This window comes from Apium graveolens, chromosome 9, assembly GCF_009905375.1.
Source record: "Apium graveolens cultivar Ventura chromosome 9, ASM990537v1, whole genome shotgun sequence".
Lineage (NCBI taxonomy): Eukaryota > Viridiplantae > Streptophyta > Magnoliopsida > Apiales > Apiaceae > Apium > Apium graveolens.
In genome coordinates this window covers 282498719-282570105 of record NC_133655.1, presented here as the reverse complement: position 1 = coordinate 282570105, position 71387 = coordinate 282498719, and the positions used below count along the sequence as shown (strand labels likewise).

General features: G+C 35.2%; 8 protein-coding genes and 1 long non-coding RNA gene across 10 annotated transcripts; 5 read left to right on the top strand and 4 right to left on the bottom strand.

Annotated features, from left to right (window-relative positions):
- Positions 1-5307: 5307 nt before the first annotated feature.
- Positions 5308-9405, bottom strand: LOC141686878 (RNA-binding protein 2-like). Of its 2 annotated transcripts, none has more exons than XM_074491971.1 (6): positions 9266-9405; positions 8470-8594; positions 7576-7891; positions 7306-7367; positions 5967-6048; positions 5308-5681 (listed from the first exon to the last, which is right to left on the bottom strand). In XM_074491971.1, exons 1-6 carry the CDS (start codon positions 9309-9311, stop codon positions 5566-5568), a joined length of 747 nt encoding a protein of 248 aa, XP_074348072.1. In that variant the 5' UTR covers positions 9312-9405; the 3' UTR covers positions 5308-5565. The 2 variants fall into 2 exon arrangements, with proteins under 2 accessions (XP_074348072.1, XP_074348073.1); XM_074491972.1 differs by having other exon boundaries at positions 8470-8591; positions 9266-9382.
- On the bottom strand, positions 6443-7297 carry LOC141686879 (uncharacterized). Its single transcript, XR_012560836.1, has 2 exons — positions 6870-7297; positions 6443-6787 (listed from the first exon to the last, which is right to left on the bottom strand). It is a non-coding gene; the product is annotated as an uncharacterized LOC141686879 (long non-coding RNA).
- A 1511-nt stretch (positions 9406-10916) lies between the features above and the next one.
- LOC141683845 (protein phosphatase 2C 50-like) lies at positions 10917-17027 on the top strand. Its single transcript, XM_074488613.1, has 5 exons — positions 10917-11191; positions 11388-12723; positions 12856-13173; positions 13276-13381; positions 16256-17027. The coding sequence occupies exons 2-5, from the start codon at positions 11833-11835 to the stop codon at positions 16588-16590; spliced, it is 1650 nt and encodes a 549-aa protein (XP_074344714.1). The 5' UTR covers positions 10917-11191; positions 11388-11832; the 3' UTR covers positions 16591-17027.
- Positions 17028-28255: 11228 nt separating this feature from the next.
- Positions 28256-28798, bottom strand: LOC141686449 (uncharacterized). The gene has a single exon (XM_074491484.1). The coding sequence runs from the start codon at positions 28796-28798 to the stop codon at positions 28256-28258; it is 543 nt and encodes a 180-aa protein (XP_074347585.1).
- A 1882-nt stretch (positions 28799-30680) lies between these two features.
- Positions 30681-33208, top strand: LOC141686448 (uncharacterized). Its single transcript, XM_074491483.1, has 3 exons — positions 30681-30770; positions 30827-31687; positions 31784-33208. Exons 1-3 carry the CDS (start codon positions 30681-30683, stop codon positions 33206-33208), a joined length of 2376 nt encoding a protein of 791 aa, XP_074347584.1.
- Positions 33209-42191: 8983 nt separating this feature from the next.
- On the bottom strand, positions 42192-46715 carry LOC141686447 (uncharacterized). Its single transcript, XM_074491482.1, has 7 exons — positions 45843-46715; positions 45330-45785; positions 44893-45186; positions 44654-44812; positions 44328-44395; positions 43902-44208; positions 42192-42467 (listed from the first exon to the last, which is right to left on the bottom strand). The coding sequence occupies exons 1-7, from the start codon at positions 46713-46715 to the stop codon at positions 42192-42194; spliced, it is 2433 nt and encodes an 810-aa protein (XP_074347583.1).
- A 3017-nt stretch (positions 46716-49732) lies between these two features.
- On the top strand, positions 49733-55481 carry LOC141684727 (ABC transporter C family member 3-like). The gene is made up of 9 exons (XM_074489829.1): positions 49733-51579; positions 51678-51764; positions 51867-52490; positions 52975-53139; positions 53669-53960; positions 54049-54569; positions 54661-54724; positions 54830-55069; positions 55169-55481. Exons 1-9 carry the CDS (start codon positions 49852-49854, stop codon positions 55282-55284), a joined length of 3837 nt encoding a protein of 1278 aa, XP_074345930.1. The 5' UTR covers positions 49733-49851; the 3' UTR covers positions 55285-55481.
- A 3036-nt stretch (positions 55482-58517) lies between these two features.
- LOC141686446 (uncharacterized) lies at positions 58518-59111 on the top strand. Its single transcript, XM_074491481.1, has 2 exons — positions 58518-58666; positions 58748-59111. Exons 1-2 carry the CDS (start codon positions 58518-58520, stop codon positions 59109-59111), a joined length of 513 nt encoding a protein of 170 aa, XP_074347582.1.
- A 394-nt stretch (positions 59112-59505) lies between these two features.
- On the top strand, positions 59506-60060 carry LOC141686445 (uncharacterized). The gene has a single exon (XM_074491480.1). The coding sequence runs from the start codon at positions 59506-59508 to the stop codon at positions 60058-60060; it is 555 nt and encodes a 184-aa protein (XP_074347581.1).
- Positions 60061-71387: the final 11327 nt, after the last annotated feature.

Here is a 71387-nt window from a genome sequence, read left to right as displayed (position 1 = left end):
TTAACATACATTTTAAGATGACAATAAATATTAATTATACTTGATAAACAAATATAAATTTTATATCAAATTAAAGCTTATATTCTAAACTTTAGTTTAACATAAATATTAGAAATAATAAATATGTATCACTATAATTTTTTTTAATACCTATATGAGAAAAAATCAAAGACAGTTAAAATGACACCTACTAAATATTTCACATTAGTGTTTATTATAGAGTTATTTTTATCTCTCAGTTGACTTCTTCTTTCAGCAGGTATGACAAAAATTTAACGTGCCACCTTACCATATCACAGAACCTTGAAATGTGTAAAATACCCACATGATTTTCTTTGACTTCGTTTTTTTGATTTTTTTCTCCTCTAAACTTTTTAAATTTTCTAAAGATTTGATTCAAAAACCCTCCTTGAATCAATGCTACTATTAAAAGTAGCAATCCAGCTTCATCTTTTTGACATTTTATAGACCCTTTTGAATTTTGAGTCTACCCATCAGAACTTGTTATTGTTACCAATCCATTTTGTTTCAAATAAATCATTTGTCGGTGGTCGTGCATCTACCGGAAAATAAATTAAAATCTCTTTTTTTAAATATTTTATAAATATTAAAAAAATTGCAGTAAATTATTTGTTTTCATCTACTATAAAACCTTTTTAAAATTTTCTTTTTCCTATAACTTTGTTGTAAAAAATTGTCGACTTTTAAAAAATCGCCGATAAAATCCATTAAGCGATCAATAATATTTGATCGATTTATTAAATTGCTGATAAATCATCAAATTTTTCAAAAATTTCTAGTAATCACGAATCGTTATATCAACCAATTAGTTACAAAATCTGTAACCATGTATGTAAGGTTTAATGAACTTTTAAATCTCAAAATTTGCATCAATAAATTCATATGTCTATGTGTTACAATACATTTTCAATAATTCAGGATTAAAACGGATCGCTTTTATAATATAGAGATAAATAAGTATATTGGCGTAAATCTCGAATTCAAAAGGTCATGAAACCTGTAACGATAAAATGTTCGGATCAGAAGAACATCACAAACGGTCCTAACGCGTCTCTCTCAAGCCACCGCCATTTTACCTGCACACAATGGTGTGTGTACACAGTATATATATATCACCATTTTGTCATTCAAACTTCGTCTATAGAGTATAAACACCTTGCATTCACACCTGTGCAAAACTCATCTTTGCAACTCTCCACTTCTGTTCCTACTCTCCGGTACGATCGATGACCCAATCAGAATTTCAAATAATTTAAATTCTGAAATTTATGTTAATAAAATTTAGAAATAATTACATTTAGTTACACTTTTGTATTAACTTCAATTTTTTTATTAGTTGAGCCAAGATTGCAATATGTCTAACATGTCTTGTTCCTCCACTCTACTCGTCCCACTAGATTATTTACATTAGATTATTTACATCGGAAGACGGGGATCGACACGTATTTTAAGGTTCTCATAGAATATTATTTTCTAAATAATTTTAGATATTTTTTTCTTATAAATAAAAATATAATGTTTAAATTTTTAGAAAAAAAAAATTAAAAAAAAATTATATAACTATATTTTATAATAGCGTTAAAATACGTGTAAAATATGAGTAAAAAGTATGTAAAGAATCCACTGGACGGAGGGAGCATATAATAATATGTATAAATTCGCGTAATATGAGATAATTCAAGCCATTGAAATTTATTTTTTCAAGTTTCAGACTTTGCATCAAAGAAAGAAAATAATAAAAAATTGTAATCATCAGTCTATGGCGTGAACCTGTAGGATTTACTCAGTGCGCACCCGAATGGTAACGGCTGCAGTAATCCTAGGATAAAACAAAAAAAAATACATACATGCAGAACGTGATAAAATAATTAGTGAATATGAGTTTATTTTATGTTATTTCAGGTTACGCATATCCGATTCGAAAATATTCAAAATAACTTGTATATAATGTGTGACAGGTGACAACTGACAAGCAAGCTGGGCCGATACATGTTCTTTAAAATTATTTGTCAACTTAATCTTCCTTCGCGTTCACACGTTGTATTTTCAGACAATTAGTTTACGTTTCAACTTCAACAACTCTTTTCACCATTCTTTTTCTTTCTATATGAGACTCCTCTCATCTTCCCACCAACAAGCTCAAGCTGATTCTTATTTACAAACCTTACTTGCAGGTCCATTAGGTCAAATGAATGACAATACTAATGTTACACTTCCAAGAAAAAGGCAAAGAAGATTAAGTAAAGCCAAGAATGATGATCAGACAAAAGGGTTGCAAGAAGATAGTGTAAAGACAAAAGGGTTGCAAGAAGATGGTGTAAAGACAAAAGGGTTGAAAGAGATTATCAGTTCTTTGTTGTTACTTGAAGATCAAGAAAAGTGTGAAGCAGAGGAAACAGAGAAGATTGTTGGTCAACAAAAGGAGGAGATTGAGGATCATTTGAGTAAGAAGGGTAGAGTTATGGTTGATTATTATTCGAGTTTTCGAGATTTTCATGGTCAAGAAAAGTGTGATCAGGAGGAAACAGAGAAGATTCTAGTTGAAGAGGAGGAGATTGGGGATCATTTGAGTAAGAAGGGTAGAGTTATGATGGATTTTAATTCGAGTGTTAAAGAATTTCATGATCAGTTGGAGGTTCCTGTGGGTGTTCGAAAGCGAAAATCGAGAAATGCTGTGAATGCTGCTGTTGTTGCTGGTGTTGATGCTAATGAGTTGAGTACTAATGTTGGTAGTGGTGGAGGAGTAGTTGGAGGTTCACAGAGGAGGTTATGGGTGAAGAATAGGTCGAAAGCGTGGTGGGATCAATGTAACAGTGCTGATTTTCCTGATGAAGAGTTTAAGAAATCTTTTAGGATGGGGAAAAGTACTTTTGAGTTGATTTGTAATGAGTTGAATTCTGTTGTGGTTAAGGAGAATACAATGTTGAGGGATGCTGTTCCGGTTAGGCAACGTGTGGCAGTTTGCATCTGGAGGCTGGCTACTGGTGAGCCACTTAGGCTTGTGTCGAAAAGATTTGGATTAGGGATATCTACTTGTCATAAGCTTGTTCTTGAGGTTTGTATGGCAATTAGGACTGTTTTGATGCCTAAGTATCTTCAGTGGTGCGATGAGGCGTCGTTGAGGAAGAATAAGGATGAGTTTGAATTGGTTTCAGGGATTCCTAATGTGGTTGGATCAATGTATACTACACATATACCTATAATTGCTCCCAAGGTTAGTGTAGCAGCTTATTTTAATAAGCGTCACACGGAGAGGAATCAGAAGACTTCTTACTCGATTACAGTTCAAGGGGTTGTTGATTCGAAAGGGGTGTTTACTGATGTGTGCATTGGCTGGCCTGGTTCTATGCCTGATGATCAGGTATTGGAGAAGTCTGCTCTTTATCAGAGGGCTAATAGGGGCCTTTTGAAGGGTATGTGGATTGTTGGAAGTTCTGGGTACCCTTTGATGGATTGGGTGTTGGTCCCTTATGGACATCAGCAATTAACTTGGACTCAACATGCTTTCAATGAAAAAATTGCGGAGATTCAGATGGTATCAAAGAATGCATTTGCGCGTTTGAAAGGGAGGTGGTCTTGCTTGCAGAAGCGAACAGAGGTGAAACTTCAGGACTTGCCTGTGGTGCTTGGGGCATGCTGTGTTTTGCACAATATATGTGAATTGAGGAATGAGGAAATGGATTCAGAATTGACAATCGAGCTTGTTGATGATGAGATGGTTCCTGAGATTGCATTGAGATCAGGAAGTGCAATCAAGGCAAGGGATTCAATTGCTCATAATCTTTTGCACCATAGTCATGCCAGCACTTCTTTCTTGACCTGAATATTAATCGCAACATTCTGTACTCCGAAGCATTTCATTTCAGTTTCTGTTTATTACACTGCACAGTTTGCTTATGGATGAATGCGTATTGTCTAGGATGAAGCTCTGCAATAGAATGCATACACAGGTTTTACAATAGTTCCTAAATTTGAATTAACTGACATCTCAAAATAGCATATTAGGAATTCATATGTTTAATTGTCATTGTAATGAATTTCATTGATTCGATTTCTATGTACAATTATCATTTCGCTTCTCTAAACCATGAATTTAACCCCCTGTAAGAGCACCTGCTCTTAATTGCAGAGTGTGTTCAGAATTTTACGATTTTGATTCAGGATGTGAATGTGATATGAATTTTGTGTGAGCTTATCCGAGAAGGGCCATGGATTTCTCGACAAATAGAATTGCTCTTTAAATGACAGTTGTGGACTTGTGGTGATTGTAACTAGATTAGCTTTGTTCTGTTTTCTGCTATTTCACTAATATTGTAAGATTCTGATGTTTGTTTCTGCTTGGAAGAAAGGCATTGCTAGATTCTTATACATTAGGAGCTGTATATACTACTACTATCCTTGTTGGGGTCAGTGAGTTGGTTTGGTATATATATCACAAGGGTCCATTTTATAGGATGAAAGAATAATCTATTTGTTAGGTTAGATTCCAGGTTTTGTCTATCTTGTTGGTTTATAGATAAGAATTAGGTATTTAATTAAAAAACATCACTAAGGTATTTGCACATACACAATATCAGAATGGCATAATTCATGCTTGACATGCATCCCTTTCACATTAGAACAAAATATATTGTATAGTTAGTAAAAATGTAAATAGGAATTTGTCAGATGAGATAGGTACCTTCACAAGGCGTGGAGCTTGCAGCTTCTTAGCTGATCAGTGAATTTTTCATCCTCCTCTGTCAAGTTTTAAAGTACCAAATCAAACCAAACCAAACATACCCGGTCCAGATAAGAACATGATTGTTACCCATGCTCAAATTTTAGGTCCTACATCTATCTTTAAAGTCACGGAGGCTTATTTTTTATGCCATAATTTGTAAAAAATGTAACAGTTATATTCAACACCCCACCACATTGGCTTTTCCTGTCTATTGATTGCTTGGAACATTCTTCCTAACCCCATATACACAATGTTATGTTTCTTAACCTGATGAGCTCCTCAAGTTGTCCTGTCTATATAGTTGGGAGAACAAGTTTGGTAAATCTAGTGCATATTAAATTTGACTATCTAAACTTTTCAGGCTTTCAATAATTAGCTGATTCCATAGTCTTACTAATAGACTTCTGTTATGTCAAAACTTGGGATCAGTAGGTACAGAGCCCAGGAAAAATTACCACAACTTTCTAAGAAATTAAGACTTGAGGCAGAAAATCTGTTGTTGACGGCTAAAGAAAATAGAATCGAGTAAACATACAACTTTATCAAAAGGCACTCATAAACCATAATGAAGAATGATCTTCACGCGAGGGAAATAATACCCCTATATTAAAACTCCTTTGCCATTCTTCCATTTGTAAGGTGAGAACAAAATTGTATTGCGACATTATAACAATCCCACCAAATCATATGTTTGAGAAGAAGCCAGTGGTAAAACAGTTAATATAAGCTACCCCGTACAGAAAGGGAAAATTAACCGTCTGCAAGTAATTTTTAGGGCGACCAACCTACATTGTTTACAATAACACTTCTAAGCATCACAATCACAGGGCACCTGCAAACCGTGGCTTTTCATGACCAGATGGCAGCCGAAACGGAAAATGTGCAAAGTGTATGCTCAAGACAGGCGAGTCTGGTTTCTTGTTGTCAAACTTGTAACCTACAATTGATGCAACATCACAGAACCAAATGAAACTGTCAGGAAGCCTGTAATAAATCACCTCAATTTGTTTCACAATTTATTCAACAAACTTATGGTACACATCAACTTTGGCAAGCTGAGGCCTAGGATTATAAGTAGCTGGTCTATGCTCATGATCATGTATGTTATACAAACTTATTTGCGACATAGTCAATTTTCCTAACATTTGCAGCTGTGATCCATGGAATCCTTACAGACACCTTAACTGATATAATCTTAATAACATTAGAAACTGGAATTGACCTTGTAAAGCTTCCAGGGCAGTTAAAGCACACTTCGCATCTGTGAATTCAACGAAGCACAATACCATTGCCTTATCTCCGGCCTACAATTTATCAAACTTGTGAGATACAGATGGTATATAGATAGAAACACACACACACACACAAAACAAAAAAAAAAATCCACCTCTAAAAATAAATATCAGTTCATTCTATTTTAAAGATGATAAATTTATGATTGCATCACCTTTTATACAGGAGTTAAACCTATGAGAAGATAAATATATACAATTACTAGTTGGAAAATCCTGGGGTCCAACATTGGTACCTAAAAAATTTACTAAATGCCATGAGTCTCATTCTAATTGGCTATGGAAAGAGTAAATGGGACGGACACGCTGCATCCACGCCAACCAAACCAATTAAAACCTCCCATCTGTCACGTCTTCCCTGCCACATCAGTTAGGAACAATTTTGGTACCTCTAGCACTAATCTTATTAATTTACTATATATCTAATCTCTAGAATATTCCTAACCAATAATACAAATACATCTATATCTAGATGAAAACAAAAAAAAATTAACTAAATGATTTAATCTCCTACTTGTACGATTCTTCCCTACTCTAAAAAACTTTACCTCGAGCTTAGGAACCAGAAGGCTTGAACATAACACCCGATGAAACTAACCCGCAAAAGCTTATAGTATATACTATGTATATACTTGACTTCATATAAGATCTTGTAAAAAGAAAGTCAATACGGCTGATGATATATTCCTTTAAACTGGGGGGACTGGAGTTTTTCACTTTGGCACACAATCACCATTTAAAACTACACCGCCTACAGCACCAAACATACATTTCTTTAAGATAATTCGGGTAAGGACGTAAGGTCAATTACAAGAAATTAATTAATCACGCACAAATTTGCTTCCACTGATGATCCAACCCTCGACCTTTTGGAATTAAGGAGAAAGAGCATTCACAACTAAGTTTTTCAGCCTGTGATAAAACTGAAAATAGCCCAGCTGTCACAACCTAACCGGCATTACAAAACCATAATACAATTATACACAGTGGTAAGATTTATGGTACAATGACAACACTAAATTACGAGAAAAAGCAACCAACATTTTTCTGATCACTTTTTCCCTGGGTTCAACTTAATCGTCTTGTCATGCCCTTCTTTCCTGTCATGCCACTTCTACCCGTGGCTACATATTATTTCTTTTAGAAGGTCAATTTTACATAATTGAATGGTACAGTGAAGTGCATACAATTGATTGTTTTTATTTGATAATATAGTCTAATCTACTAATCATAGCCCTAATAGTTAAAAGGGTAAAATGCAAGACTTACCCGTCTAGGCTCCTTATGAACAACTCTAATTTCCCTGAAGCCAATGAAAGGACGAAAAAGATCTAATTTTAAAATTAAGGAATAAAAACAGGGCAGAAACTTTATACTTAAATAGATAGGCAGTCAAAATAATTCTGCAAATTGTAATAAGCTGGCAGTTTGTGATACAAGGGAAGCTGTCTACACAAATAATACTTGAGCCTAGACACCAAAAAGAAGTTAGTCACACATATATTCACCAATTAATTATAATATTTAGAAAAAGGATACGGCCTACTTCTCTTCTTGTACAGTCATTTGGGAGCCCATCAACAAACAACACATTTGATTCTTTCTTTGAAGCCGGAATTGAAACCGGAAGGTCATCAATATTTCCAAAAGAGGCAGGCCTTTCATTTAATACACCTGGAAGAGCTGAACCTAAAGTAACATCTCTTCTTGAGGCAAGTAAACTTGTATCTTCTACAGAAGGTGTGTAGCTTCTCATGCTTGTTCCAGTCATATATCCACCAAGAGCAGGATCTGAACGAGCACCAACACCCATGATATCATCTACACTGTAAGCTCCAGTACGCAATGGCAAGATCTGCACATTAATTCACAGGAATTCAATCAGATACTCGGATCCTTTGACTAAAATGTGACGACTTAAAGACCACATATGAGTTACATTTGCAATTTAAAATTAAATATACAAGAAAAAGAAAGAAGCATAAATGAGAAAAGAGTAAAGAAGACACTCGGCTCAAGCTGTGAAGTCCACAAAATCATGTTTAATCTGAGTTTTATTTCTACTTTTTGTTAAGGTATCTTATTTTCCAATTGCCATGCTTGTTTATTAAAATATTATGTCGTGTCTCCATACCCGTGTCCTAAATTGGACAGTGTCCCTCCTTGTGTCCCCAATTTAAATTTACAAGCCCAACAATTGGATATAGGTCACATGCGACACTCCATACCCAAGTAAGAGTGGCATAGCTTTACTACCATATATGGTGTTCTGGTGACTACAAATTATGCTGTACCATTTGGGGAAAAAAGAACTAGCTTCACTGTTACCATATAAAACTGTCATTAACCTTTTATTAATATTTTGGTAGTAAAAGTGAGAGTTGAAATATGTAATGCATCACAAGGAACAATCTACCATGTAAAAAAGCTTACATCTTTCTGCAGGATATCTGATGAACTTCCGTGTAAATCGCTTGAGGCCCATGCATGATGCACTGGTAATGCAGAGGTTGAGGATGGCAAGTAGCCAGGAAAGCTAGAAGGTGGAGCGGCAGCTGCTACAAAAACCACAATTATCCGAGATACTTACTTACACTGAAAAATAAAATCTCCGTAAAATGTAAAAAGGATAGGGGAGACGATAAAGGCAGACACGTGATGTGAACCAAAGCCACAACCATTTTTTAACAAGGCAAAAACGATAATTGAGGCAAGAATGGCAGAGCCTAATTCAAATTAAGTTCACGAACTTTCTTTAGTTACCCCCTCTTCCTCAACACAGGACAATCAAAGCCAATAAACTACATAAATTCTTCAAAAAATTTAACAAAACTCTAAATGAAACACGCCCCGGAATTCTTCATCTAACTCTTCATCCAACTAACCCAATTTCAATGTCATCTTAAACTTCATAAACAGCACAATGTCCACTTAGGCAGCCACTCAAACAAATAATTCACAATCACCACTCCACCAAGAACTAAAAATCCCAACTTTAATTCGAAAAAAAACTCGAAATGCAGAATCTGTAAAAATCAAGAAATGGGTATTTCTACAGTAACTACAAACACCCAAATTCACAAATTTATAAATGAATACACACACACAACCCTGCCTATGAATTTAACTAAAAGAACAGTAAAATTACATAAATAACATCAATTTTAAATAAATAAATTAAAATAATGATAAATTGAAATTAGGGTTAGGGTTAGAAAGAGAGTGTTACAACGATCAGCAGAAGAAGCACTGTATCGCCAGTAGGGATCAGCCATGAGCTCTGTGCGTATTTTTAATTTGGGGTTTTTTATTTCAAGTCAAAAACAATTGTTTTATTATTATTTTTTATTTTTAGTAACAATACTTTTTGGGCTGTGTTTGTGTTGGTTTTTGATGTGGTGAATATGGGATTGGATATTTGGGCTTGTGTGCAAAGGGTTGAGTTGGATAAGTTGTACAATGTTTGATGTCTTTTCTTCAAGTTAAATCTTGAGAATCTCTTTTAAAAACTTTAATTCTATTTGTGTAATATGATTTTTTTGAAATTTTAATATGTGATTTTCTTATTTTTTTGTAACTATTGATTTCTTACAACTTTTTCCAAATAACTTTTCTAAGTTTTACCTTTTGGATCTGAACCGTTATTTCAATCCGATAACGGTCAATAGAACTGTACACAATTTCGGTATGGACCTGTAAATCAAACCGGATCGGTTCTACTGATCCAAGACCCCCGGTTCTTAAAATAATAAAGAAATTCGATTTTCGGTCTGGTCCGGTCTGATCCAAGAAAAAATTCGATTATATCACTATTTTAACTTTACTTAATATATTAAAAGGTCATATATATAGATTAAATATGTACACATATCATATAATAATGATTCAAATTAATAGATAATAAATTAATGTAATAAAATAAATTGACATTACACTCTAAATTACTAAACTTCATATTTCATATAATAAAGTATTGATACTCTATTTCAAAAAAAAGTATTGATACTCACACATTTAAAAATTAATATTTATTTCTAAAATAATAAGATATGTACTTAATTTTAAATATTTATTATTTACGAAGTAACAGACTTCTTTATATATTTAAATTTGAAAAAAAAATCAAATATTAATTAAAATTTCATATAAATATTAATTAAATTGGTCCATATCGGTCCAGGACCGGTCGAATCAGAATTTTTCGGATTCAATTCTGAGACCGGATATAACCGGTCCAGGATCCATAATTTTTAAAAAATTCAATCTTTAATCCCATCTGGTCCGATTTTGAATCTTCGTAAAACCCTACCGGTCAAATATGGACTAATCTAGCCAAATTTCTGATTCACTTGAATTTACTAATTTTTTCTTGAATCTATGAATATCAAAAATGTCTAAATATCAAACTCTACCTAATTTTTTCCCCAAATAATTAGAAAAGGGTCCAAAGTTCATGTGTGCCATCCGAGCAAAGGCAACACACATCACTACCATCCCACCCAAAAAAGAGTATTTGACACCAACCTTACCAACTTCAATTATCATCCCCCAACTCAAATTATTAACTTGCCATTATACCATAAAATCATGCCAAACAAATCCAAATGCCAAATAAATCAAATATCATAGTACCCAAAAGTTTCAATTTTTATAAAAAAATAACCAAAAAAAGCCCTTTTTAATTAAAAAAATGCCCTTTTTCAATTTGACACTTAAATGGACTCGTGGAGTGTGGATTGCAAAATGGGTGGAGCTGTTTTATTATGCTTCAAAACCCCCACCACACCCCTTCTTCACATGACATGTGTCCACTATATTTAAATTATTATAATAATTTTATTATTTTTATTTTTATTATTTTTATTATTTATTTCTCCATTCCATTTTAGCATCTTTCTCATTCTTGCTACACCCTTTCCTTTCATGCTTTTCCCAAGGCTAAAATACACACAAACAAATTGTAAGTATATTTAAGAAAGAATCAAGAAAAGGGCACCCTTTGAGTGATCACATACATTGAACAATATTTCACTTTTCACATTTTTAAGCTACCCAAATCAAGATTCTTGATTTTTTAATTTTTTATGGTCTTTTTGATGATTTTTAGTGAAGTTTATATGAATGGAAGCTGTAAAGAACCTTGCAAGAACATTAGGTAGTGATTCTTGAACTAATTTGCATTGTTTTGATGTTTTAAATTGATGCTAATTGTGTACTTGCAAAGACTTTTATCATGAGGTTGATATAAGTTGCCTTAGTTGAAGGGTACTTAGAATTAATGTAAAAGAGTGAACTTTATGGTAAATATATGATTTTCTTGTGATTCTTGGACTTTACTGTGGTTTTTTTAGGTTCTTTAATCTTTGTCATGAAGCCCTTTTTGTGTTTTTGTTGTATAGAGAGTAAAAGGGTTGGCCTTTAATGCACTTTTTGATGTGTGTATAGTCTTGATAAGGTGTGTGGATTTGAGGATGTTTGGTTTACTGTAGTTTGATAGTGAAGGTGTTTGACCTTTTCACCAATGGAAGTAGGTGTTTATAATTGTTACCAGATCTGGCTTTTCGTATCGATTTTGAGGCCTTTTAACAGAGAGTGTGGCAATACATTTTATTGAGTTTAATTGTATTGAGGTCTTTGTGTATTGCAAATGTTCTGTTCAATTCCGCTGTTCATGTGTTGAGACTATTCTGGATGATAGTAGAAGTAGAAGGTGATGAAGTAGTTCAACAATGACAGGCTGTTTAAATTTAAAGGGGCTGGAAGGTAACTTTAACGACAATTTAGATAGTGATTTTGATGGAGGAGATGGCTTTGACGGTTGCTTTGCCATATAGATTAGGTAATTTGATATGCGATAATATAACTACTGGCATTGATATTACTAAGCTCAAGTTGATGATGGACTCAACGAGTTTGTTGACCGACTCTGCAACTAAAACTCCTGCTGAGGATACTTCTGGTAAGAATGAGGATTGCATATATAATGAGAGTGAGTTGGAATCTAATTGCATAAAGTTGTCCATCACTGGAGAAACTAGTGTGGGGTTTGCGGTGTTTGATTTGATGTCTGGAAAGGAAAACGACATGGTTGCTCATGATGTTGTAATCCAAGAAAGCGAAGATGATGATTTGCTGTCTGCGGAGGGCGATCAAATTCTCGACAGCTCTTGCTCTTTTTCAGTGGTAAGTGATTGTAGCAGCATTTGTGCTGACGATTTTCTAGCTTTTGAGGCTTTGTCTGATATGGGAAGGCCAGATGCTTTTGATGTCGACAAAAGCTCCAGCAATACAGAGAGTATATCCAAGTCCACAGATTTCATTGAGTCAATTGTCTCAGAGGTTGTTGTGAAAGATTCACTTGCCGTTACCGTGGGTACTGAGGATAGTCTTGAAAATGTGCCTGATTGCAAACCAGATGCAGTAGTAGTTCAGTTACCACCAGAACAAGCATCAAGTGGGTCTGCTGTACGCAGTGTCTTTGAGGTGGATTATGTTCCCCTTTGGGGATTCACATCTTTGTGCGGAAGGAGAGCAGAAATGGAAGATGCACTTGCAACTGTACCTAGGTTTCTTAAAGTTCCTATTCAAATGCTAATCGGTGATCGAGCTCTTGATGGAATGAAAAAATGTCTAAGCCACTTAACTACTCATTTTTTTGGAGTGTATGATGGTCATGGAGGCTCCCAGGTAGCTCTCCCTGTCTCCTTTCCTTTATAGTTCTTCCTTTATGGATCTATATGTTAATCAGTTTTTTGTATTTTAGTTTTGTATGTTGTTTTTTGGGAAATATTTAATTTTGAATTGGGTATGAACTTTCAGGTTGCAAACTATTGCCAGGAGCGATTTCATATTGCTTTGGCTGAGGAGTTGGACCTCCTTATGGCCAGATTGAGTCATGGAAGTACTAATGTTGATTGCCAAGAGCAGTGGAGGCAAGCATTTTTTGATACTTTTCTCAAGGTTGATGCTGAGATCGGAGGAGGAGCTAATGTTGCACCTCTTGCTCCAGAAACTGTTGGCTCTACTGCTGCTGTTGCTATTGTTTGTTCATCCCATATCATTGTGGCAAATTGTGGTGATTCTAGAGTGGTACTCTGCCGTGGAAAAGAACCCTTGGCATTATCAATGGACCATAAAGTAACAACCCTTTTTGTCTTTTTTGCATTGGCTTATAATTAATTTTGTTACTAATCACCTAATATTTACTCTTTATGTCCTATTATGTTTATCCCAATGTAGCCCAATCGCGACGATGAATATGCGAGGATAGAAGCAGCCGGTGGCAAAGTCATACAATGGAATGGGCATCGGGTGTTTGGTGTTCTTGCAATGTCAAGGTCAATTGGTATGTAATTTCTAACAAGTGGACATGTATAGTAGAAACATTTACGAGAATAGCACTTGACACCAAAACTTATTAGAGGAAATTGCATGTTGCATTCCCTAAGATACATGAATATTGACACTAGTACACATATTTTAAAATAATGCATTTTGGTCTGGTAAGTTTTAACCAATTGCAGTTTGCATCTCCTGACAACTTTTAGCTCAAAATTGTGATATACTACTAATTTCGATAAGGGTATATCTGGAACCAAAACTATGGCTCTGTTGAAATTCTTTTTAAACTCTATTAAAAATCAAATAAAACTCTAAATCTTGAATATGACTCTAACAAAATCCTTGGAACTTCACCAAAGATTCATTAAAACTCAACCCTATAAATTTTAAAGTCTATGAACAATGGCGAACTGGTGTAAAAAATTTATCAATGTCAACATTTGCATATTTTTTAAAGATGCTATATTAATTTTAAAAAATGGACTTAATTAAATATTTATTGTTATGTAATTACAATTAAACATACTTTTTAATATGCAAATAGTGCGGTCAAAATTAAAGTTGATCACTATTTTTATTGTGGGGTTCAAAAATAATATTTACTTATTTACTAATATCTATATATATTTTTTGAAAATTTTAATACATAAAATTTTGAAAATTTTCAAATTTTAGGGTGCCCAATTGTACCCGATTGCACCCGCTGCTGATGCATTACATACACCTATCTATTAGAAGTCCTAGGTAAGCTCTACAAAGTTCATCGATGAAATTTGTAGAGCTTACACGGCTTATTAAAGTTTATCGGAACTTCACTAGATTTACAAGGAGTCATGTTTTATATTTCCTAAATTGCGCCTCGACAAACTAAAAGTAATTTTGAATTTAGACGAAGAAGTTGACTAGGTTAAAAAGGCGTTATATTTTATATTTCCTAAATTGCCCCGCGACAAACTAACACTGATTTTGAATTTGGACGAAGAAGTTAACTGGGATGCAAAATGTAACAAATTTGAAACCTGTTAGACCAAAGTGCATTGTTCGAAACTATATATACTTATATAAATATTTGTTAATACTAGGGGATGCTAACATGCAATTTACTCAAATTTATATTAACTGAGATATTATTATTTTGTTGGAGTGGTATATAGGGATTTGTTTTTTTCTGTGTTAATTTTATGATGACATTCTAAATATTATCTTCTTAATAATTTATTCTGTTGAAGCGGGCCTCTGCGGAGAATTGCAATTCATCTTTTGATATTATCTCTATTAATTATATCATTTCCCCGCTTCCAATTAATACCTTTTATTTTCCCTGTAAGCACTTATATTTGCGGAAAACTCCAAACATCTATCTCATGCTGACCTAATAGACTCAAAAGCCAAACATCGATTAGATATTTCTGTAAACGTTTTTTGCCTTCATTTTTTGTGGATAATGTAATCATGAAGGTAACATTGGTAAAATGATAAGTTCATTATGTGATTGCACGTCAGCCCAATTCCTACTCTGTTCCCGCGCACCTTACATTCAGAGACTAGAAATTTATAGCAGGTCTTGTGAGGAAACCGTGAATTATGCACTACTTGAATTTTGGAGAGTAAAGTCTATCTTTGCAGTCGAGGTTTTGGACATCTCCGTGTTGGAATTAGTGATATTATATTCTAAAGATATTTTTGGCAATATACCTAAATGAAGGTTTAGGCAGAACTTCGACCTCTTTACATGGAGCTATTAGAATACTTAAGTTTCTTTTGTGCATCAAGATTCAAGAAGACAAAGAAACTACACGGGTGAGAAAAAACTTGATTATCATATTAACTCCCCTTTTCCCAAAACACACACACACATACTTATATAAGTGATTGGTCATATTGAAGACCATGGACATGCATTGACGAGAAATCTGCCGAAATAGATAAACCTTAAGAATCGATTCCGTACATCGGTGCACGACTAAATCTATGAAATATCTTTATAATGGAGATTAATGGTTTAAGGTTAATGTTATACGAGGTCCCGCAACTCAAATTCGCAAAAATGGTTTTGGTTAATGATTTGGTGGAGACATTACATAGTGCCGAGGTGATTGATGTAGCTAGTAAACCTTGCCTTGTTTTTAAAATTAGCTTCTGATACATTATGAAAATAAAAGGCTGTGTTTTCTAAAGTTAATATTATTGTTAACCAGAAATAGGGTTTTATTGATGAAATGCAAGCTCCAACACAATCAAGATGTCCCTTCAAGAATAATGGCTATACGAGTCTTTTGTTTGATGTCCATATATAAGAATACTCGGAAAGTATCTTCTTTTGATTGGATAAGTTTGACATGGGACACTATCCCAAGGTCTATGCACATTGTGTGTATTGCACCAAGAGTCCAAGATGATGCTGTTTTAGATATTTATTCAACTCTTTGAGTCGTGGCTTTCTGCACTGGGATGTTTAGCCTCTGCAGTACAGTTGATAATCCTTGTCAAACATATGTTTATCATCTATACTATTATATTAAAGACGAAACATTAAAAGTTTGGTTGTTGTTCCTTAGTCATTCAATCTAGAGCAGTCATATCAAATTGATGAGAACCGTTTGATATAATTCTAAAAATTATTATTCAAGTGATATAAGATTGAATCCTACAAGCAACATATTATTAAAATTATAATTTATAATTTATAATATATAATGATAAAAACGACCGTGCATCGCACGGGTTATATACTAGTATATATATATATAAATATATATTTTAATCTGGCTGTAATAGGAAGGTAATCTTGTGTGCATGTAAACATTGTCTTATTTATGGCACTAAACGCAAAGGATGTTTATAAGATTGATTTACGAGTTATTGCCGTTTATTGCAGGTGATAGGTATTTAAAACCCTGGATTATTCCAGACCCAGAAGTGATGTTTATTCCTCGAACCAGAGAAGATGAATGCCTCATTCTAGCTAGTGATGGTCTATGGGATGTTATGACCAATGAAGAGGTATGTGATATTGCTCGAAAACGGATTCTTCTCTGGCATAAAAAGAATGGTGTCACACTTCCCATGGAGAGAGGTGAAGTAATTGACCCTGCAGCTCAAGCAGCTGCCGAGTGCCTGTCAAATCGCGCTATTCAAAAGGGGAGCAAAGACAACATTACTGTGATTGTGGTGGATTTGAAAGCACAAAGAAAGTTCAAAAGCAAGTCTTAAGCATCGGTTACTCTGCTAAAGATTCTTCAGGTTATAGGTTTACAGTATAAGATTCTTAAAAGCTTAAAAAATAGTTATCGTCCCATCTGTATTTTTCACCTAGGCTTGGTTTTACTAGTGCAGCATTTCGTATATACCATGAAAGAGATGAATCATGCCGGGGAGTCTTTTTAGCTGTCCAAGTAAAAGCCACTGTATATTATTAGCCATTTGAAGTGAAAAAATAGAATATGAGCTTCCTTATCTTGGGAGTGACATTATTTCCTATAGTATTTGTTCTTGCCTCCGAGTTAAATGCTCTGTGAGGCATTTTAAGATTTGTTATTTTTAACAATGTACCGAACTCGGATCATTGATCAGTGTTATGTATAGCTCATAAATTAGCTACAATAACTGTTTATCTTTGTTGAAGAACCTCAGTCTTGTTTATGATTATAGTACTAGCTCGCTTGCAACGATAAAAATCTGAACTTATGCAGAGCAATAACATGTAAAATACAACGGACGATTGAAAATACACGGCACCAGACAACTCCAGCTCCAGCATAAGATCATACCAAAATGGCAGATACCCATATTCATCCTTGCTAACTGCAATATTATGTGGAATATTGAAGAAAGGGTGAGACTTTTAAGATGATTGAGGATCCTAAATAAGTCACTTTCGACTGGAAAATTTGTGACTTCTCCACAATTTGCAAAGAAAACATCATTGTGAATGTATTGTTTCTGAAGAATTTACAGGTGGACAAAGAAAGTGGTAAGTATTGACTCATAATATTTGTTGTTAATACTAGCATAGTGTTGTAATATATTAGTTTTAACTAGCATGAGAACCCGTGCAAGGCACGGGTCATGTTCTAGTTTAACTTGTAACGGGTCATATTCTAGTTTAACTTGTAACTTTTGGGATGTTATATTGTTTGCGATGTTAATAATTTTTGCCAATTTTGTTTGTAATTTATGCCGATTTTGATATGTATTTGCTTGGTTATCGATGTGAACAATTCATAATTGAAAACATTTTCAGCGAAGTTACCTCAAAATATCAAGTGTCTGTTAAATATGTCCCAATTATTTTGCATTTAACTTTGTTGTTGCACGATGTTAGTGTGACTGCATATAATGTTTATAAAAAGTGTATACCGAATTCTTTCTATTTTTCATCAATATGCAGGTTTAGCTTCACTGCCTTTGTAGTATATTTTATATGAAGATAAAATAAATTTAAGATGTATTCATAATATTATCCACACAAACATATATGAGTATATGTTACTGAAACACTTATCTAGTAAATACGGTATAACTATTAGCTAAGAAAAATAATTCAGCTCTCCATTAAAGTACCTTAGCAGGATAAATGCGCAACATGTGACAATGACATCATTGGTAAATCTGTGTGGTTAAATTCATGAAATCTTTGCTGTAAGAAAGTGCATTGAACATCGAGTGAACCCCGGAGGAGCTTATCTTTGTTAGCACAATGTTCAATTCTGATTGCAAGCCTCTACCTAAAATTTAATCAATTTTGCATTTATAATTCCATATACGGACCTCTTGAATATCCATTCTAACAGACTCTTGTTCAAAGTGTGAAACTATATGAATTTGTATAATATAGTACAAAGTTAGTTGTAGCCGGTAGAGTGGGTTTGTGACATGGTTTAGCTTCACCTAGATAAAACAAAGTTAATACATATGTGGGGCTATATATTTTAGTTTATATGAACGTACTTTTCTGATTTGGATATAGTTTTTGTCTTATGCCAAGGTTCGCATGAATAATCAAAAGTGAAGAAGTCATTTTTGTGAAGTAGAAGATTGGCCATTTACCAAGTTATTATTAAAATCTATTAAAATCGGAAAAAGGAATTCAAAATCAATATATACCTTCAAAACTGCATCAGTTCCCAAGCAATGTGTATAAGTTGAAGATGCCAATATGGACAACAGCTCTTATTGATCAAAGCAGAAATAGTGATTGGTCATATGAAATTATGTAGATATGACCTATGCGTACTACTACAGAAATATCTTTACTACACTACCCTAGGTTCCTTATGTATAAGCATTAGCAATCTCACAGTATTGAGTGATGTCCTGCAAACATGTATCATGTATGGGCATAAGTTCTTTGTAATCACAGAATAAGTTATAAGGGGATATTAGATATTTGAGCAGATATACAAATTTTGTAGTTTTTTATACGAAGGAAAGAGAATTACAACTTAAACACATAAAATATGTGCCAATAAAGAAGCTTCCACATTGCTGACATGCTAGAGGATTTTCATTACCCGCAGTAGCTTCAATGTCATTTTGGATACATATTTAAAGCAACTATATCATGCACATAAATGTGCAGGACTGCATTAAGTTAATCATATCCAGACCATTAATTTTTTTAAAGTTAGTGCTCATAATAATTTTTATGTCACAGATTATTTAACAATTGGATGATAAGTACCAGCAAAGACGGCTAATTTTACAGTTTTCTTGTGTAATGAAGTTCCATTTAATTTTTATTTACAAATAATAAAAAATAACGTAAGCTTATCATGCTTTGTAACTTCTGGGAAGCTAACGTAAAAGATGTTTCATATAGAGTTTACCTTCCTCCTCTTCAACTGGAAAACCCCACTAATACAACTAAAAAAAGGAAAGGCATAAATATCATCTTACCTATTACTGGATAATACTTTTTAGAAAACAGTACATGTATTACTAACAATAATTTAAATAGATCGTTCAAAACACAATGTAATATTTTGATTTTTAATGCATCACGTAATATTTTTATTAAGTACCTAATTTAATAATCTTGGAGGTTGTTTTAAAATAAGGCTTAATTGTACTTTTGGAGATAGTATACTGATGCAACTTGGTATTATGTTGTCAGTTCATGGAGTTTTTTGTCCAAAATATATCATTTGTTCTTTTCATTGAGTATTATCTGAATCTTGCACCACTATTATCCGCATTTACAGGTAACCACACATTAGTGCATCCAAATAGGAATATGAAGCATAGATCATACAATTACCCGGGAGAGGAGCATAATTGAGATGCTCAGCTAAGAACGGTCGTGCGACGACCCCACAGTATGGCCTGCTGCTAGTTTTTTGATCTCCAAAGCATGATGATTGAAGAAGAACCCTGATTAAAGAATATAATCATACAAAAAACTCTTCTTTAGTTTGACAGAAACTCGGCACTATACACCTGGAGCACTGGATCATCTTCGAAAAACCCCCAATTTCAGCTGGGGCTACAATTCAATGGAAAAAATAGGATTGTAAGCGTTCAGACAATGTAATTCATGATGAGCGGGGTAATAACTTATTTTCATAAGGATTAAACTATCTCACAAATTTAGGAGGGAAGAAAATATCTCAAAAATTATTGGCCACTCGTTATATATCGAACTCTCACCCACCCATACTCACTCTCCTATTTTTACATGTTTTATACTCAAGATAACGCTAAATGTTAATATAGGCGGCTTATACACTCTACACCGCAATGGACCCTTGAATTAAACTATATTCAATAAGTCATTCATTTGCCCGGTGCAACCAAAAAAGCTTTAGCAACCTTATAAAACATTTATGTAAAACTTACATGTGATGGGTAACCGAAATCCATATTCAACTTAGGAGTTACATGTACAGTATTATTCAAATTAATTTATACGATATTCAGAATATTACACAAAAACTTTAAAGTCTCAGTTATCTATATTTATAAGTGCATAGACTGAATAGGGAGTCTGCAGCATCAGCTGGCCGACCTGTATCTTAAACCTGTGCCTAGAACTCCAAACTTGATACATAGCAAACATCTAGCTCCTAAAATCATCTCAAAAGTATTTGCGTTTTATTCCCGATTATAACTCCTCTTTATTTAATTTCATGTCAATACTTCTCACATATAAGATGTTATACATATCCATGTATCAAATCACGTAGATGTAGTAAATACACAATCAGCACAAAATAGATTAACTATGTAATCATCATTGTTTATCCACGTAAAATTTTGCACATGTTTAAAGATAATCACTTTGTAATCATGAATGGCAAATTAAGTCCAAGACTCCAAGTACTCCCTCAAGAGTCACATCATTTATAATATAAATGCCAAAATACTCGTACAGAGCAAATATCCAATTTGTACTCGTATATAAATTAATATCCATATTTATAATTACCTCAAGAAGCAACTTATCTTGTCTTGTTACCATGTTCAGATTTTCACGTTAATTCTTAAATCCAAAAATTATATTAGAGCAAGTCCATAAACATCTGGTACACAAGATAACTGATAATGTATATATATCCAAGAACCTAATGATGATTTAATATGCAAGTTACTATATCAATCAAAAGAATTAAAATCAAAAGCTCTCCGTCCATTAGTATAACTTACATAGACATACGTGCTTCGAGTTTATTGATCAACCTAGTTTTGTAAATATTTAATCATTCACTCAGCTTCCTTTTGGTCCTAAATTTTGTTCGTAGATTCTATACATATGGTAGTATATTCATACCAAAATTTTAATGTTTAAATCCATATAAATCAATCCAAGTTACTGAACCAACTCAACCAAACAAAGCATTTCCGTTTCTAAAATTCTGGAAGTTCCGATATCCCTCACTCCGAGACCTTTAACCCTTGCTGAGTTGATCCAAGGCTTCAGATTCTTCTCCATCATTTACCCTTATTAATTGGGACTTGATTGTTGAGGCTCCACCCTCTTAATTGTCAAGTATTGTTTCTCCTCAAGAGTTCTTTTTCTAGAGTAGATCACTCTTACAATATATGCCACACCACTTTTGAGTGCCCTCTTGAAAGCTGTTCTTTTATTGTACGCAAAGGTCCCCAGCAGTCTCATGATCAACTTTTAGATTCCTATTTGTTGAATAGAGAAATTGTAGTATCAAAGGAGCTAGTCTAGCAGTCATGAACAATTTTTAATACACCGTTGTTAGGAACCTGAGCTGACACCTAACTTATGTTTTATATTATTTACTATTATATCGATATGTAGGCTGAAAGAAAAAAGGAAATCAAGTACAAATTCATAAACATAAACACACCACTATTTCAGCTCTAGCTAGGTAGCAATCATATATATGAGAAGAAGCGGACATGCTTGCAAGAGTCTCTTTTCTTTTATCCGAAACTTGAGTGTTCATGTACCAAAATACCCACACTGAAAACAACGTTCCAGTTAGTACCTATGCCATCAAACTATTCCTCCTCCAACTTTTTCAAACACATAAACAGGTTAACTTTAAACGTTATCATGCACCTAGGTAGTTATATGTAAAGATTTACATGATTCTATCCTTTATAGTTAGTATTGACTTTGTGGAAGCAATCATAGCCCTTAAACAAATTGTTTAAAATTCCATTAAACTCCATATATGGCAAAACAATTACATAGAATCAAAAGATTACCAATTAGGCACATAATAATAACCAATTTCAAAAAATAAAAACTAATTTCAGCCTACACCCCCAAAATTAAGAAATTCAAATCACATAATCATAACTAATTTCAGCCAATAGGATTTTAATTCAGCAAACAGCAAGTGAAATCATCGATTACCTGACACGTCGGTGGTATTGATCTGTCATCCAAGTCTAACCCGCAACTCTATGCCATCTGGAACTCGCAACCCTCAATTATTTATTATTTAACCTTAGATTATTGATAGGCTGAATGATAATTGATGATTTTATTTTCTCCAACCCCGAACATGGAAGCACGGTTTGAATCTTTTGCGATTCTATGAATGAAGAGTGTTCAGATAGTTCAGCTAACAGAAACCGGAAGGGCAAAGCAGGAAGGATATGACCGTCTTTTTACTAATTAATTGTCTCACCATTTTTATTAGAATTAATTGACTCATGATTTTTTTTATTATTGCCCCATGTTGGGCTATTAATAATAAGATAGATATTTTAGAAGGGGCTACTAAATCTGAAAGAGAAAGAATGATAATCGGAGGGAGATAGAGAGCATATACGTAAGATGCTTGGTGCAAAATTTTCATTTATCAAGGCCATGTATTTATAGCCAAGTTGAAGAACAAAAACATTCAATGCATTATCAAAATTTCTACTTCTAAGATTAACTTTATTATTTTACCATTGACTTAAAAATTACAATCAATTATAACACTCCCCTTTGATTGTCATTTAACATGGATCATAGATTGCCTCGTTAAAACTTTGTTCAAAGAAAAACCCAGTGGGATAAAAACTTTGACGAAGGAAAAAGAGTACAATCTCCCCTGGAAAACTAATCATTCTCTGAATTTTGTTGTAACAAATCGTTGAGTCGACGAATTCCAATGTTATGTTGTAACTTCCCAAATGTTGAATTTGGTAATGATTTCATGAATAAATCAGCAAGGTTGTCACATGACCGAATTTGTTGAACATCAATTTCACCATTCTTTTGAAGCTCATGAGTGTAGAAGAATTTTTGTGAAATGTGTTTCGTCCTGTCTCCTTTGATATATCCTTCCTTGAGTTGATCAATGCATGCAGTGTTATCCTCAAACATAATGGTAGGACTTCTAGTGATGTCTGGTAATCCACATGATTCTCGAATATTCTTGATGATAGATCGCAACCAAACACATTCTCTACTGGCTTCATGAATTGCAATGAGTTCTGAGTGATTTGTTGAGGTTGCCACTGTAGTTTGCTTCGTGGATTTCCAGGAAATGGCTGTACCGCAATATGTAAATACATATCCAGTTTGTGATTTACCAAAATGAGGATCTGACAAATATCCAGCGTCTGCATATCCAATCAACTGAGATGTTGATTTTTCCGGGAAGAATAATCCAAAGTCTATTTTTCCACGAAGATAACGAAATATATGTTTGATCTCCTTCCAATGTCTGTCCATCGGAGCAGAGCTAAATCTAGCCAATAAATTCACAGCAAATGCAATATCTGGCCTTGTATTATTTGCAAGAAACATAAGTGCACCAATTGCACCTAGATATGAGATTTCATGACCAAGAACCTCTTCATCATCTTCTCGTGGTCGAAATGGATCTTTATCAGGCTCTAAAGATCTAACCACCATTGGAGTAGTTAATGGATGAGATTTATCCGTGTAAAATCTGTTCAAAACCTTTTCTGTATATGTGGATTGTGGAGGAAAATTCTTGTTGACAAGTGCTCGACTTGTATCCCAAGACAATATTTTGTCCTTCCAAGATCTTTCATTTCAAACTCTGTTTTTAAGTATATGACAGCATTATTAACCTCTGTAGCTGTTCCTACAAGATTTAAATCATCCACATATACAACAATAATCACAAAACCAGATTGTGATTTTTTGATAAAAACACATGGAGTAATTTGGTTACTAATATACCCATTCTTTTGTAAATAACGACTTAGCCTGTTATACCACGTACGACCAGATTGTTTCAGTCCATACAATGATCGTTGAAGTTTAATGGAGTATATATGACGAGGTTTCTTGAACTCATCCATTTTTAACCCTTCTGGGATTTTCATAAAAATTTCACTATCAAGTGAACCATATAGGTATGCAGTAACGACGTCCATAAGACGTGTTTCCAATTTTTCTTTAGATGCCATACCTAATATAAAATGAAAAGTAATTCCATCCATCACTGGCGAGTATGTCTCTTGATAATCAATTTCAGGCCTTTGAGAAAACCCCTGTGCTACAAGTCGGGCTTTATATCTCATAATTTCATTCTTTTCATTTCGTTTTCTTATGAATACCCATTTATTCCCAACAGGGTTTATACCGATTGGTGTTTGGACAACATGTCCAAATACTTCTCTTTTACGCAATGAATTTAATTCTGTTTGGATCGCGTCTTTCCATTTTGGCTAGTCTTTTCTTCGACGGCATTCATCCACACTTTGTGGTTCAGGATCAGAATTTATGTCTACATTCAATGCTGCGGAATACACAAATACATCATCGATTATGGCTTTACTTCGATCCCATAATTTCATATCATGCACATAATTTATTGAAATTTCGTGATTGTTTAACCCCGTATCTTCAGGGACTAGAATCTCTTTAGGAGATAATACCACTTCAGGGGTATTTGCTTCTTCTGGAGCATGTGCCACTTCAGGGGCAATTTTTTAATTTTTCTTTTTCGTGGTGCAACATCTTTTGCACCGACCGGTCTACCACGCTTCAGGCGTGGCTTTGATTTTGTAATCAATTCTTTTGTATCTGATTTTTGAATTGGTATTTCTATTCTAACTGGAGTATTTACTGCAGGTATATTTGATTTAGTTATATTTCTAGAATCGTTAAATGCGTCAGGTATTTGGTTTGCGATATTTTGGCATATGAATAATTCTTTTAACTTTAAGTTCGCATTGACCGGTACGTGGATCTAGAAAATATAATCCTGATGCATTTCATGTTATGTCAGGATTAACTTTATTTGAATGTTTATCTTCCCCTAAGGGAGGAAATATAGACTCGTCAAAATGACAATCTGCATATCTTGCGGTAAATAAGTCTCCGGTTAGAGGCTTCAGATATCTAATTATAGATGTGGAATCAAAACCAGCGTAGATACCTACTCTTCTTTGAGCTCCCATCTTCGATCTTTGTGGTGGAGCAATCGGTATATGAAGGGTTTTTAGCACATAAACGCAACGAAAACGTAAATTTAAATCTTAAAAAAAATCGAAACCCTCCGCAGGATCCATGCAAAAAATAATATTTAATTCGTAGGTCAATATGTTTACCTTAAGAAGTTTTACGTTAATGGATAGATAGAGGTCTTTAATAGCGATCCAAGAACGATGAACGAAAATCCTTAGTAGCTGCTCCTCAAGTGTGAAGCACTCCACCGGTATCCACCAAGAGTACAATGTGATGGAGGAGAAAGAGGTTGAGAGAATTAGTTGTCTCCCTCTTGTTCTACTTTAGAATTAGGGTTAATTATTTGGGTTGAGGCAAATAGGGTTTATAATAGTATATTTATGGGCAAAATTTTTAGCTAAAATTTTTCCATAAAATATTATTATTATTAGCCCTTTAATTGATTATTCTTATTAACCAATTAACTAATAATTAAAATACCTTTTAATCATTAATCCCTTTTCTAAACACTTTAGAAAAATAATTCTCTCACTTGATTTAATTTCCAAAATTAAATTCTTAATTAATAATATTAACAATTAATTAAATCTCATTTAATCAATTATTAAATATGCTAATTAATTATTTATTTCACAAATAAATAATTACCAGCCATTATTAATTAATTCCTCCACCATTAAATCATTCTCTTTTATGGTGTGACCCTGTAGGTTCAATATTAAGCCGGTAGTAGAAACAATTAATAATAAAACTATTTTATCATTATTTATATAAATTCTCTAATTCATTAAATATGATTAATTAATAAATTAATCATATTTATTCTACATCGTGAGGGATACTTCTCAGCATATCGCGACTATTCGGATAATACGAATTCACTGCTTAGAATACCAAGAACCTATTCAGTGAGTAGTTACCGTATAATCAATTCCTTCTACCCTGCAATGTCACGATTAAATACATGGTATGGAACTTGTGTCAAGCCTATCTTATTTAATCATTTACTTTCCCATTCACTATGCTTAGTTCTATTTAATGTAAATTAGAAACTCCTTTCTAATTTCATTCACCCTGGCCAGAGATTCCTGAACTAGCATAAGTGGATCAGCATTGAACATTCTTTTCCTTCACTGGAAGGGGTAGATCCTTTATTGATCATACACTATCTTCGTGTACAAATTCCTATACCCAGTAGAGCCCTTATAATTGTCCCTAGAGACTAAGAACTAAACCAAAGCATAGTTCAGTGTACACAAGATGACTATGATGACCTTAAGTCTAAGGATACTTGTACAACTATCACTATGTGAACAACTGCTGACACGTGAGTGAACTCCATCAGTTGTTCAGCTGTGTGAGTCATGTTCAGTGAACTTATTCTATAATAAGCACCTACATACTAGCTATAGCGTCACCACACAAATGTCTATGAGAACAGACATCCTTCATAATGAAGCAAACATAGTATGTACCGATCTTTGCGGATTACTAATTACCAGTTAGTAATCCTACGACCAGGAAATATTTAAGTTTAGAGTTATCATCTTTTAGGTCTCATTATTATGATCTCATCATAATCCATAAAAAGCTTTACTCTAAACTATGGTATATCTTATTTAAACACTTAAATAGATAAAGCCCGCAATAAAACCAAAACAAGTCTTTTATTAATATCAATGAAATCAAAACATATTACATAAAAGTTATTCCTAAATCATCATACATGATTGGACTTAGGACACATCTCTTTCAGTACATATACAGCACTTCCGAAAATTTTGAAGTGAGAAATATTAGGAACTTGACCAAGTACCAGTTATAGCGGAGAATGTTGGTTGTAGGAAGTTGGTCTAATCCTAATAATATTAGCAGTATGAAGTATTGCGTGACCCCAAATAGATGTAGGTAATTTTGCTTTCAACAAAAGCGGTCTTGCAATAAGTTGGAGTCTTTTGATAAAGGACTCGGCTAGCCCATTTTGTGTATGTACATGAGGAACTGGGTTTTCAACTGAGATTCCTACAGACATGCAATAGTCGACAAAAGTTGCAGATGTGAATTCGCCGACATTATCTAAACGAATTGACTTAATGCAATGATCTGGGAATTGAGCTCGTAATTTGATTATTTGGGCAAGTAATTTTGCGAAAGCATCATTACGAGTTGAGAGAAGACAAACATGAGACCATCTAGTTGAGGCATCGATTAATACCATGAAGTACCTAAATGGGCCAGATGATGGGTGTATAGGTCCACATATGTCGCCTTGGATCCTTTCTAGAAAAGTTGGGTTTTCAAGCTGAACTTTAGTAGGGGATGGTCGAGTAATCAATTTTTCTAAAGAACATGCTGAACATGGAAGGTCATTATTGGAAAGAACTTTAAAATCTTTAAGAGGATGACCCGTAGAATTTTTCTATAATACGACGCATCATAGAGACGCCAGGATGACCTAATCTTTCATGCCAAAGTGTAAAAGATTTTGGATTTATGAGTTTGGAAGCAATGACATTGTGTGACTCAATAGTTTTAATTTTCATCATATATAATCCTGAGGAAAGTGAGTGAAACTTTTCTAAGATTTTCTTGTTTTTAGAAATAGCGGAAGTAATAAGAAGATATTCTCTATCAGCCTCAGAGGTAGTTTCGATGTGAAAATCATTGAGTCGGATATCTTTAAAACTAAGAAGATTTCTAGTAGACTTACTAGAATATAATGCATTTGGAATGTGTATGTGGGTACCATTAGGGAGGATAAAACTAGCTTTTCCAAAATCTTCGATTATATTAGATACGCCGGAAATCGTTCCGACTTGAGCTTCGGTTTTGGTTATTTGGGTAAAATATTTTCGGTTCTGTAGAATCGTATGAGTTGTACCACAATCAACAATGCATATATCTTCAGAATCCATTCTGTATATAATTAAGAAAATAATTTATTTGATAATAATATAACACACTACATAGTTCAAACAAAATAAAGCATACAATACACACTATTATAGTAATTATATGAAACTAATCTTCAGCCTCCCATATGGGAGTTTCGTTAGGTTCATTTGGACCATTAATGCTTATTCCTCCAGTTGTGATTCTCGGGAAATCATCTATGTTATTGTTGGCGAAATTTGTTTCTACCATTTTCTCTTTTGATTTTTGAGAAGATTGGTATAGCTTAACAAGATGATCTGGGGCATGACAATTATGTGTCCAGTGCCCATCCATGCCGCGCCTATAGCAAACATTTTCAGTTTTTCCTCCTCGTGGTGCCTTTCTTTTACTCTGTGATTCAGATTGCCACTTCCGGTGACCAGAGTTGTTATATGGACGAAAATGCCCGTGGCTCCGACCTCGTCCACGGTACCGCCCTTGGTCCCGTCCACCTTTATACCCTTTTTCACGTACATTCTGCTGGAATGACATGTTATTTACTTCAGGTAATGGGGCAGATCCTGTTGGACGGGATTGATGATTCTTAATCACCAATTCATGATTCTGTTCAGCAACGAGGAGAGTTGATAGAAGATCCCCGAACTTAGTAAATTTGCGCTCCCTGTACATCTCTGCTAAGTTGATATTGTTGGGGTGAAAAGTTGATAGTGTTTTATCGATTTTTCTTTTTTCCGTAACTTTCTCACTACACATAATAAGCCTAGAACTTATTTTGAACATACACTCTTAAAATCCTGAAGTCTTAAATTAGCCCAATCATTTTCAGCTGCAAGTAGATAAACTAGTTTCTGGTGATCGAACCTATCCTTTAGATTTTCCCATAAAATAAAGGGATCCTCGACTTCTAAGTACTCAGATTTTAAATCTTCATGCATGTGGTGTCGGAGAAAAATTATAGAGGTAAAGTTTTCTTCGGTCGTGGATTTATTTTCTGTCTTTATTGTATCACTTAAATTCTTTGAACCCAAGTGCAACTTTACATCTTGTACCCATGATAAATAATTATCGCCAGAAATGTCCAAGACAACGAACGACAAGCTTGTAATATTTGTCATACTAAATCTGAATTAACACGAAAATTATTAAATTTTAATTCATCAATGTAAATATTACATAAAATCCTAGTTAATCGGGTGCGTTAACAAGTACGCAATAATTAATGTATATATCATTATTATCATTGATATTATAAACATATATATATATATATATATAATGACAAATGGATTTTCACCGCCATACGGCCGTCTGCGTATGCAGGTTATCTCCAACCAATAATAAATTAAAGTGGACAATCCTGCATAAGTTAGTTAGGGGCAAAAAAAAATATTATCCGATAAGTATGCAATTTATAAATTAAGGTTCCCACTATACTTCGGTATTACCCAAAATTAAATGGTACCGTAAAATAATTTTAATAGGCGGTGCTCCGACCATATATATTTAAATTATTAGTAGAGGGTGTAACCACGTCTACTCCGATTATATATATTTGAATTATATGTAGAGGGTGTAACCACGTCTACTCATATATATGTATATTTAAATTAAAATTATACCTTCTCAATTTCGGCAGAGCTTCGTGCTGATAATGTGTTGTAATATACTAGCTTTAATATTTTAGAAGGGGCTACTAAATCTGAGAGGGAAAGAATGATAATCGGAGGGAGATAGAGAGCATATACGTAAGATGCTTGGTGCAAATTTTTCATTCACCAAGGCCATGTATTTATAGCCAAGTTGAAGAACAAAAATATTCAATGCATTATCAAAATTTCTACTCCTAAGACTAACTTTACTATTTTACCATTGACAAATTACAATCAATTATAACACATAGGATGTAATTGACTGCTCAAAATGACCAACGTTTTTAGTTCATTTTAGTTATAAACACTAGCTGCGTCTACCTTTGGGACTCACTGTGAAGAATCAAAAGGCCCCCATGATGACGTGGACATATCAGAGAAGAAAAGGCAAAAATAGGAGGAAAGAAAATGAAGCAGGGGAAATAAATAAATAAAGGAAAGTAAGTGGGAGGGACTAGAGGGTAAAAGGGTAATTACAGAAAGGGAGTATAAATAGAATGAGATAGGGTTAAGTGAGGCATGAAAAATATTGTTAAGAGAAATATCAGTAAGAGGCGACCTCTTCCTCGAATTGGGGCTAATCTGTAACCTAATTAAGCAAGCTGTTTGTTGATTTACTTTAACTGAGTGCAAGATTGTTATTGTCAACTTGATTTCATGATATTGAATACCTAATTTGTTACAAAGTGGTATCAGAGCCGTTCGAAAGATGGGTCCACCGTCGGGAACACAGCGTTCAGAGGCATGTGATGAGCAGTGGAATGCAGTACATACAAAGATAAGGGGAACGGTAGCGGAGGAAGTAGCAGCGGCGATTAAAGGGGCAGTTGCGGCGATAGCAATCATTGACAAGTAGGTTGGTGCATAGTGTGGAGGAGACCATCCATCAACAAGATGCTAAAATGGAGGAGGCAACATTGCGATTAGAAGGTTGGATTAATAGAGCGAGAGAGCATCATGAGCAATTGATCGCAGCCATGAAAAACGAGCAGGTGAGATTCCAAACGGAGATTCGTACCAATTTGAAAGAGTTATTATTGAATAAAAGGCACAAATGAAACAACCAGAGGTACCCCCAAACGAGAATATGGTTACAGAGGTGGACAAATTTGGAGAAACAATAACAGGGGAGAACATCAGCCACAGTAAAGGGGTGATTTTAGGGGATGACAGCCACGGAGGAAGAGGGTCAGGTGGAGGCCGGGGGGGAGTAGGAATGGGTTATCAGGTGGGAAGTGAAGGAACAAATTGGAGGTTCAAGAAATTGGACATGCCCTTGTTTGATGGAATAAATCCAGACGGATGGATTTTAAGAGCAGAGGGGTATTTCCAGTTCTATCGCTTGACAGAGGAGGATAAAATCGAAGCAGCAATTGTAGCATTGGAGGGGGAGGCGTTGTTATGGTTCCAATGGGAACACAGATGGAGACCGATTCAGAATTGGGAAGAGATGAAAGCAATGATTCGACGACAATTTAGATCAACTGCCACGGGTACATTACACGAAAAATGGCTAGCTCATAGACAAACCGGGAGCGTAGTGGATTACCGAAGAAAGTTCATTGAATTATTGGCACCGTTGGAGCGTGTTCCAGAAGAGATAGCAAATGGGCAATTTCTAAATGGGTTAAAAGAGGAAGTGAAGGTAGAAGTTAGATTGTTGGGTCCAAAAAATTTAGACAATGCCATGGATTTGGCCTTGATGGTGGAGGATAAATTACGGGTGGGGAATAACAGGAAATATTTTAATCGAAGTGGCGCAATGACCAGCTATAGGGGAAGTTTTAACCAAAGTACCCCCTCCTTATCAGCACAGGGAAGTTCAGCGAACTATTCAACAGGGCTAAGGTCACAAGGAATGCAGTCTACCTACAGCCAGTCAGTAGTGTCAACTGGGGGAAGTGGGCAGGTAAGGAGATTGAGTGACAGAGAATTGCAGTTGAAATGAGAAAAAGGGTTATGCTATAGATGTGATGATAAATGGTCCATCGGCCATCGATGCAAGCGAAAGGAACTCAGCATCTTGCTAACTAGAGAAGGAGACGAGGATGAACTAGAATTAAGCCCTCATAGCCATGTTTCAGATGATCCTAGCGAGGTATGTCCAAACTCCCCTCAACCTGAAATATCACTAAATTCGGTAATGGGGATTAGTATTCCACGAACACTGAAATTGATGGGTCAAATCAAGGGCAAGAACGTAGTTATTATGGTTGACCCGAGGGAAACCCATAATTTTATTTCAAAGACAGCAGTGAAGAATTTAGGAATTCAAATAATACCCTCACTAGAATTTGGGGTGTCATTGGGCACCGGGGATGCAGTGCAAGGCAGAGGGATGTGTAAATCAGTGGTTTTGGAGGTACAAGGTATGGTAATAGTTGAGAATTTTTTGCCGTTAGAGCTTGGAAATTCAGATGTCATATTAGGTATTCAATGGCTGGAGAAATTGGGCACTATGACGACGAATTGGAAAACACAAACACTACAGTTTCAAATGGGCGAAGAAACAGTCACCTTAAAAGGAGATCCTTCATTAGGGCATAATGGGATATCCCTAAAAGCCATGATCAGGAACCTAAAAAAAGAAGGGCAGGGGTATTTGGTAGAGTTTAATGTGCTGGAAACACCAACTAAAGAGAACGAAAGTAGAGCAGATTGTCCAGAATTTTTAGCACCAGTTTTGGAAGAGTATCAACAAGTCTTTGTACTGCCATTAGGTCTGCCCCCACAGCGTAGCCGTGACCATGCCATCATTTTAAAAGAAGGAACGAACCCAGTTAATGTTCGTCCTTACCGGTACCCCCAAGTGCAGAAAAATGAGATAGAAAAGTTGATTCGAGATATGCTGCAAGCCCAGATTATTCAACCATCAAACAACCCGTTCTCAAGCCCAGTCCTACTAGTTAAAAAGAAAGACGGTTCATGGAGATTTTGCGTAGATTACAGGGCTTTAAATAAGGTGACTGTTCTGGATAAATTCCCCATTCCGGTTATAGACGAATTATTAGATGAATTAAGGGGGGCAGTGGTGTTTACAAAACTGGATTTGAAGTCGGGATATCATCAAATACGTATGAAAGAGGAAGATATTCTAAAAACTGTGTTTAGGACGCATGAGGGGCATTATGAATTTTTGGTGCTTTCATTTAGAGTTAAATTTTTGGTGCTTCCCTTTGGGTTGACAAATGGACCGGCTACATTTCAAGCGATTATGAATGAGATATTCAGACCATATTTACGAAAATTCGTGTTAGTTTTCTTCGATGACATTCTCATTTATAGTCACAGCCGGGATGATCATGTGCAGCAGTTAAGAATCGTTCTACATCTGTTAACTAAACATCAACTGAACATCAATAAAAAAAAGTGTGAATTCGGAAAGAAGGAGGTGGTTTATTTGGAAGCAGGGGTGGCAGTAGATGTTTAGTCGGAAGCAGGGGTGGCAGTAGATGTATCCAAGATACAAGCAATGCAGGAGTGGCCTTTGCCTAAATCCATAAAAGAGCTCCATGGGTTTTTAGCACTGACCGGATACTATCGTAAATTTATACGAGACTATGCTAAACTAGCAGCCCCATTGACGGAACAACTTAAGAAGGACAACTACCACTGGACGGAAGCAGCAACAAAGTCCTTCCAAACACTTAAGGAAGCAATGATGCAGGCTCCCATCTTAACACTACCAAATTTCAACCAAATTTTCGTGATAGAAACCAGTGCATCAGGTTTCAGGGTGGGGGCTGTGTTACTGCAAAATGACCACCCAATAGCCTATTTCAGCAAACTTTTGGGGTCGAGAACCAGATTGAAATCAATATACGAAAAAGAATTAATGGCCATTGTTTTGGCGGTTCAAAAATGGCGTCATTACCTAATGGGACGCAAGTTTATGGTGAGGACTGATCAACAAAGCTTACGTTTCTTATTTGATCAAAGGGAGATCGAGATGGATTATCAAAGATGGGTGTTTAAGCTAATGGTGTACAGTTTTGATATCCAATACAAACCTGGACCCGCTAATAAGATAGCTGATGCCTTATCACGGGAATATGTTAGCCAAGCAGAGTTAACAACATTGAGAACTCTTTGTGGGGCTCGTTGGGCAGATTTCATGCCTCAAATTCAGCAAGATCATTTCATCCAGAAGGTAAAGGAAGATATTAGTATTGGGACACAAGTCCCCAATGGATATGAGGTGGATCAAGGCATTTTACGTTACAAGGAACGCATTTTCATCCCAACCAAATCTGTAATAGTACAACAACTACTAGAAGAGTACCATGATAGCACTTTGGGAGGTCATGCAGGGGATTTTAAAACATACATGCGGTTGGCCCAAGAATGGTTCTGGCCAGGGATGAGGAAACGAGTGCAGCAGTACGTCCGGGCATGTGCGATTTGTCAGCAAAACAAAACATCATCCTTAAGTCCAGCAGGACTATTGCAGCCATTGACAATTCCATCCAAGGTTTGGGAGGATATATCCTTAGATTTTGTAGATGGATTACCCAAGTCACAGGGAGTTGATACGGTGTTGGTAGTGGTGGATCGTCTATCAAAGTATGCACACTTTATTGGCATCAAAGACCCTTATACAACACAGTCGGTTGCAAATACGTTTATCAGGGAGATTGTCAAACATCATGGGATACCCTCAACCATTGTATCAGATAGGGATCGTGTCTTTCTCAACATTTTTTGGCGCGAACTGTTCAAGACACAAGGCATGAAACTTCACAGAAGCTCGGCATACCATCCCCAGTCTGATGGTCAGACGGAGATTGTGAATAAAATCATGGAGAATTATCTCAAGTATTTTATTAACGGCCAACCAAGTTCGTGGGCAAAGTGGTTGTCATGGCTCGAGTATTGGTATAACCTCGTTCCAGACATCCATCAATACGACTCCTTTCAAAGTGGTGTATGGAAGAGATCCACCACCTCTGCTACGCTTTGAGAAAGGTATTACAACATTAGCAACCTTAGAAGAGCAGCTACTGGAACGGGATGCAATCTTAGATGATGTAAAGGCCCATTTGTTGAAGGCACAACATAGGATGAAGAAATACGCTGATATGCATAGGAGGGAAGTGGAATTTCAAGTGGGGGAACTGGTTTATCTTAAACTACAACCGTACAAACAAAAGTCGTTGGCAAGAAGACTATGTGAAAAATTAACAGCACGCTTTTATGGGCCTTTTCCCATACTAGAGCGCATTGGCCAAGTAGCTTACCGTCTGGATCTACCACCGTCGTGTAAGCTCCACACTGTGTTTCATGTATCACAACATAAAAAAGCAATTGGTCAGCAACTACACTCACCGACAATACCACCACAACTCATAACTGATTTGGTTTTAGAAGTGGAACCAACTGCCCTCTTAGACACCAGAATTGCATCTGACCGGAGTGGAAGAACAGAAGTTTTAATTCAATGGGGGGCATGACAGAGTGGGAAGCAACCTGGGAGGACTATAAACAGATGCAAGAACTGTTCCCTGCATTTCACCTTGAGGACAAGGTGAAAGTCTGGGCCCCGGGTAATGTGAAGAATCAAAAGGGCCCCATGATGACGTGGACATATCAGAGAAGAAAAGATAAAAATAGGAGGAAAGAAAATGAAGCAGAGGAAATAAATAAATAAAGAAAAGTAAGTGGGAGGGACTAGAGGGTAAAAGGGTAATTACAGAAGGGGAGTATAAATAGAATGAGATAGGGTTAAGTGAGGCATGAAAAATATTGTTAAGAGAAATATCAGTAGGAGGCGACCTCTTACTCGAATTGGGGCTAATCTGTAACCTAATTAAGCAAGTTGTTTGTTGATTTACTTTAACTGAGTGCAAGATTGTTATTGTCAACTTGATTTCGTGATATTGAATACCTAATTTGTTACACTCACCGTATAGTAGTTGATCGTTGGTTGCATAGTTGGTTTGCGAGGTTCCGGCGATCCCAAAGGTGAACGCAGCTTGCACTACTAGAAATAGTAGATACGACATCGGTGCTTAGATATCGGCATGTAATGCACCCGATGTTAAAATCCTATTTAACATCGGTTTAGAAAAAAATGATGTTGAATACGAATACTGACATCGGTTTCACATAGTAGGCGTTGTCTATGTTCAGAAATTAAAAGGCCAAATATATGCTTTTAACTTTGATGTTTAGGCTGATGACATTTAACATCACACGCGAATATATCGGTTCAGATTTTTTTAACATCGGTTCTGAACTGATATTTGATGCCATATTTCTAGTAGTGTTGTGTGGATTCCTTCCGATCAATGTTCGAGTTTGTCACTTCACGCATCAGGAGTAGGTAGTTTCCCACCCGTATGCTATGTACATTTATCACAAGGTGCAAAATAGCGTAGCCCGACCCGTACCAATTATTGAGGATCATGTTGGTACGAGAATGTATGATGTATTTGTATGTCACATGAATACAAGATGTTGGCTCGCAGACCACATAGCTTTTTAAGTCCTCGGGATAAAGCCTGACTTTGTTCCCCGTCTATCATTTTGTTGCGACATATGACATATTGTGGCTAAGAAACTAATATGTTGATGAAGAAGACTGGACTAGCTAGATAAATAACCAGTTCGTGTTACGGACTGTACAATCGAGTCTTCTATGATCAATATGTAGTTGGTTAAGTTGGTTGTTTGTGGTTTTTCTAGTTGCTTCATATTCAAATCCAGCGGATATATATTATTCATTTTTATTTGCAAGTAACACCGTGGAAGTCTCTATTTTAACATGTCAACAGAAAAATATGTATTTTAACATGGAATAACCACACTTTGTCCCCACGAAAAACTAGAGTACAAAGAGTATCTCCAATAGAGACACCCCTTGGGTGCCAACCAATGCCAACTTATCTAAAATATTCATTTTTTAATTTATTTCTCATTCATGTCAAAATTGGCACCCTTTAACTTCAATAGTAAGCACTCTCTCAAGGTGCTTAAATGATCCCCACATTAACTCATATAAAATCAACACTAGATAAAGAAATAATTTAAATATAATTGAAGAGATAAGATTTATATATACATTTTTTACGAGAATTGGATTTTAGTTATATTGAGAGGGCGCCAAAAGTTGGCCATTGGCACTTTTCAAGCACCCTTGGTATTCCAATAGATTGGCACCGAGTGTCATGCCATGTAGGACTTGTCACCTATTGGAGAAGCCATACATTGATATAACTCACCTCCGTTCTTAATCAGTTGTCGTGTTTTTAATTTTACTCTAGATTTATTTGTACATCATACAATTATATTAGTAAAAATTTAATCGTTTTTTATTGATAAATATTGTATAACGTATATAAGTTGAGTATCTATCAATGTGTATGATTTCATGTAAAACATTAATAACGTTCCTAACGTTTTTAAATATATCTCATTAACTATAATACTTATTTTCTTATTTATGTTGTATAATTTTGTATTTATTAAATAAATACAAGCAGGTAGTCGCGGTACTGTACGTGTAAAAAAAATTTAGCTAATCCATCAAATATTGTCAATATATTTATAAAAAAAACTAAAAATTAACATATATGTATATTACAGCGTCGAGTAAATTTTTGAGTTTTGGTCAAATAAACCCGGAGTAATGAGATATTTTATTAATAAAATCATTACTAATTTACAATTATCTTCCTTAAATTAAAAGGATTAGTAATGCATAATTAAAGTGGTCAAGAACTGCAATCGTAATATTCAACGAACAAAGTAGAATTTACGGTTCAATTAATATAAGTTTATTTTTTAAGAAAAATATTATTTCTTTAATTCAACGCTTATGTTTATTTAATATCATTGTTAATCACTAACTAAAGTTGATCTCGACCATGTATTTAGCTTTTAAATATCTCCATTATACAAAGTTAATTTTATAAGATATCAGATTATTGTCAATTCATAAATTAAAATTGACACAATCTATTTAGTTTTTAACATATTGAAAAAAAACTTAAATTTAATTGATCATTCTTATTTTCAGAACATAAAAGACTTATGCTATTTTCTTATAGTATATATATTGATAACTCTGAAATACAACATCAAAATTGATTTTTTTTAATTTTGGTTAAGATAAAGTCATATGTGTGTTTATGTATGTAAATTATTATTTATTATATTTTTGAGTAAATTATGTTGATCTCGTTTATTTATATTCTAGATATCTTGGTCATTTATATATCTAATTGTTATTCAGTAAATTACTCAAATAACATGTATTTATGATTATTCAAAAATTCTAATAAATAAATTACTATTATTTATATATCGTAGCCGTAGTAACACTGAAAATCAAACAATATCTATTTTAACTTAAAAGAGAATGAGTCATGGATCTGACATAAAAATAATTCATATATCGTCAAGACTAACTACAAATATTCAGAAGTTTTTTTTGTTCAAAAATCTGAAGATAAATTTACTAATATCATCATTCAAATCATTTTAAAGTTTCTTTCATTTATGATACTAATATTTCTTTTTATAGTAACTTTATAACATTGTATACTATTTTTCTAAAATTAAATATTTTCAATTTGATGATTTTTTTAAAATATTAGTTGAACTTATTAATCCTTTCAAAATATCGACTAATATTAATTATTTTATTTATATAGCATAACATGGATTAAATCAAATAGTGCAATACATTATAGTTTTAACCTTTTTTCAAATAATTTAAAATAGTTGTACAATATTTTCCAACACTAAATATTTTTTTGTAAATTTATTATTGCTAATTTAATTATATATATATATATATATATATATATATATATATATATATATATATACACGAGAGTCCTTGTTTTTAGTTCAGTATGGGAGTTCATATATGTTCTCCAAGTAAAATAGTATAAAAATAGTAATTTTGATACATAATATCAATTGACTTGATCGTATAAAGAGCTCAAAAATATTAATTTTTATTATTATAAGATATTATAAAATTTATCCTTATTGGTAAGATATTATCGTCGAGCTCGTAATTTAAATTTATTAAATCTAGATAATGATGATGTATTTTCGGCCGAGTCATGTATTCAAACTGCGAGTATTTTTCAAAATGAGTAAAATTCTGATTTTGAAGCTGGTAATTTTGATATATAAATCAATTGACTTGTTTTTATAAAGATCCCAAATATATTAATTTTATTGGTAATATTTTCTCGTAAAACTCTTAATTCAAATTAGACCTATGTAGTGACATGGTATTTACGGGCAGACCATTTAGTCAGATTTCGCGTATTTTTTGAAAAATGGGTCAAATTCTAATTTTGAATTTGAAATAAATCGAAATACGCTAATTATAACTTATCTAAATATGTTGTACATTTATATTATTTATATAATTGTATCTCTTTTTAACATTTAAAAATATTATTATATGTACAATATTTTTTTTATTAAAAATATATATTAAAAATATATGAGACATATTTTTCAAACTAAATTATTGAATAAATAACGTAATGATCCGTTTATATATTGTACTTAACTTTATATCTCAAATTCAATTGTTCAAAACTATCTCTACAAATATATTAGTAATTATGTTTAAAGTTAAATAAATTGTCGTTATATGACACTCACATATTATGTGTATGATAAAAAACTTAAGTAACAGTGTGGTGTAGTGGTAAGGTGATGTGCTTGTGAATTTAAAGACTAAGACTCAGGTTCAATTACTCCCAAAAACATCTTTTATATTAATTTAAAATACATGGATAAATTAGTCATTTAAATGAGAATTTTTAATCTTTACTAATTGTTGACATTATTTTCAAAAACTAAAAATTACATTTTAAAATAAATAGGATATATTTGCGATGATATATTTTTTCTTATTTTTTTACAATTATATATTATATGTAAATTTCAGTTAAACGTTTGTCATTTTGAAATTTCAGTTAAACGTTTGTCATTTTGACCCGTCAACAGTCAAATAGGATAACTAAAAAGGGACAAAGAGAGTATAATAAAGATTCATTAAATATATATATATATATTAATTTGAACTATTATAAAAAAATAGTATAAAACATAATGTTAAATCCTCAAAATATATTTTTTTAGTAATTCATTTCTAGAATGTATATCACAATTCTTGATGCCAGACCATTACCACCTCACATATGTATTTATTTGTAAATTAATAATGTCATGCATAACTATCCTTGTGTACTTTTACTTATCGAGTTAGACATGAGAAAATATTTCAATAATCACTCATCAATAACACAAACATAAATAACTGGATTTCAGCAAAATATTAACGTGTATTTGTTATAAAAATAAATAACAAAAAATATTATCACGAGACACGATTACCTCGAACACAACATGACAAGAACCAGTATTTGTACACTCTAGCTCTAGTTTTGTGAAAACTAGTTTAGTGAGCCGCACTTCGCAGCGGCCTTTTAAAATAACTTTTCGCTTTCTTTTTCTTTTCTTATCTAATCTTGATCATTTGAAAATTAAGAATAATAAATAAATACCATAAATTAAAAAGTTTGAAAAATCATTTTCTCTTTAAACATTTTATTCCAATGAGTCGCTCTCTCATTATTCACAAATTATCATAAAATTATATTATGTATTAGTTAATAATTAATGTAATATTTTTTTCTATTTAATAATATAAAAATTACAAAAAAATACAAAAAATAGATTGAAACAATTTGAGAGCCGCCACCTCACCGCCCTCGTCTTCTCCTTTAGATAAGCATAGAATAATAATATAATGATATAATGACTTTAAAAAATATTGAGAAAACTTATTTGTAAATACTTGCCTTTTATAGTATTTTATAGGCTCAAAATTAAAAGAAAAATATAAGTAAAATATAATATAGTAAGTTGATATTGGGAGAAAGAGGAGAAATGATATTTAAAAAGAATTTAATGAGAATATCAAGTTGGTAAGTTGATTTAAATGGAAGGAGAAATTTTAGGAGAATATGATGCTAAGTTAATTTCAAAAAAATTAATTAAAGTTTTTGTAGAAACTTTAGTAGAATATTACGAACAGTGATAGTATATTTAGGAGAATATCAGTTAATTGTAATTTTTGATATAGAAAAATAAAATATAGTAACTTGTTTTAAGGAGAAAGAGGAGAATTTGTATTAAAAGGAAATTTTGGAGAATATCAATACGGTAAGTTGATTTAAATGGAAAGTAAAAGTTTCACGAGATTATTATGATGTTAAGTTGATTTCAAAAATCTTAATTAAAGATTTTGCAGAAATTTTAGGAGAATATTACGAATGGTGACAGTATATTTAGGAGAATATAAGGTAATTATAATTTTTGATATTTATTAACTCAAAAAATTAAGAAAATTAGAAAAATAGAATGAGACGATCTGAGATGCGTCACCTAAACGCCCCCGTCTTCTCCTTTATATAAGTATTGATTAATTATAACAGGAAGAATCATAATTAATATTAAATTAATTAATAATCCATGATAAATTAATAATTTGAGCAAAAAAAAATGATCTCTATCTTAATATTAATAATGTATTTTTACCTCGATAAATTAATAAAATCTGAGGATCCATACCTTATTATTTTAAAGAGGTTTTAGTGTGCCCAAAATGGAAGGAAATGAATTAAGCAACATGAATAGTTTCGAGTAATGCTAGAGAATCCAACAGAATCTCCCAAAAGTTGTCCCAAGTGACTTAACATATACATGTCAAATTTTAATTTGGGGACGCATATGTATGCATGCGGGGTTTCATATTCTTATCGGGAAACTTATCATGTAAATAAATAATTTTTGGGATAATTTATGGGTGCTCTAACAAATTTTAAAAAAATTAATTAAATTATCATACCAGTGGGATATGGCCCACCACACTTTCGTTGTGCCACTGTGATTTGTTAAAATAAATTTTCTCATATCATATTTATAGTTTTTCCTAATGTATCATAAATTATGATTCAATAAACCGACACACATAATATTTTAAGTGATTCTTGAATTCAAATGACAATGTATCAATAAAATATGTTAACAGAGGAATTTGGTTAACAAAGATTTGAGGTTCGTGATCTAGAGCAGTTCTTTGCTTGAAAATTTACTGAACTATGGCGGTTATGAAAAATTGGGGGTTGGGATTGTTTAGGGTTTATATTTGGCTCTCTGGGTTCTTCCAAACATTTGTCGCTCACTATGTGCCTACGTTCCTCATTTTATATAAGATCAACTAACCTAGTTCTTGGCGGATAAGTAATTTAATTCAAATAGAAGAAGGTTTCCATTAAGAATCAGATTCCTTGTTGGAAGTAGTTTTCTTAAGGACAAGATTTACATCTAAATAATAACCCAAAAATATAAGGAATCTCAGGCATATCTAGATGTCTTCAAGTTTTAGCCCCTCGAAGCAAATATCCTACTTGGGTTTTTGCCCCCAAAAGCGGTGAATATCTCATTAGGTTTTTGCCCCTAAAAGTAGGTGTCCTAATCGAGTGTTTCTCCCGGAAGCGGACGGACACCTCATCAGGTTTTTCCACAAAAGCGAATGTTCTACATAGTGATTTCGCACCCGGAAGCAAATGGACATCCTCTCGGTATTTCCGCACCAAGAAGCATAAAGTCATCAGGATTATGCACCAGGAAACATCATCGGCATTGTGTACCTAAAAGCATTAAGGGAACAAGTCTTTGAAATATCCCTTGGGGCGCGCGCCCTTACGGTCTTCTATAAAGATAATTAAAATTTTATAAACATGGGTTAATGGAAAACACCTACAAAAATAAGGTTAGAAGATAGGTATAATAAGTCAACTAAAAGAGTGGGCGCGTCGTGAGAGCTCACCCATGCAACTATCCTAGAATCAAATAGTTAGTAAAACATAACAATAAAAATACCTTCCAGCCACGGTGAGGTTGGGTGCGATCTCCTGTTGGTGGGGGTAGAGAGCGCGTCCTCTTTAATAACAACCCTTCACTCTAGAATAATCCCGTACCTATGTGTTTTTAATTTTGATAGGAAAAAAAATGCACGAAGATCAAAAGGAATGTGATGGGCTAGTTTTTATAAAACTCGAAAGCGCAATCCTAGACGTGAATACAAGACTAATATATATTGATGTGATGAACTATAGAATTGTAAGTAATATACTCTTCGATAAATCCTCTGGATCTATATTTTACCTCCTGAGTGCATTTTTAATTCCTTGTGAAACTGATGTCGACTATTTTGTAGGAAACAATTGAGAAAAAACTGAATTCATCAGAATAAGTTGACGATATTGAGAAACTAATATCTGGAGGAAAAAAGTCACATGGTCCATGTTGGCTCATTGGAAGACGTGACACAAAATCTATAAAAAAATGCTACTCAAATTTCAGCTTCAACAAGTTTGTATGTACAAGAATTGACAAAGAAGATAAAGCAGGAAGTTATTCAAGAAGTGGAATCAAAGATAAATAACAGGGTGTATGATGAAGTGGATGCCAAGGTCAATCAGAAGGTCCAAGACAACTTAACCTTAGTCCTGAAAATTTAGTTTAAGCGAACCCCGAATTGAAGATTGATATTGTTAATATTTGGGGGACAGTTTCAGGCGAGACATGTGCTGATTGTACTCCTCTGACCACAAGGACTAGCGCTTAGATGTGTTTATTACTTTTGAACTAGTTAAACTTTTGTTATCCAGCTTATGACATTATGATGTGGTTGGTTACAAAAAAACCATGCTTTCTAGTAGTTTACGCTTTAAGTTTTTTTTTTTTGAAATAACAGTACTTGCTTTCATTAAATCAAATCAAGAATCAGTACATCCGAAATGACTTTCGGAGTAACATCAATCCACTCTTGGAAGCCTGACATAGAATGAGTAGCCCTAGCTAAAGTATGAGCTACTCCATTCGCAGACCTATGAACGAACTCTACTCGCACATCATCAAAGTGCGTAAAAAAAATCAATACAATCTAAGACAATTGTATGAAAAAATGAGCGACCCTGAACTCCCTTACACGCATCTGCTAGCATCTTAGCATCCGTTTCAAAGACACATATTTTAAAACCCAGTTCCTTCGTCCAAGATAACGCCTCTTTTAAACTTACTGCTTCTGCCTCTCGAGGTTGCATTTTTGCTGAAATTCTCTGTGCTCTAGCTCGAATAAACTGCCCAGCTTCATTCCTGATTATACTGCTTAACCCCACACTTTCATTTGCTTCGAAATTTTTTGCATCAATATTAATTTTCACCCAACCATGAGGAGGTGGAGACCAACTCCTTGGATTCGAATTAACAACAGGCTTGCAACTTTGTTTCTCCAGTTGACTCCTTTTCCAGTCAATTAGTAAGTTTATTGCAGCTGCATGCACACCAAAATCCGAGCCTATAATCTTACCCCATACCCAACGATTTCTTCAGTTCCATAAGCTCCAACAGACCATTGATGTCCATGTTAATTTTTCTCGAGTACATATGTTAAAAAGATATGAGAAGGCCTCCCATATAGACCCTTGACAACTCTCAGTACTTACCTCCTGGATTCCCACCTTCGACCACACATCTTTTGCAAATGAGCACCCAAATAACACATGAGTAATATCTTCATTTAATACCAAACACCAAGAGCATCTGGTATCAATTTCCACCCGTTCCTCTGCTAAAGCCACCGCTGTTGGCACTACAGCTTTACACGCTCTCCAAATAAAATTAGTCACTTTACTCGAAAGATTTATGACCATAACTTTCTCCAAAAATCAGCCTGTGGCCAGTGTTGCTCACCTATCAATCTCTTGTAGCAACTTTTAACAGTAAACAAGCCAGATTATTTTAGAGCCCAGAACCACGAATCTTGCTGTACGTTCCTCGAGATTGGAATGCTATTGATTAGCTCAATATCTCTGTCATTGAATATATCCTTCAGAATTTCATCATCCCATCCGTTACCACTCTTAGTCATTAAATTTGCAACTTGCACATTTTGTAATTCATTCGGCATTATAGTCGTGAGATATCCATTCTGCATACATGGTAACCACGGCATTTTCCATATATTTGTACTCCCCCATCCCCAATTCTTCTTCTGCTCCCTTGTCTTACAATGTTTTGAGATTGAAGAATGCTTCTCCACATATAATTTGGATTAACACCCAAAGTTGCATCTAAAAAATTAGAATTGGAATAGTATTTTGCCTTCATCAAATTTGTAACCAGTGCATTGTCACCATTCAGAAGTCTCCACCCCTGTTTCGCCAACATTGCCACATTAAACTTCTTCAAATCTCTGAACCCCAATCCCCCATTCTGTTTCCCTTCACACAGTCTCTCCCATGCCAACCAACGAATCCCTTTCCCCCTGCCACCATTCCCCCACCAAAATGCATTCATTTGCCTCTAGATACCATTGCATACCTCACTTGGAATTACAAAAAGATTCATCCAAAAGTTAGGTATTGACTTAGCAGCCGTTTTAAGAAGCACCATTTTCCCCCCTTTGACATCGATTTATTCCTCCATCCCTGTAACTTTTGACTCACTCTTTCTGTCAGAAATTTGAAAGCATTGTTTTTACGCCTTCCAATATACATTGGTAGGCCTAAATAATTCCCTGGTAACGCTGATTCTTGAACTTGAAGAGTAGTACATATCTGTAGCCTGCAAGTATCCTCGGTATTTGGACTAAATGTCACCATCGACTTCATTAAATTAATTGCATGACCTGACAATCTCTCATATCTCTCCAAAATACTCTTCATGCTCCTCGCTTCCTGAACTGTTGCTTTGAAGAAGACATAACAATCATCCACAAAAAATAAATGCGATATAGGAGGTGCCCCTCGAGCAATGGAGCAACCATGCACTAACCCAGCTTCTTCATATCTTCTAATGATCGAGCTTAACCCTTCAGCACGCAAGATATATAAGTAAGGGGAAATAGGATCCCCTTGCCTAATACCTCGTTTAGGCCGTATATTCCCGAACTCAGTCCCATCCTGAACAAAGCTATAAGAAACTGTCTAAACACGCCTCATAACCCTTTCCACCCATACACTGTTAAAGCAAAACTTTTGCAACATATTCTCAAAGAAGATCCATTCAAGCCTATCATAAGCTTTAGAAAAATCTAACTTCAACCCAACAACTCCATTAACTCCTTGTGTTTTCCTCCGAATATAATGATTAAGTTCAAATGCAATGAGAGCATTATCTGTAGGTAATCTTCCTTCAATAAATGCGCTTTGCTTATCCGAGATCAAGCTTGGTAAACACTGTTTAAGACGATTGGCCATTACTTTAGATAAGATACGAAATAAAACATTACACAGAGATATAGGCCTTATATCAGTCATTTGATGAGGATGCTTAGTTTTTGGTATCAAGCAAACCATTGTACGGTTAATTCCATCTGAAAGCTCCCCTGTAAGAAAAAACGACTGGCAAAATTTCACCACATCATTACCTACTATACTCCAATAGGCCTGATAAAAGCCCGCTTCTTTAACCTTCTCATGCGTAACCGGTATCAGCAACTTATGTTTCTGTTCTTCTGTAACCCGATTGATTACCTCTCTCTCCGATAAACCACCTGCTAATGTTGTGGCTTGAAAGAGTTCTTCAAAATATTCTGTGATAATTGCCCTTATATCTTCACGGTTTTCCTTCCACACACCATTCTTATTCTTCAATCTTGTCAACTGATTGTGTCTCTTTCTTCCAGAAGCATAATTATGAAAGAATCTCGTATTTTGATCACCTTTCTTGAGCCATAACTGTTTTGCTCGTTGATTCCAGTAAACTTCTTGCTTTTCTAGTAACTTTAAAAACTCCCACCTGGCTTCATTATAATTCTGAACCCCATAATCATCTCGTCGAGATCTATACTTTCTCATCTCCTTTCTATACTCTTGAATTTTTATTTTCATCTCTTTAGTCTTTCCTCCCCCCATTCTTCAAGCTTTAAGCAACAATAATTCACCTTCTCTATAACACTTCTACCCTCCGTTTGCTTCCAGCTTTCTTGCACGAGTTTGAGACATTGATCTTCTTTGATCCACATGTTTTTAAATCGGAATCTCCTTGTTTTAGGGACAAAATTCATTTTATTTACTTCCAAGAAAAGAGGCATATGATCAGATGTCGATACCTCTAGCACTTTGACGGTAGCTTGGGGGAACATATTTCTCCATTCCTGAGTTGCTAATCCCCTATCCAACCTTTCTTGTACCCATGTTAAACTACCTCTTGACCGTTCCCACGTAAACTCATTACCAATAAAACCTAGATCAACCAACCCACTTTCCTGCAGAGCTTCTTTAAAACCCTCCAATAACATACTCTTATGGTGCCTACCCCCTTGTTTTTCATGAACGTACATCATGTCATTAAATCGCCTATAATGCACCACAGAAGTTGAGATTCTTCAGCAAACTCCCTAATCATTTGCCATGACTCTCTCCTTCTCAGTCTCTTTGGATGCCCATAGAACCCTGTATATCGCCAATGTCCCACTTGATCACACGTAACCTCGAAATCTATATAGTGGTTACTACTACTTCTAATATTTACACCCCCCTCATTTTTCCACATTAACGCTAACCCACCTCCATGTCTGTATGAGTCAACACCGTACCACCCAGCAAAATGAATAGCCTTACAAATATTTTCTATCTTCTTTCCTGTGACAAACGTTTCTGAAAAGAACACTAAATTGGGCCTTATTTGATTAATTATTTTCTTAAGAAATCGAACTGCTCGTGGATTGGCCAAACCATGACAGTTCCAAACTAAGAAACTCATAATGCTCGATGGGCCTGGTGTCTAGAGCCCACCCCATGCAAGTTTTTTGGCATATTTAATTCATTAAAATTATCTATCTCACTCTCTTGTAGCCCATCCGTAATCATATTTATAGGCCCATGGTTCGTATTTACTTGATCTAGCCCAACTCTTCTCCTTTTTGTTTTCCAGCACCACATTTATGTTATCTGAATTACCGCTCAAATTTGAATTTGCAGTTATTACCTCCATTCTCTCCTGATTACTTGCCATAACAATAACAACTCCCTTATCTCCACCTTTCTCTCGCACAATACCCGCAATCTCCTCAAATTTCGCCATATTTTCCTCTCCCCCATTCGCAGCCTGATTCTCTGATGCACCACCGTGTTCCGTCCATCCGCTTCCACCCTCTGTATTCCTCAGCCATCTAGCTCCCACATTATTATTTTTATTACTACGAACTGGTGCTTTTAGCCATACACCATATGCACGTTCAATCTTTTTATCCGGGTTCTTATAAACAATACTGCACTCTCTCTCTGTATGACCCACAATTCCACACACGAAACAGAAATTGCCCATTCTCTTATATTTAAAATTAATCCAGCACCATAGCCCTTAATCTTCATTCGCCTTTTCAGTGGTTTCTGGATATCAATGGTAACCCTGATTCTTACATATGGTTTCCACATTCCTGTAAAACTCACCGAGTCATTTCACATACTTGCCCATATAATCTCCAACACTCTTGAGTATCTTTTTTGATATGAATCCCTTAGGAATGTCATGTACTTGAACCCAGATATCTACTTCATTCAACGCTACTAGACGTGAATCCTCCATTTCAGTCACCTGCTTATACACCAACATATTTTGCTCAAACGACCATGGCCCTCCTTCCATCACTTTACGCAGATCCATGATATGATAGAAGATGAAATAAAATCTATATCCCCCTATATCGTGCACCTCCATACCCTCTTTAGGTCTCCATATTGAAGCCAACAGATTCTGCATAGCTTGGAAATTAATGTTTTTTTCCGTCGTGAATCTACCTACCAGCGTAAACGTGTCTTTCTTTTCCTGTATCTCCTCCACCCCACTACTACCCCACTTTCATCCCCATCCTCGATGGCCAGATTAGCATAAAGCTCCTCCAAACTTGATTTATTGTATTGACTCATAGTATGTTAATGATTGAAATCCCGATGAAAAGAAATACTAGAATATTATGCTTTAAGTTATTCAGAAGACCTTTAAGTTATTCGGAAGACTTGTATGCTTTAGTACTGTTTCTTAGTTAGTTAGTGTTATGACTGCTTGATGTGGTTTGGTTTTTATGACTGGTTGTATGAATGAAAATGCCTAGAAATTGCTTATTTATTTGGGAAATGCAATATTCAGAAGTAAAAACATTATTGCAAAAATATTGTCATTTAAAAAAAAATTGCAAAACTACTTTTTTATTTGCAAAAGTACTATTTTCAATTTTTTTGCAAAAATATGATTTTCTGCAACTGGATTCAACTAGATCTAACCATGGACAAGTTTATGCAACTCCATGCAACCTCATGCAACTCAAATGCAACAAAAAAAAACTCGATTCAACTAGTTGCATATCTGCATGATTTGGTTGTACCATATTTTTGTAAATATTTTCAGAAAAATAGTAAAATCGTAGAAATATTTAGAAAAGCTAATATTTTTCGTAATATCTCCAAAAAATTATTCATTAAAAAACCTTATTATATTTTATTTAATCATAAAAAGAATATATAAAAATAACAAAAATAAAATTTATATTAATAATAAATTAATATATATATATATAACATTATCTTACTTTTTGAGTAATAAGGCTTATATGCACATTAACTAGATGGTTGTCCACGATCATAAAAACACCGATTAAATTATTTAACCCCTGGTTTTTATTATAAGTTATTCGTAAACATCTGACAATCAGAACAGAAGCAGAAGCAGAGGGCTAAAACCCTAGTTTTCAATCTCTTTCACAGCCCCGCGTGAAATCATCATTATAATGGAAATAGGTATCACTCCTTACTTGTCTACACATAAAAAAATGAAAGTTGAATTTTTTTTTTATAATTTTATGTGATTTTCAAAATTATGTTTATTTTTTTGTTATGTTGTGTAGAAGAATTCTTGAATGAAGATGTCCCAGAAGAACCACTTTTGCATGAATTTAAGAATATAGACAAGGCCAGAAGAGGGTGTGATTCTGTGACTCCTTACGAAAATGCAGGTCTTTTTAGTACTATGTTTTTCTCTTGGTTATCTCCTTTACTTAAATTAGGAGCTGACAAAACAAGCTTAGAGCTTCATGATATCCCTCAACTAGGCCCTTCTAATACCGTTTTTCGCACGTATCCGTTGTTTCGTAACAAGTTTCTTCAATCATCATCGTCGTCGCATGTTGGTGATACTTATGATGATAATGTTGGAATTGTTACTACTGAATTTGGGCTTGCTAAGACATATTTCTTGTCTGCATGGAAGGAAATTATTTGGACAGCTCTATGGTCGGTAATTTACACACTGGCTCGTTATGTTGCTCCTTATCTTATTGATACCTTTGTTCAATGCCTTAATGGCAGACAAGTTTTTGAATATCAGGGTTATGTTCTTGCTTTGACCTTTTCTGCCACAACTTTTCTGGCGGTTTTCATTAAGAGACATGTTAACTTTAAGATGCAACAAATTGGAATTAGGCTTCGAGGAGCAACTACTGTAATGCTCTACAATAAGAGTATGACCCTTCCCTCTTGGTCATTGCAATTGCAAGGCGACGAGGGTAGTGGTGGCAGTGGAGGAGGAGGAGGAGAACTTGTCAATGCTGTGGCTGTTGATGTAGAGAAAATCCAAAGTTTCATCGTTGACATGCATGATACATGGTTAATCCTTTTACAAATCGGTTTAGCTTTGCTAATTTTATACAAGAAATTAGGACTGCTTGCTTCAGTTGGTGCTTTTGTTGTAACATTAATTTTTATGGTAGCAAACTCTCGATTTATGATCTGGCAGGAGAAATTTCAAGGAAAACTAATGGAATCTAAGGATAGTAGAATGAAGGTGACTATGGAGACTTTAAGGAATATGAGAGTTCTTAGGTTTCAGGGATGGGAGCTGAGTTTCATGTCTAAGATTCTTCAACTTAGAAAAGTGGAGATACAATGGCTGAAGAAATATCTATATAGTTCAGTATTGATAGATTTTTTCTATGGGATAGGTCCGACTTTTGTGGCCTTGTTCACTTTTGGTTCTTGTATATATATGGGAATCCCTCTAGAAATGGGGCAAATTTTGTCTGCCCTTGCTACCTTTCGGATTCTTCAAGGGGCAATCTTCCTCCTCCCGGATACATTATCCTTGCTAGTCCAAGCCAAGGTTTCCCTTAGGAGAATCGCCTCTTTTCTTTCCCTTGATGAGCTTCAAGATAATGGTTTAAAGAAGCTGCCATTGGGTAGTTCTGATACCGCAGTTGAGATAATTGATGGAAACTTCACTTGGGATAATAGTTTTTCAACTACTACTACAGCTGCATTAAAAGACATAAACTTCAAAGTTTCTCATGGTATGAAGGTCGGCATATGTGGTACAGTTGGTTCAGGCAAGTCGAGCTTACTTTCTTGCATTTTGGGTGAAATGCCTAGGATCTCAGGGGGAGTTAAGATTTGTGGGACAAAGGCTTATGTTGCTCAGTCACCGTGGATACAGAGTGGTACGTTTCAGGAGAACATACTGTTTGGAATGGACCTGGACCAAAAAAAATATGATCAAGTACTTGATGCATGTTGTCTTAAGAAGGACTTGGAGATCCTTTCTTTTGGTGATCAAACTTTTATTGGTGAGAAAGGCATCAACTTAAGTGGCGGACAGAAGCAAAGAATACAAATTGCTCGCGCTCTTTACCATGATGTCGATATTTATCTACTTGATGATCCTTTTAGTGCTGTGGACGCTCATACTGGTTCTCATTTATTCAAGGTATTTTTTTATATCATTGTCTTGTACTACATGCAAAAAAATGGAAAGATTGTTAAATTTCTCATTTGGAATTACTATTTTCTGGTTTTGGATAACAGGAAGTTCTTCTTGGTCTTTTAAGAGAGAAAACTGTTGTTTATGTTACTCATCAAGTTGAGTTCTTAAATGCCGCTGATCTAATTGTGGTGAGTTCAGTAGTAAACTTTCTTTTCTATTTTATTTAACTTTGGGACCATCTAGGCCCCTAACTATCTGATATCTTATGATTCTCTTGAATTTCTTGCAAGGTCATGAAAAATGGAAGAATTGTACAAGTTGGGAAGTTTGATGACATTCTCGTTCCAGGTTCTGATTTTTTACAACTTATAGGTGCAAAAAACGCAGCTCTGTCATCAGCATGTGATTTGAACAGGGCAGCACCTATTTCTACAGACAATACAAAGAGTATTATAAGTAATGGAAATGTAAATGGGAAAGTAGATGATGAGGGGGGAACTGCTGGTTTAGCAACTGCAGCACAGCTAGTGAAAGAAGAAGAAAAAGAGAGTGGTAGAGTCGGCCTTTTTGTCTACTGGAAATACATCACAACTGCATATGGAGGAGCTCTGGTGATTCTTGTGATTTTGGCCTCAATCATCTTAAATATTCTTCAGATAGGAAGCAATTACTGGTTGGCATGGGCTACACCGTCGTCAAAGGATGTAAAGCCTGTTATCAGTGGATCTACACTAATGACTGTCTATGCATCCTTGGGTTTTGGCATATGTTTCTGCACCCTTGTTGTACACTCTCTTGTTGTAGCCACAGGCTATGAAACTGCAACTATACTCTTTCAAAAAATGCTTCAGACCATTTTCCGTGCTCCTATGTCCTTTTTTGATGCTACACCTGCTGGAAGAATTCTCAACCGAGTAAGTGATCATTGCCTCTATTTAATTTCCTGTCCGCGACTTACTGATTTTAAGTCACATTCTATAAAATTGGACTTGAGTACTCGTATTAGATGTGGGTTAGATGCAGAATAAAGAAAAAAAATAATAAAAATAGTCTTTGTGTGAATGAACCGCATAACCTAATGGATTAAGACCTGTTAACAATTAGGCTTATTAAAAAAAGTATATTGTATATACTAATAGCCCCGCATTTAAAACTATAACCAATTAATTTTAGGTCACTCTAAAATATATACATTTAAACTAATTAATAAAATATGTAAGACTTCGCAGTTCCTCATTATCATATGTGTCCAAGTGTCAGACATAAATATTTTATGATAATAAGTTTCTAATGTTTGTTCTATATGAGGTGAAATGAAGAGTTCTTGTGTAATGCATATCACAGTAGTCTACTTGTCTCTGCCTATTTTACTGACTAGTTTGATCTTCTCACATATAGTGTTCTACTGATCAAAGTGCTGTGGAGACTCGGATTCCGTTCCTACTTGAGGGGATTATATCCATCACTATCGAACTTGTGGGAACTATTGCTCTGATGTCTACAGTTGCTTGGGAAGTTTTGGTCATATTCATTCCCTTGATTTTCGCCTCCATATTTTACCAGGTAATACTTTTAACTTTTAAGGATGTGATCCTATATATCAGATTCCACTTGGCTGTCTTCTACACATTGTAGGATAATTTGGCTACTGCAGTTTCACTAGAACTTTCTGAGCAGATAGCCTCTTAAACAGTCACAATGCCTTTTCAGTGAGGATAAATGGTGTTATTTTTTTTAATATTGTGTTACAAAAGAGGTTGGAGTATCATCATACATTCTTGTCCATCTAATTGTTTGGAATTTTTAAGGTGGCTTTCTCGTGTCACTGTTGCATCACGAATAAATCCACATGTGAAATCTAGGAATATAGTTATGGCTGCATGAGGAATGATGTATGCAATGTATGGTGGCAAGTGATTCCTGTGCTAAGATTTAGATAACCTCTATTTGTTGATTTTGATGTTTAAGCTCTACATTCTGTGTGTTATATATGGAATATTGGCAATAATGTACAAATTAGGTGATTAGCCCTCAATCGTATCATTTCAAGATCGGTGTATAGCTAACACTGTCAATCATCCATCATATGCAGCAATATTATATGCCTGCATCAAGAGAACTATCGCGATTGAGTCGAGTATGTGAAGCTCCAGTTATTCAATATCTTTCGGAAACTATATCGGGAATAACAACTATTAGGAGTTTTGATCAGGAGTCAAGATTTCAGTCAACATATATGACAATAGTGGATGCATATTCTCGCCCCGAGTTCCAAGTTGCTGCTGCAATGAAATGGCTGTTGTTGCGGTTGGATGCATTCTCTTCTATTACATTTTGCTTTCTCTTAGTCCTCTCGATGTACTTCAGAAAAAGCATAGATCCTGGTATGTATTTTGTACTGTTTTTTTTTCTATTATGTGTTTCCCTTTGTAGTGGTAATTCTGAAATTACATGTTTCCTTCTCATGTACAGCAATCGCAGGGTTAGCTGTTACATATGGACTCACCTTAAATATTAATCTATGTGGATTAATATCGTTTTTATGCCATTGGGAAACCAAAATGATATCAGTGGAGAGAATTCTTCAATACATGACCATTCCTAGTGAAGCTCCTCTTGTCATACTAGAAAACAGGCCAGATAGTTCTTGGCCATCAAGAGGAGAAATCGATATTCATAATTTGCAGGTTCAGTATGCTCTGCATTTGCCCCTTATACTACATGGTGTGACATGCACTTTTCCAGCAGGGATGAAAACCGGTATTGTTGGAAGAACAGGAAGTGGGAAATCAACTCTTATACAAGCACTTTTCCGGATAGTTGAACCTACAACTGGTTGTATTGTCATTGATGGCATTGATATCTCATCTCTTGGACTCCAAGATTTGAGGTCAAGACTCAGTATTATTCCTCAGGAACCAACGATGTTTCAGGGAACCATACGAAGCAATTTAGACCCACTTCAGCAGTACACAGATGCACAAATATGGGATGTGAGTGCATATTGTCTCTTTTTTTCGTGTATGATAGAATGTTAATGTTATACATGTTAATTGACTTAAATTTCATACGATTTACTTGTAGACGTTAGATAAGTGTCAACTTGGAGACGAGGTCAGGAAGATGGAAAGAAAGTTGGATTCTAATGGTTTGTCGATATTTCTTTTTAAACACACTTTTGCCTTGATTTATGTACACATTTTATTTTATACCATACATTGATGCAAATGCCTTTTGTATTAAAACAATGCAGTTCATGAGAACGGGGAGAACTGGAGCATGGGTCAGAGACAACTAATTTGTCTGGGGCGAGTGCTACTCAAGAAAAGTAAGGTGTTGATTCTTGATGAAGCAACCGCTTCAGTTGACACAAACACTGATAATCTGATTCAACAAACTCTTAAGTACAACTTTTCGCATTGTACCCTCATCACCATTGCACATCGTATCACTTCCATTCTTGACAGCGATATGGTGTTGCTTCTTAGTCATGGTATGATCAATTACTCTTGTTTCTCCATACTATACTTTTGAAGTTATTTATTGAAGCTTAATCTCCCGATGCCTATAGTACTCTCTAATTTCTTCGCAGGCCTCGTAGAGGAATATGATGCTCCTTCAAGGTTATTACAAAATAAGTCTTCTTCATTCTCAGAGCTTGTAGCAGAATATACTTCGAGATCCTGTAATTCATATGCAGAGGACTAATCAACTCAGAAAAATAAGTATTTTTAAACTACGGTTGTAATATATGTTATGACTTGTGTATGATCTCGGGGCTGTACAATTATAGTCTTGAAAAAAAGTTAAAAATTCATTATGTGATATTATTGCTGTTTCTGAGAATGCACCCAGAGGGTGAACAGATATTATGATTAATTATGATCAATTTTATTATTTGCCAACCTATATCGATTATAAAAACAAATATAGTTGTGAAATGCTATCCGACAACTACTTGCTGGATTCGCAGTAACGTTACAGCTAGTTAGAATGTAAAATACAATGCAGAAATGTAAATAATATAAGAACTTGAGTACGGTTGGATAACTCAAGTGATTAAGAGTTTATCATTTGTCGTCTCACCAGAGTTTCGTTGGTAGTTGTCACGAATTGGACCAAATTGGGTCGATAGATGTTTAAGAGGTCAGTGTGTTATTGGGCTGTGACAAGCTATCCATCAGGAATATGCTGCAAGCCCACCAGTAAAACATGTTCCTAGGTTTAAGTCCTATATATACGTATCTTCTCTGTAATCTGGAAAATTATGAATGAAAATGAATGTTTAACTTTATCTTTCCTTTCCCAGCATTTATCTTTGTGCACTTGTTTTTGTTTTATTAGGTTAATTTTAGAATTTAGTTGTCAAGATCATGACAGTAGTGTTTGGCACCGAATGAAGATTGACAAATACGCTTAGAGTTCCGTTGGTAGCTTGGTCTGGGGCTGTTTCTAAAACTGTGGAACCAACTGGTTTCACACCAGGAGAACAACATCGGCACCGAATGAAGATTGACAGATACGCTCATCTTGGCTTTTTTGTAATGTCAGTGTTGGACATAAGCCCACATACTAGAAAGCCCACTAAAAAGGCCCACTTAGATAGTATAAATAGACTTGTAAACAAACATGAAAAATGATCCAAATATTATACTTCAACAATGATGACGCTAGAAGGAGTTTTAACCTCCTCCTAGAGACAACACACAAATAACAAAAAAATGGCAAATAACCAGCAAAGCACAAGCAAAAATCCAAACACTCGTGAAATAACTAGTATCAAGCAAATAGAGAAGAACTAGGGCTGTCAAAAAAATTCGAAAAATCCGATATACGTCCGAAAAATTTGTATTCGTATCCGAAATAAAGCGGATATTATCCGTATCCGAAACAAAACGGATATTATCCGTATTCGGATCTGATGATTGCGGATACGAATACAGATATAGACATATTCGTATCAAATAATATCCGAATCCGAATAAATATATTTTATATTTAAATAATTTAAAAATATATTATATTAAATTTATAGTGTGTTTATGTGTATATATATACACATATACATATATATATATATTAAATATTATGTTTATACAAATTTTATAGACATATAAAAAAATCATTTGAGTTCAACAATTTAAAGATAACGATTATATTGAAAAGAAAAATAAAATTATTTTTTTGAAAATTAAAATATGATTAAATCACTTTATCTCTTATTTTAATTTTTAAAAATGAATTTTTAATTTTTATTATAAAATTTTCATTTTTTTAAATTTTTTTAATATAAAATAAAAAATCTGACTGAAAATCGGATTCGGATCCGGATATTATCCGTATCCGGATATTATCTGTCAGATTCGGATTCAGATATTATTTTTAAATATTTCCGGATTCGGATACGGATACGAATTTTCGGATTCGGATCCAAATACAGATATAGGCAGATCCGTATCCGAATTATCCGTTTGACAGCCCTAAGAAGAACAAAGCTCCGCTGACCCCGAAGAGTTTGTTCCTAGAAGTAGAAGGAAGAAACAACGGTGATCCGTTGCAACTCGAGGCACACAGATATGAAGACAAGAGAACTCGGGTCCTCACTCCATAAGGTAAACATGAGCTCACTAGTGACGCACGGCTCCATCTGGAAAAATAAAACGCCAAAAAGACAAGGACTTTGCAAAGCTCAACTTGAATGCCATGGACGTGGAGGTCGACGACGAGTTACGCCGTCTAGATGTTTAACGAAGAACTTTACTCGAGAAAGTAAGACAAAAGCGAGAAATAGCTCGCCTCCAGAGGGAGCTCATGGAGGTCTCCGAAGGGCGTGTTTCCTCCGAATATCAAACTGAAGACTACAAACCATCATGGAGATCTTCTATGGGGAGTGAATATACAAGGACAGAAGACTCCACGGGGTCGTTGACGTCACGGAGGCGTAGGCGAAGGCACGAAGATGACGAAATTGCAGATGAGGGAGATAACCTAGAAGGTAGAGGTATAACAAATATTACTGAAGATGATGTGATTTTGGTTAGAGATTTCATAAGGACACACTCAAACGAAATGGAAACTTCTTCAGAAAGTCCTTTATCTCGAAGAATTAAAAGGGCCATAATAAATAGAGATCTCAAAGTCCCACCAATAGAACAGTTCTAGGGATCCACAGACCCCGTGGACTTCATCCACCTCTTTGATGGGCGAATGGCCTTTCATGGACACTCAGATACAACCAAATGTCAGTATTTCTCAACATGCTTGAAAGGAACAGCTCTTATGTGGTACAATAATCTACCACCAAGGTCAATAGAATCGTGGACAACTTTGAAAAATAAATTCAAATCCAGATTCTCTACAAACAAGAAAGAGCGAAAAATGACAACATCACTTGTAAACATTCGCCAAACGTCAAATGAAAGTCTTAGAGAATGCATAAATCGGTTTCGAGCTGAGACTATCCAAATTCCGGATTTGATAGAGAATCTAGCCTTAACAAATCTTACAGCAGGAGTTGACAGGAGTAGACACAATTTACTGCTCGAAGAATTTTTTAAAAAAATCCCCGTCACCCTCCAAACAGCCATTCACTTTTTCGAATACAGGTTAACCCTCCAAGAAGCAGTAGGAAGCATACAAGCAACAAGGTCTCCAGGGCAAAGAAGCAACAGGTCATCCGAACGCTCATCACAATGGGATTATCGCAAAGGAGGTCGTAGAGGTGAAAAAGAGCCATCTAGAAGATCACCCGCCATGAGTAAGCAAGACGAAAAGCCCGTGAAAGGTTCAGATGAACTTTCAACAACACGGACATTGCCAGTAAAGCAAAGACCATGGCTCCCTAGACCTCATGAAGAGCGAGACTTCACAAAGCCAGCATCGATAAGACTCAAATCTTAGCCATCCTCAAGGCATCTCCAAGGTACCGACCCCCACGACCCATGAACCCAAACAGACCTCTGAGCAACAAATTCCGTGACTATCATGATGATACAGGGCATATAACAGAAAGGTGCTACCAACTAAAAAAATTGATAGAAGATAAGGTCCAGAGCGGAGAGCTCACTCACTTCACAGTTAAGGAGGACTTGTCTCATCAACAATAATATGACCAAGATAGGGTAATTGACTTCATATCTGGAGGTCATTCAGCAGGAGGAAATTCTAACAGGTTAAGAAAATCATATGCACGAGAGGTGTACAGAATTGAGTCTAAGAAACCAAAGCGAAATCCTTCTCCCATCATCTCTTTTTCAGACGAAGATTATGGTTATAGAGTAATAAAAGATCACCAAGATGCGCTGGTGATTACCACCAAAATAGGAACAAATACAGTGCAAAAGATCCTTGTCGATAATGGCAGCTCTGTGGATATCCTCTATTACAGTGCCTTCAAAAGAGTGGATATTGGCGATAGGAAATTAAAGGATACCCGGGATGCACCCCTGTATGGGTTTACAGGAAATGAGGTAAAGGTAGTTGGGGTGATTGACCTGCCTGTACTCTTCGGATCTTCTCCATGCCGAACATGGTAGATGGTTAAATTCCATATCATAAATGCAATCTTCAGTTACAATGCAATTATTGGCAGAACTACTTTAGGGCCATTGAAAAGCATAATTTATGTTCCTCATCTAAAGATGAAGTTCATCACAGACTTTGGGGTCGGGGATATGAGCGGAGATCAGAAAATGTCAAGGCAATGTTATATAAGCTCAGCAATTCCGAAGAAAATTCTCCAAACAGAAACCTCAATTAATCAGTTCGTTGAGGTGGGGTCTGAAAGATGCAGAAACTCGTTATTCAAACATCGAGAAACTCGCATATGCACTTGTAATCGCAAGCAGAAAATTAAGACAATACTTCCAAGGACGGCTGATAATAGTCATGACAAACCAACCCTTACGAAGAATTTTGCATAAGCTAGATATGACAGACAGAGTAGCATCATGGACGGTGGAACTAAGTCAGTTCCACCTTAAATTCCAGCCAAGAATGGCCATGAGATCTCAGGCCTTAGCCGACTTCATTACGGAATGTACCTTTTCAAATCTCGAACCAGGAGAAGTGATCACAATATCTGAAAGCGAAGCTTGGGTACTATTCACAGACGGGTCATCAACCTCACAAACAGGAGGTGCAGGAATTGTTCTCACTAAACCTGAAGGCTTCGTAGTTAAACAAGTTGTAAAATTCAAATTCCCTGCCACCAATAACGAGGCTGAGTATGAGGGTCTAATAGATGGTCTCAAGTTAGCTCACAAGCTAGAAGCATCTGTAATCGACCTATTCAGTGACTCTCAATTGGTAGTCAAGCAAGTCCTAGGGGAATTCAAATCAATTAATGATAGAATGGCCACATACATGCAAATTACCCTAAAACTCCTACAAATGTTCACCTCGTGGACCAACAACAACGTTGGCAGATCAACGAATCAATGGGCAGACGCCCTCTCTAAGGTGGCTACATCAGACATCCAATAGATCACATACCCCACCTACTTCACGGAGTTATCTCACCCGTCAATTGAAATCTATGAAGTCAACTACATATCAAATGAAGAAGATTGGAGAACTCCGATAATCAAATTTATCCAAGGAAATATCACGGAGAGTGACAGGCAACAGTTGAGAAACATAGAAATAAAGTGAAAGGCATATGTCATAGTCTATTTGTTTATTCGAGGATTTAACTCAACTCAAATAAGAATGTAACAAGTAAATAGTGGATCTACCGTCAAAGAGATCTCACAAAGTAATATCTGTTAAAGGATTCAGAAATAATGTTCATCTACAGACTTGAGGAATTAATTCACTGGAAGAAGTTCAAGAAATTGATCAAGCTTCAGTGATATAAATCAAGATTGTGGATTTAATCAAGTGACAGAGATCTTGTCAGGGTATCAGATAATTACAGGGATTTAATCTGAAGAAAATCAAGTTATCAAAGTCAAGACATGAAGAAACGTCACGGAAGTTAGTCACTCATGAACCAGACAGTACATCGAGTGTCAACATTGAAGTGGTGGAATTGATTCATAATTTTCAGTGATGTTCAGAAGATTTTCAGAAGATTTTCAGAAGAATGATTGTGGTTCAAGAGTAGTATTAATTCTCTATTAATTAATTAAGTCATATAATTTAATTAAGAAAATAAATTATATCTGCAAAGATTAATTTATTGATTAATTAAATTAATTGATTAATTAGTTCTGAATTAATATTATGAATTTTCAGAATTAATTTTGAATTTATATTCAATATTAATTCAGCATGACAATCAATTGAACTGGTATGACAATCAATTGTCATACCGAAAGTCATGCTAGTTTAATCAGATTATCATGCCGATTGTCTTGCTAGTTCAACAGATTGTCATGCCGATTGTCTTGCTAGTTCAACAGATTGTCATGATTAATTAATTAAGTCATATAATTTAATTAAGAAAATAAATTATATCTGTAAAGATTAATTTATTGATTAATTAAATTAATTGATTAATTAGTTCTGAATTAATATTATGAATTTTCAGAATTGATTTTGAATTTATATTCAATATTAATTCAGCATGACAATCAATTGAACTGGTATGACAATCAATTGTCATACCGAAAGTCATGCTAGTTTAATCAGATTATCATGCCGATTGTCTTGCTAGTTCAACAGATTGTCATGCCGATTGTCTTGCTAGTTCAACAGATTGTCATGCCGATTGTCTTGCTAGTTCAACAGATTGTCATGCCAAGTCTCAGATTATCTTGCCAGTTCAATTCAGTTCTGTTGATTGAATTATAAAAGACAGAAGCAGCAGATCATTCATTTAATACCATCAACTACTCAAGAACAAAAATAGCAGCAGCAGCAGCAAAAACATTCAACTCTCAACTGCAACTCCAAGATCATTAATTTCTAGAAATTAAAGTTAAATCTAAACCACTAGAAATCATTCTCTTGTTCTTGTGTAACTATCTAGCGGATTAAAATCCCTAGAACCTAATCTCAAATTGCTTCTAGCATTTGATCTTTTTTATTGCAAAAATAGAAAAAGTTCATGTCGAATTTATTCTAAATTTGTGATAATCTATTTGAGATTAATCCCTTGTAAACGATACCGTTGTTGTAACACCTTTCAAGTTTAATAATAGTTTTTATTTAACTTGAATTTTATTTCACTTTTTTATTCCGCATTAAAATCAATTAAACAGTATAGTTTGTATTCAACCCCCCCTTCTACAAACATATTGGGACCTAACAATTGGTATTAGAGTCTTCTGTTTAACGAACAAATCAAGATCCTAGACTTTTGTGATTTTTCAACTCCTTGAATTTTTATTTCTTCAAAAATTCATAATGACTTCACAAAAAGTTGGAACCGTTAAAATTCCACTGTTTGATAAAGAAAATTATATTATGTGGAAGAAGAAGATGCTCTTGTTTTTACAAGTTGCAAATCCCAAATATCTTGACGTGTTGAAGAAGGGTCCAAAAATTCCGATGGTTATTGAACCAGAGGTTATAGAAGATGATGTTGTAATTAACAAAGCTAGAACCTATGCAAAAGAGACTGGGGATTTTATTCCTGCTGAAAAGGAAGAAGCCTCCTTGGATGTCAGCCTTCAATTAATTTTAGTTGATTCCCTTGATCCCTTGATGAACAGACATGTGATGAACTGTAAAAATTCCAAACACATCTGGGAAACTATTGAGGTGATTAATGAAGGCACAGCGGAAGTTAGGGAGAACAAGTTAGAGATCCTAATCTCTGAGTATGAACATTTTAAATCCAATCCAGGAGAAGGAATTACTGAAGTGTTTGAGAGATACAATGCATTGATCAACAACCTGAACATAAATGGAAAATATTATTCATTCAGGGAGGTCAACAAAAAGTTCCTTTTAACATTGCCAACTCATCTTGAACATAGAATCACTGCCATAAGAGAAGCGAGAGATCTGAGTGAGATTTCTTTGGAAAGGCTCTATGGTGTGTTAAAAACCTATGAGTTGGAGCAGATTCAATAGAAGGAAGTCTACGGGAAAGGTAGAGTGGTCAACACGTCTACTGCTCTAGTAGCTGAAGGTCAACAGCAACAATCTCAACAGTCAGAGAGAATGGGACAGTCTTCCAAGGCTGAGGAAAATGTGATAGTAGCAGAATATGATCCTCCTACTACAAATCAATCCGATGATGATTTTTACTCCTTGGAAGAGCTGGAGCAATTGGAAGATGAGTCAATGGCCCAGATTGTCAAGAGATTCTCCAATGTCAGATTCAAGAGAAATCCCAAGTTCAAGTACAGGTCCAACTACAACAGATTCCAGAAAGATGGATCTTGATCCTCTAACACCAGCAGTGGTGGATACAAAACAGGGATGGTTGATCGGAGCACCATTCGATGCTTTAACTGCAATGAGTTGGGACACTTTGCCACAGAATGCAGGAAGCCAAAGCAAGTAAGGAAGCACTTTTATGATTCAAATCAGAAGAGTAAATCTGAAAGGGCTTACCTGGAAAAGGGAAGAAGGTGGGATGATACTGATAGTGAAGATGAAGAAGATGAGAATCTTGCTCTTATGGCTATTGATGGAAATACTTCATCGTCAAGAAAAGAGGTAAAATTTACTGATGCTGAATTAGTTTATCATCTAGGAGGTTCCTTAGATTTTGCTCGTCATGATAATGAACTGTTAATTCAACAGATCAAAGACCTTGAGAAAGAGGTCAATGAATTAAAACTTGTGCACATTAATCAAGACAAGTTAAAAGAACAAATATCTTTTCTAGAGAATAGAGTTAACTGTTATAGACAACTCGAAACTATTCTCAAAGACAAGATCACCGGTCTTGAGACTAAGGTTAAAGCTTACTTTAATTCTTGTTCGAAGGCTAAAGAGTTCTACAATAAGCAAGCTATTAATCAAACATCTGGAATAGGTTTTGATTACAATGTTGCTATTGGAGAATTAGGCATAAACTCCCCTCCTCATGTCTGTGCTAAAGGTAGGGAAGTACCACATAAGCTTAAGGGTGTTGATAAACCCCTCTATAAAGAATGAATTGCTGAACCATTTGATGAGACCTCCTTTATTATTCAAGAAGAAATACGTGCTGAAAATCTTGCTAATGAGAAGGTTGTTTCCAACCCAAGTGTGTCGAAAGTTCCAGTCAAAGTTGTGAAAGCAACTGAGACTAACTCAGACACGCATGAGTTGGATAACAAAAATGCCATGTCTACCATGCATATTTTGCTTGTTGTTAATCCCTCTCATAAAATATGTGGTGTTCCTAATTGTATGTCTTGTGCTTTTAATTTGATGTATGCTTATTTTAATGGTAACCATGTTTCTAGTGATAAGACTACTCCTCGTCAGCATGTGAATAATAGAAAGCATGATAGGTCTAAGACTTCTAGTCCTCCTAAGGCTAGAAAGGAGACATGTGTGCCTAAGCCTAAACAGAAATTTGTTAAGACTGTTTACAAGGTCAAATGTCCAGTCATTGAGAAAGTTGAGAACATAAAAATTAAGAATGTTGTTTTGCCTGACAAAGGCCAATTCTATAAGTATGCCGGACCCTACCAAGCTTGGGTTCCGAAGAAGGTCTAATCCATTTGTAGTGCAGGGCAGTAAACAGGTGGAACCAGTAGTGTGGATTCTTGACAGCGGATCGTCAAGACATATGACCGAAGATAGAGCCCTGCTATCAAATGTGGTTGATAAAGCTGGCCCAGTGGTTACCTTTGGAGATAACAACAAAGGTTTAACTGAGGGATATGGTTATTTGCAAGCTGGAAATGTTATCATTGAAAATGTGTATATTGTGCAAGGACTTGAACACAATCTGCTTAGTATCAGTTAGTTCTGTGACAAGGGCTACTATGTTTTATTCGACAAGCTGAAGTGTCAAATCCTGCATAAGAAAAATGAAAAACCCTCCTTGATGCAAATCCGGAAAGGAAATCTGTTCGTAGCTGACATGAATTCGGGAAGCTGGTATCCAAACCAAATGACAACTTTGTAATTGGTACAAGGATAACCAGAAGTCAAACTGGATGACAATGACATTGTTACGTGGGACAAGGCCAAACTGGATGCTAGGTTATTATCAGAAAGTAGTATCTAACATATAGCACCAGTAACGAGACTTGATGATATTATGACATATCAGGCACCTGATGCACATTACACTTGGAATTGGACTCTAGTAGATGTGTACAAGTGCACTTCTGGTTGGTGAGTCAAAAGAGGAAGTCAATGCATCACAGTTCATGGACTTTGCAGTTGCAGATCTATTGGACTATGCAATCTCTTCTTCACAATCTCACTTCAGGTTGGTATGAACTAGTGTACTACTCAAGCAATCGTAAAGGACATTGTATGGCACTCTAACTGAAGTTACAGTTTAATATGAACTAGTAGAGTTGTCATATTAATAACTCTCTTATCACTAGGTACAAACATATTGTTTTATATGTGCAGTGATATAATGATAATGTTATATGTTGGTCTACAAACAGACTTGTGCACTCGAACAGTTTTAGGAGAAAATCAAACTTCTTTCTACATTAGTGATTTCTTATTTCATTAAAATCTTTTGAAATCACTATTGTACATCATTTCTCTCAAAAGATTAAATATATAATTTTCATTCATTATAGATCTTAAGTACATTTTATCTTTATATTGCCATGTGTTCTGTGATACAGGTTCAGCCTCCAATGACCTTCTTTCATTGATAGTCATGAGGTTGAAAACCCACAACTTCTATCCCAAACTGTAAAGACAAACACAGAAACAGAACCAACCAACACTCTCTTACCACTAACATGAAGTATGAATGAGAGTGAGGGAGATAGTGCCTTAGTGCACCACATAAGGAAGGTTCTGAAGTCAACCCAGCAGCTCTGTCTCCTACAAAGATGAGTAGTATTTAAACCGAGACAACTGCTAGCCCCCATACATCTTCTCAAAAAGATGTAATGGCTGAAAAGGCACAAAAAACAGTTACTAGATTCATCCTCTCAACAGGGTGCGTCTATTGAAATTTGCCTGTCCGCCAGGGTATCCGATGTAGTGTCACCACCTCAAACATAAACAATTCTTGATGCACAAGGAAATGTTACACACACAAAGAAGGAGTTGGCCGAAACAAGATTTTCGACCATTTTAAGGTCAGATTCGATTGTTCAAGGTTCTTTAATGGACCAATTGCCTTTACAGGTGTTAGGAGAGGATACTGATCCAATAGCCATATGTCAGTGGTCAGTGTCTACCTCCCCAGGCTTAAATCCCCTGGATGCATCTGCGGATAGTGGATCTGACATAGGCACAGATCGACAACTTGTTGACAATGATTCAGATATTACTTGATGAGTCACGAGGAAATGTCTTCACAGATATTAGAAGGGAACTTTGATCTTTATGTTAAATTTGTTGGATCATTCTTTACCTTCCCAGAGTTCAAATCTGGAACCCTAAAAGGAAAATTAGCAACTTGTAGATTATGACTCGGATTTATCTGTCGAGTTTAACAAGGATGGGGATTTGCGAACTTCCATTGCACCACCTGTGACCTCCTTAAGGATGGCTAAGGTGGTTTTCCTTGCAGGTACAGCTAAATTTTGGAGCTATGAGAGGAGTGATACACTTGTGAGAATGAGTGTAAACACGAGTGGAGAAAAGAGTGAAACACATGTGAGGTACACTAAACAGAATCACACACTCACAGTGAGGAAGAAAGAGAAACTACTTGTTATTTCTTTTCCAACCAAGTGAAATATGAGAACTCCTTTAGACAATGGCATACATTCCTTCTCTAAGGGGGGGATAAAAGCTTAAGTACTAGTTTGGAGGATTCCTCAAATAAGGGTGAGAAATAGCAGGGAGGAGGAAAAAGATAAAGCACATGTACACTACACCACACCATTGTTGTTTGTAACTACGGATCCTATTGTACGGGAGAGGTGGTAAACACAAGGTGATTTCCTAGTAATCAGAAGAAGTAGTTTGGTTCATCACTATTCTTCATAAGGGAAAAAGTTGTTTTCCAAAAGGGGAGTACCATTGGTTTTTATCTGCGGATCCTATTGTACGGGAGATGTGGTAAACGAAGGTGATCTCTTTTAAGCAGTTGATTCTCATAGGGGGAGAAACAATAGAGATATGTGCTTCTCAACAGAAAATGTGGTTGTACAAAAGAAGATGAAACTACTTGAAGATATGTTCAGTCTAGAGGAACATCAATTTCTTTTGGAATCTGGAATAAGTTAAATATAATCCAGAACTTTTCTGCTATTTACTTTGCATTTATGTTTACATCTTTTTCTTATTTGTTAGTTGAGTTATCCTCTAGGTATTTGTTGTTATAGTCTAACAAACAAATAGGGGGAGATTGAAAGGCATATGTCATAGCCTATTTGTTTATTCGAGGATTTAACTCAACTCAAATAATAATGTAACAAGTAAATAGTGGATCTACCGTCAAAAGAGATCTCACAAAGTAACATCTGTTAAAGGATTCAGAAACAATGTTCATCTACAGACTTGAGGAATTAATTCACTGGAAGAAGTTCAAGAAATTGATCAAGCTTCAGTGATATAAATCAAGATTGTGGATTTAATCAAGTGACAGAGATCTTGTCAGGGTATCAGATAATTACAGGAATTTAATCTGAAGAAAATCAAGTTATCAAAGTCAAGACATGAAGAAGCGTCACGGAAGTTAGTCACTCATGAACCAGACAGTACATCGAGTGTCAACATTGAAGTGGTGGAATTGATTCATAATTTTCAGTGATGTTCAGAAGATTTTCAGAAGAATGATTGTTGTTCAAGAGTAGTATTAATTCTCTATTAATTAATTAAGTCATATAATTTAATTAAGAAAATAAATTATATCTGCAAAGATTAATTTATTGATTAATTGAATTAATTGATTAATTAATTCTGAATTAATATTATGAATTTTCAGAATTAATTTTGAATTTATATTCAATATTAATTCAGCATGACAATCAATTGAACTGGTATGACAATCAATTGTCATACCGAAAGTCATGCTAGTTCAATCAGATTGTCATGCCGATTGTCTTGCTAGTTCAACAGATTGTCATAGCGATTGTCTTGCTAGTTCAACAGATTGTCATGCCAATTCTCAGATTGTCTTGCCAGTTCAATTCAGTTCTGTTGATTGAATTATAAAAGACAGAAGCAGCAGATCATTCATTTAATACCATCAACTACTCAAGAACAAAAATAGCAGCAGCAGCAGCAAAAACATTCAACTCTCAACTGCAACTTCAAGATCATTAATTTCTAGCAATTAAAGTTAAATCTAAACCACTAGAAATCATTCTCTTATTCTTGTGTAACTATCTAGCGGATCAAAATCCCTAGAACTTAATTTCAAATTGCTTCTAGCATTTGATCTTTTTTATTGCAAAAATAGAAAAAGTTCATGTCGAATTTATTCTAAATTTGTGATAATCTATTTGAGATTAATCCCTTGTAAACGATACCGTTGTTGTAACACCTTTCAAGTTTAATAATAGTTTTTATTTAACTTGAATTTTGTTTCACTTTTTTATTCCGCATTAAAATCAATTAAACGGTATAGTTTGTATTCAACCCCCCCTTCTACAAACATATTGGGACCTAACATAAAGGCCAAACAGTACTGTGTCATTGACAACAAGCTCTTCAGACGAGCCTTAGTTGAACCATTGCTCAGATGCGTTAGCAGGAGCGAATCGCAAACAGTCATGGAGGAAGTCCATTCAGGCATATGTGGAGATCACCTCGCGGGTAAGAACATGGCCTTAAAAATTATAAGACATGGTATTTTTTGGCCCACTATGCGTCAAGACTGTGAGAGGTACACGAGGCTGTGCAGGCCTTGTCAGCTCTACAGCTCGAAGAACCACAAGCCTTCCGTGCCCTTCAATCCAACCACCACGCCTTGTCAATTCTATATGTGGGACATAAACCTAGTGGGACCACTTCCAAATAGCTCCAAACAGTATCAATACATCATTGTGGCAGTGGATTATTTCACCAAATGGATAGAGGCAAAACCCCTTGCTCGAATCAGAGAAGTAGATGCAATTCATTTTTTTATGGAAAACATAGTATTCAGCTTTGGAGTACCCATAATCGTCATTACAGACAATAACACTTAGTTTACAGGTGAAAGTTGGAAGAATGCTCTTGAAGAGCTCGAAGTCCAACACCTCAAAGCTTCAGTAGCATACCCGCAGGCCAATGGCCAGGTTGAAATCACTAATAAAGCAATTCTGCAAGGCCTAAAGAAGAGATTGATGGATGCCAATAGAAACTGGGTCGATGAGCTTCCAAATGTGCTGTGGAGCCTACGAACCACTCCAAAAGCTGCAACAGGTCATACACCCTTCAGAATGACGTATGGGATTGAGGCAGTACTACCAATGGAAATTGGAACTAAGTCTCTACGCATCGAAAAATTCAACCCTAAAGCTTCAGAGGAGGGTCTACGCCAGAACAACGATCTTTTAGAAGAGATCAGAGAATCCGCACAGTTCAAAATCTCCAAGTACCAAGAAAAGGTCGCAGAGCTATACAATGCAAAAGTCAAGCTCAGGGGCTTCAAAGTCAACGACCTAGTGTTAAGAGAAGCCGCAACTTCAATGCCCTCAAAAATGAACAAGATGTCTCCACCATGGGAAGGCCCATATAGGGTAACAAAAATCACCAACTCGGGTTCATATCGCCTCGCACAGCTCGATGGAACTCCAATAGCAAATGCATGGAACGTCATACATCTCAAGAAGTTCTATCCTTAAGGAAAGAAGAATTTGATGAAAACTCCCAATTTTAAGTTATTAAGTTATTTAAGGTAGGTCTCCATGACATAATCAAGTCGCATTCGCAACTACTCAAAGCCAAAATCTATGATGTAAGATGACAAGTACTCAATGATATTTTCCTAAAGTTTTTATAAATCTCCGACTATCAATAAAAAATGTGTTTATATTTTTGCCTTAGCATTCACACGCATTCAAGTTTAATCTCCATTCAAGTTTACATTCAAGTTCAATCTCCATTCGAAAAGAAATATGCAATTTACAGAAGGTACTTGCAGCCACGCATTACAAAAGCCACAATACGCCAACAAGGTAAAGAAAACTCCAAAAGAAACAAGATGAATAGTAAATTTTCCATAATTACGTAAAAATATATCCAAAAGACAAAGTCAATTTCTCTCAAAAAGAAGACAAATGATAGCAAATGGTCTATTACGAGTTCAACGGCAAAAAAGCCCCACATGGTTCAAAGAGTTTAACACCAGAATAAAACAAAGGAAAATAACTTAAGTTAAATTACATAAACCTTTCAGGGCATACCCCAGGTAAAAGATAATACATTAAGCTCCACCGGAGAGAGTAGATGACCCAGCTCTGCCATCCTCAGCTTTCCCCTTAAGATCTGCAAGGTAACACTCAAAGTTGTGACCCCTAACTTCAAGCCCTGCCTCGGTGAGACGCTTCACACACTCACCATAACCCTCTTCGAAAGAACCAAAGGCCTCGGCCTCACAACGCGCTAGTTGGGCTGCCATACCATCCAACTTGGTGATCAGCTCAGATTTATCAACAGTCCTCTGGTTTTCCTTCTTAATAAGCCCATCCTTAGAAGCGCTAAGAACAGCCTCAAGTCCACGAGCCTCATTTTCCAGATCAGCTACCTTCACGTTCAACGAACCATATTCACTAATCAACTCGGACTTCTCAGTCAAAAGAGAAAACACCCTATCAGCAGAAGCATTGTTATATTTAGTCAAAGCGTCAGACTTATTTTCGATCCAGATTCTCAGCTCTCAAAGATTGAATCTCCTCACGAAGCTTGGTCACTTCAGCAGCATCAACGACCTCCCCCAAAGACAACAATTTACCGAGGTTTATAGCTACCTAACAGACGAAAGCGGGATATACATGTAAAAGAAAAAGGGAAGAAGAAATAAACAAAGAGATATATTGCGAACAAAATAAGCAAGAATATTAAAAGTACCTTTTCAGCATATGCCTTGCACCTGTGCAACCCAGTCTTAAGAGAATCCACAGAACCACCGGCTAAAGAGACATCACGAGCCATGGAACTCGGACCATCTTGACCAACGGATGTCACAACAGATGCCTTACAGATCACTGAATCCTTTAACTTCTTATAATGGTGACCACAGGACGAATGCCCTTCACGATGATGCTTTTTATCCTTATCTTTCAAAAGGACAGTTATAGGCGTGGCGTCGGACAAGTCATCAGCTTCCGCAATGGGGACAACCTTGGAATCAACTTCAGGCCCCTTTTCCTCAGGACCCACAACAACAATAGAAGCCCCAGACGCCTTACTCCTCACAAGTCGAGCAAGAAACTCCTCAGTAGGCATTTTGACAAACCAATCAAACAATCGACAAAGGCTTGGCCCGACAACTGAAACAAAAATAACTAAGTCAAAATATAGCGAATAAAAGAATAAACAAAACAAGTACGACGAAACAAAGGCAACAAATCTTACAACAATGACTAGCCAAAAAGTGGGGATCTATGAACTCCTCAGGCTGGTACCTAACAGAAGAGCCACTAAAATGGGACAAGTCCTTATGCGTCTTCGAGCCCAAGCGGTTCAAAGACCTCACACGGGCCGGACACAAAGATTGCCAAGGCCCTATACGACTCAATTCGGGTCCCTCATACCAAGCCCACTTATCGTGCCAACTAGAATTAGATCCAGGGGGCCTCGATAAGCTTTCTCCAACCCTCTTTCTTATCAAAATAAAG

Excerpts from the sequence above, each read along its gene's own strand:
- LOC141686446 (XM_074491481.1), top strand. The coding sequence starts at position 58,518 with ATGAACCCAAACAGACCTCTGAGCAACAAATTCCGTGACTATCATGAT. Across the intron at positions 58,667-58,747 it reads TTCACAGTTAAGGAGGACTT|GTTAAGAAAATCATATGCAC; the intron begins GTCTCATCAACA and ends AAATTCTAACAG.
- LOC141683845 (XM_074488613.1), top strand. The coding sequence starts at position 11,833 with ATGGAGGAGATGGCTTTGACGGTTGCTTTGCCATATAGATTAGGTAAT. Across the intron at positions 13,174-13,275 it reads CATTATCAATGGACCATAAA|CCCAATCGCGACGATGAATA; the intron begins GTAACAACCCTT and ends ATCCCAATGTAG. Across the intron at positions 13,382-16,255 it reads TGCAATGTCAAGGTCAATTG|GTGATAGGTATTTAAAACCC; the intron begins GTATGTAATTTC and ends CGTTTATTGCAG.
- LOC141686445 (XM_074491480.1), top strand. The coding sequence starts at position 59,506 with ATGACAGACAGAGTAGCATCATGGACGGTGGAACTAAGTCAGTTCCAC.
- LOC141686447 (XM_074491482.1), bottom strand. The coding sequence starts at position 46,715 with ATGAAAATAAAAATTCAAGAGTATAGAAAGGAGATGAGAAAGTATAGA. Across the intron at positions 45,786-45,842 it reads AAAAGTTTTGCTTTAACAGT|GATGGGACTGAGTTCGGGAA; the intron begins GTATGGGTGGAA and ends AGCTTTGTTCAG. Across the intron at positions 42,468-43,901 it reads AACCTCGAGAGGCAGAAGCA|GTACACAATGCCGATGATGT; the intron begins GTAAGTTTAAAA and ends TAATGCTTTTAG.
- LOC141686878 (XM_074491971.1), bottom strand. The coding sequence starts at position 9,311 with ATGGCTGATCCCTACTGGCGATACAGTGCTTCTTCTGCTGATCGTT. Across the intron at positions 7,892-8,469 it reads CAGATATCCTGCAGAAAGAT|ATCTTGCCATTGCGTACTGG; the intron begins GTAAGCTTTTTT and ends ATTAATGTGCAG. Across the intron at positions 5,682-5,966 it reads TGCCCTGGAAGCTTTACAAG|GTTACAAGTTTGACAACAAG; the intron begins GTCAATTCCAGT and ends CATCAATTGTAG.
- LOC141686448 (XM_074491483.1), top strand. The coding sequence starts at position 30,681 with ATGGAGGAGGCAACATTGCGATTAGAAGGTTGGATTAATAGAGCGAGA. Across the intron at positions 30,771-30,826 it reads CAGCCATGAAAAACGAGCAG|GCACAAATGAAACAACCAGA; the intron begins GTGAGATTCCAA and ends ATTGAATAAAAG. Across the intron at positions 31,688-31,783 it reads CAACTGGGGGAAGTGGGCAG|CGAAAGGAACTCAGCATCTT; the intron begins GTAAGGAGATTG and ends CATCGATGCAAG.
- LOC141686449 (XM_074491484.1), bottom strand. The coding sequence starts at position 28,798 with ATGTACAGGGAGCGCAAATTTACTAAGTTCGGGGATCTTCTATCAACT.
- LOC141684727 (XM_074489829.1), top strand. The coding sequence starts at position 49,852 with ATGTTTTTCTCTTGGTTATCTCCTTTACTTAAATTAGGAGCTGACAAA. Across the intron at positions 51,765-51,866 it reads ATGCCGCTGATCTAATTGTG|GTCATGAAAAATGGAAGAAT; the intron begins GTGAGTTCAGTA and ends ATTTCTTGCAAG. Across the intron at positions 52,491-52,974 it reads CTGGAAGAATTCTCAACCGA|TGTTCTACTGATCAAAGTGC; the intron begins GTAAGTGATCAT and ends TCTCACATATAG.